At 35.6% G+C, this 72,089-nt stretch overlaps 1 protein-coding gene across 1 annotated transcript; it reads right to left on the bottom strand.

The window, feature by feature from the left end:
- Positions 1 to 18,733: 18,733 nt before the first annotated feature.
- Positions 18,734 to 64,537, bottom strand: LOC127214590 (contactin-3-like; the record flags this gene model as incomplete). Its single annotated transcript, XM_051174946.1, has 3 exons — positions 64,406 to 64,537; positions 34,127 to 34,253; positions 18,734 to 18,909 (listed from the first exon to the last, which is right to left on the bottom strand). Coding segments are annotated over exons 1-3 (358 nt in total), but the record flags the coding sequence as incomplete, so codon positions are not given.
- Between the last annotated feature and the right edge of the window lie 7,552 nt (positions 64,538 to 72,089).

The raw sequence follows: 72,089 nt of genomic DNA, 5'->3' as shown, positions 1-72,089 counted from the left end.
ACTTGAAAACCAGGGATTGTGTTGTTGTCTTAGTCGCAGGTCAACACCTCCTAGAGAGCCAGCATGTCTCACTCAAACCCTTCAGTTTATCTGTAATGAACTGATGCTGTTGTCTAAAGCTCTGACTTGTCCACCAAGCAGCATTGAAATCAATCCAAGTTACAGTGCTGCTGAATTTTAAAGCAAAAGCCATGGGAGGGAAAAGTGGTTTCTAGCAAAAGTATGTGTAGCTGGTTTTATCATTCCTATTCTGACATTCATGTGGGTGAATTTTGTAAACACATTTCCTAGTTTACTAAATATCACATGGCCCTACATGTTCCCAATAGTTCCTTTCCACCAGATTCTAAATAAATGTAATAGTTAACCTATAGAGGTATGGTGAAAAAATAAGTCACTCTATTGTTGTTGTAAACTCACTAAGCTATTGGGTGGAGAGTGGATTATATGAGTGAACTATTTAAAAATTCTTATTCCATAATGATTTCTCAGTGGGTATTATGTACCTAACCTGAAAAAAGTGCACACACAAAAAAGCATACTACATTTGCTTTTAATTCTCAGTCATAAACATTTTAACTGACTGCATTATCTACTGGTAAGCTAAATAAACTTCTGGCTACAGAACCTACAATAGCACATTCTGATGTCTCTGCATTGCTCCAAATTTTAGTAGCCACTTACAAGAATGAGAATGTGACTAAGCTAGGGCCGAGCCAAGAGGGTAAGGCTGAGAACTGACATGAAACAATGACAAGGAATGACAATGTGTGTGTTTCAAATCCCATTGACAAAGCCCACAGGTCTTTTGCCTCAGTCAGAGTTCATTCAAAACCATTTCCTCACCAACTACTGGACCCAGAGGACAATTTATGGAAAGTGACTGATTAGGAAAAAGATCCATACTATGTCATAAATCTATATGCTACAGTTATTGAACTTGAAAAGCAAGTGTCCAGGATGTTGGCCAAGGATTTTTTTTTGCATGTGGTTTTGTTGTCACTAATTGTGAGAGTGTTGGACATTGCCATAGTTAGCTTCAGCCATCAACCTGACACAAATCAAGTGTTACCAGGCACAAAGGGACCTCAGCTGAGGAAATGGTTTCATCTGTTTGGGCTATAGCATGTCTATAAGGCATTTTCTTAGTTGCTGATTGATGTAGGGAAGGCCCAGCTCAATGTAGGCTGTGCTATCTCTGGGCAGCTGAGCCTGGTAAGAACAAGACTGGTATCTGAACACGGGCTGGGAGCAAACCAGTAAGCAGCATTTCTTCATAGTTCTCCCTCCAAGTCCCTACCAAGAATTCCTTCCTTGGCCCCTTTCAGTAATGGACCACAATCTTCAACTAAATACATACTTTTTCTCTCAATCTGGTTTTGGTTACAGAGCTTGTCACAGCAACAGCAAGTAAATTAGAGTAGACTTTGTCACAGATATTTCCCCAAATTTCCTTAAAACATGTCAGGTTCCTATTAAAACACACGGGACCTTAAACATTTTCAACAATACTGAGGGAAGCAGCTGGTACATGGTTGTCCCTCTGTAACTTGGAACTAGTAACCAAAGTTACTGTCTTTTAGCCATGGGGATGCAATGATCAGTACAAAGATTAAATACTTTCATGTGCTCCACTGCATATTGTGAGGACAGCCAGGAGGAAAAGAAACATAACAAGGCTTTTCCCATTGCTATTCCAGTTGCTGGTTAGTGTGTGGTACTGATACATAAACTGAAAGAGAAAAAAGAGACAAAATATATAGATAGGAAATGACTAAAATAAAAAAAAAGGAACATTGGATCCCCAAGTCAATTAACCAGCGAGCACTAAAGAGAATTATCCTGCTTTTATGATAGAAGGGAGTAAGAATTACTATGAAGTGCTAATTATTTGGTCATAATTCTCTCTTCTGACATCAGGACTCATAAGCATGGGCCAATGTATGTCTCTATTGGAAAAAAAATGTCCTATTTGTTTTGCCTGTGTAGTAGCTCCCCTACCCCACAATAGCATCTTTACTTGTAGGATGCATATGCATCCAACAAGAATTAACCAATCCTTGTAAGCTTCCAATTGGTCCAGAGATGAAGAGATTTCCAATGTATAAGGGGGAGAGTAATGCCTGGGATTTGTACTAAATGTGGAATGCTAGCAGACATATATTGCCAGCCAGTACTTGAAAATAGCCTCACAAAGAGGTGTCAGAAAGGAAAGCCAGTTTGGATAGCCACTAAGAACTGAGGGCATTTGTTGCACTGTTGACCCCAGGAAAGGGTCTAGAGATAACTTACCCAGAACTTTATCGTATCAAGAATTACACTTATTTTGAACGTTATGCTTGTTTCTTTCTTATTTATATGTGCATGCATATATAGTCGAATTTATATTTTAATTTAATTTTATTAACATTTTAAAAATTTGTTTTACATACTGACCAGTTTCCTCTCCCTTCTCTCTTCCTGTTCACTGCCCTAACACCCATCTTCTGTTCTTCCCATTCACCCAATCCTCCTCTGTCTCCATTTAGAAAGGGGCAGCCCTCTCATGGGTTTGAACAAAGTATGACACATGAAGTTGAGGAAGGACTGAGATCCTCCAACTGCATCAAGGCTGGTCAAAGTAATCCAGTGTGAAGGGCAGATTCTCAAAAGCCAGCTAAATGTCAGTGTCAGACCCTATTCTCACTGCAAGGAACCTTATGTACAGACTAAGCTACACAATGTCATACACATGCAGAGTGCCTATGTTGGTCCCATGCAGGTTCCCTGTAAATTCAGAGTTCATCTACTCCCAGGAGCTCAGGTTAACTGTCTTTGTGGGCTCCCTGTCATGACCTTGATCCCCTCCCCATATGATAACTCCTCCTTTCTTTAGGAGGACTCCAGGAGCTCAGCCCAGTGCTTGGCTGTGGATCTTTGCATCTGCTTCCATCAATTACTGGTGATAATTATGTTAGTCATCAATCTTACCACAGTAGATTGCCAGTTCTGGCACCCTCTCTGCTACTGCTATGAATCTTAGTTGGGGATCATCCTTGTGACTTCCTGGGAGTTCCCTTGGCACAGTTTTCTCCCTAACTTTGCCCTTCTTCCTCATCCTCACCATGCTGCCCCCAACAGGCCTCCTAAACCAGCCAGCCCAACTGGTTCCCTAGAAGTTCCCATCCCACTATCCCTCACCCAGGACATCTCTTCTATTTCCCTGTTCCCAGGAGATCCATGTATCCCTTCTTGTGTCCTCTTTGATGTCTAGCCTCTCTGGGGCTATGGATTTAAGCTTGTTCTTTTTGGACTCATCAGTAAAAGAATGAAAGCAAAATAAGCAGAGTCACAGCAGTGTGGCCATAGAAATGTGGAGAAAAAGAGGAAGTATTCTTCAGCAGAGGGGAAGTGAAAAGGGAAGTCACAGACAGAGAAGATGAGCTTGTTGAACAGTCTATATTATTCTGATGGGCAACAAATGACTTGCAAAAGGACTGAGCATCTTCTCAATGTACAAAGTGTAAGTTGCTGACACCATGTAAACATAGTGTTGAAAATACGCAAACAAAATACCAATGACAAAGATGGTCATATTCCAAGAAAGAGAACGAATATGATAATGAAATGTAATCAAGTCCCAAAATTTAATGTTGGAAACCACTAGGGTATATTTGGATGCAACTGTTTTGATGGTGGGAAAAACCATAGACCAACATGTCTGATTGTACATCTTATTATCACAATCTATTTGAATGGGGAGTGCAAAGCCAAGGGGAACTGTCATTGGAGGGAAATCTGTACAATACTTCTCAGCTGAAAGGAACACTTTTAGCAAGTTGTGTATGTGACAACCCAGATCTAAGTGCATATTTTATGATACCTTTCAATGTACTCATTAATGCAAACTTCTTAGTGAACTTGTTGACTGAAAGTCATAATCAAGATATTAAGAAAATACACTCAAAGGAGCTAAATATATCTGATGATATTAAATTGCCATATATTAGTGTACTTGTGAGAAGGGAATAAATATTTAATGAGAAAATGACAGACAATGTTGATCAGTCTCCACACATAAAGTAGAGAGAATGAACAGTGCTCACAGTAGGGTAATTTTTATTAATAACTCCACTAATTAAATAACCAAAGTGATTAAAGAGTCCATTCTATAGTTTAGGAATTTTGATATTAAAAGGTAGGTCAAGATCACCATGGTGAAATCTATAGAGACAGCTGAACCAAGCTTGTGAAAATTCATGAACTCTGGACCAACAGCTATGGAGCCTCCATGGGAATGAACTTTGCCCTATGTATGGATGGGACGGATGTGGAAGCTTGGGTATCTGAGGGGCCCTTGTTAGCAGGACTAAGATCTTTCCCTGGTGCATGAGCTAGTTTGTGGGGAGCCCATTCCCTATAAGGGATTGCCAAGCTCAGCCTTGAAAGCAGGGAGGAGGGGCTTTGTGGAGCATGCCCCAACTTAAGTTTTCAGACTTTGCTCTCTCCCCATGGAAGCCTTTACCTGTTGGGAGGAGTGGATGGGGATGTGGGCTGGCAGGGAGGCTAGGGGGGCTGGGAGGAGGGGTAGGAGAAAGAACATTAATTGAAATATAAAATGAAAATTTTTAAAAGGTATAATTTATTAAAAAAATTCCCACAGTTTTAGAAAAAAAAAATGTACCCCTATGCAGTATATTCTTCTTTCATAGATTTAATTAGAACAAACTGTCTGTAAAAGAAAAAAATCACAAGTGATATCAGATGTCTTTTGCAAGAAGAAAAGTTATCCTAAGTTAACTACCAAGGAAGATAATCCTTATCAGATGCAGGGGTAGGATGTGATATAAATAGCCCCTTTTTGAAAGCCACTTTTCATTTTCAGCCAATACCTAAAAATTACTGGTACAAGTACACTATCAAACACTACAGACCTGTTGCAATAGTTTTGCTCATATTGAAGAGTAGAGTCCAATTCAGGCCTTTTCATGAGCCATTTGATCTTACCTTTCTCTAATCCATCCAAGCACCTAGCTATTCTTTCACCAGGCAGGCTTTTCTTTTACACACATTCCATAACTGCTCACCTACAGACCAGAAATTGCTTTTAGAGTTCTTATGAACTGATTTTTTTAAAATCCCAGTAGAAGAACAATAAAGGAAAACTCTTACAGTGAGTAAATAGAGGACAGAAACAAAACAAATGGATGATTTTGAAGTAAGATGCTATCTGGGGTTCAAGGAAATGAAGCTAATCTATCCGGAGGGAACATTTAATCTACTCCACTAGAATGTCATTATATTGGAACAGAAGTGGGGGTGTAAGCCACATAAAAGAATACCAGATAATGAAAGGGCTAGATAGGTTCATGGCAGTGGTGGCCTCAGGAAGTTTTCAAGTGTCTAGGGTACTAGATTGTCCAATAAGGGGATTTCAGAGACTCGTATTCTTTATAATTTTTCTCTACTTGGAAGGAATTGGATTTGTTTCATAGAAAGTGAAGGAGCATTTTTCTCTTCCATACTGCCATGCCCCCCCATATGAATTAATATAAGAAAGTTATTATAAGTTAAAATAAAATTAATATCAACTAAAAATCTCAATTCAGAAGTTCCTTATGAGCAATAAATGTCAGAAAAGAAAGCCAACTAAAAAATAAGTGTTCAAGGCTATATGCCTCATACATCAGAATCATGTTAATGCCATAACCAAAACTTTTAAAATGTTCGTGTTATTATGAGGTAATAAATTTCTTATCTACTCAGACACTTGAAATATACTCTCTATGTCCCCAGGAGACTGACCATATCAATACATTATATATAGTAAACAGAGTACTCATGTTTAAGGGAAGTGGACCCATTCCAATACTAGTATTCCCATCTACATACATATCAATTCTTATAATTAACTGATTCAATTTTACTTTTGTACATTTGGCTAGGATAAATTCATTCAGGTAAGACATAGCTATAATTAAGAACAAAGAAAAAAGTAATTAAACAATCAATTGTTAGAATCACCAGATGCTACCAAAGTACATCAGAGTACTAGGGGGGGTTCTAGACACTTTAAGTAACAGCTCTGTGGTTATAGCAAACAAGTGCCACTTCTAAAGATCAACACCTACAGACACATAACAAATGACAGATTTTGGAGTTTAAACATTACTTTCCAATCCTTAAATTGCATCGTGTTACAGAAATAGAATTTCCAAGCCTATCATTTAGTTGTTAGTCTCAACAAGCACTGCCTAGAAGGAAAAGGGAAAAAATATGGGGAGAGGATTCTAAAGGCCATTGTTATGGTGTGATATTGGAAAAATTCTCACAACAATGCTCTGACCAAATAACCTATCATTGAAAACTCTTAGCAATTTCCAATCCAGAGTCATTTAAATGAGCTGCAGTCCTAAATGTTGGCAGAACTCCTAAAACAGAAGAGGAAAGGTAGAACAAGAGAATGTATAAAATACTAAGCCTGTCCTTCAGTTCAAATGAAAGTCACACAGTTCCCATTTACTGGCTAAGTTAGGGTTAGTAAGAAGTGTGTTCACTGTTAATCATGGGTATAACTATTGCAGTATTTCCTGTCACACATGTCAGCTGTGACTCTCAACTTCTCCTGTTACAAGCCAATTAATTAATGATTCTTATATGTAGACTTTATATATTTAAAGTAGTATATAATGAAAATATGAGAAAACAGCACAAGTCAATAATGCAAAGAAAATAACCCAAGGCTCTAAGATTACATTTCTTCAGAGCAGAAATATGCAGTAGAATGGTTTCACTAACAAGTAATGGCAAATGTTGATTAAGTTTAAGGAAAGTAGTACACTTAAGCACCTCTGATAGAAATATAATATAGTGAATTGATTTTTGGAAAAATAATGTATGTTTTAAAAGTTAAATATACAGCACAATATTAAAATATATCCATATAGCATTATAAAAAATTATCACAGCATTGTACACCATATTTTAAAAGTAGGTATATTTCAATACCACTGGCTAAAGAAAGGATGAAGAATATATAATATAACAGAGGAATTCAGGAATATTACCCAGAAATATAGGAATAAACTAACAATATATATTATGCCATGGATAATTCTCTGATGGACTACCCTTAGTTTAAAAATACAACTATAACATACCCCCATATTATATTATATTATATTATATTACATTATATTATATTACATTATGTCCAGAACAAATCTACAGAGATATACAATAGATTAGCAGTTTATAGCAATGAAGAAGGAAGTTAAAATAGGGAACAAAGAGTGACAGCTAAGAGATACAAAGGTTCTTTGAAGGATAATGAAAACAACTTATCTGTGCTGGCAGTTTTACAGTTCTGAACACAGTAGGAAACATGCAACTGTAAACTCTATATAAAGAATTGCATGGTCTGTGGCTAATATATCAAAAGATAAGCCAAGACCATGAGGAAACACTTAGATTAATAGAAATAGGTTAGTATTTGAGACAGAATTAGCCAATAAGAAATGCTAGTAACAGATCAACACTTTTATATCTAATACCACCCACCCAATACTATGAGAAAGTAGTCCATATTCCCATATCTATTTATTACGACTTCCCTGTATTGTTCTCCCTTAATAAGCAACAACTGTGTAAGTCAAGTAATCATTTTCTAGATTCCTTTTAGTATTCATGTTTTCATGATTTCTCCCATCTGATTTAATTACCAAATAGCAATCTCTATAACTCAAACAACTCACTCAGCTTAATTCTCTCTGAAGTGCTTTAAAAAGGCTTATACACTTGAACCATCTATCCTGTGGGCACATTTTCCTAACTTATCTGATGTCATCATGATCTGCACTCGAATACCTTCATTTCATTATACCACACATGATTCTTATTCTCAATAAGCCTGAATAAGTAAAAAAAATTAGTAACCAAAAACAGATGGTGAGGAAAGAAGAAATTATTGGCTTACTTTACAATATCTGTTATAATTAGCATATTAAGATGATTAAATTCTACTCCTCACTAAACCCTCAGCTCTATTAAATAAGGAACAGGTACTTAGAAATACTCAAAGGGTGGTAACGAAATAAATGTATGAATTTTGTTTTTGGAATCTATAATTCATTCTGATTGTTTACCCTTTTTATAACAATGTCACAGTAAAGACATTTTATTATATCTGTTATCACCATTGGACTACTTGTTGATTTATGAATGGAATAATACACATTCAGAAAGTATAAGAACACAAATGAAATTTAATGACAGTGATCCAGACATTCGATTACAAAGGATTCAGCATAACACAGTGTACTCAGATAGAAACATATGACACTCTAGAGAAAATGGACCATGCTGACTTATTACATCATAGTAGGAATATTAACTGTCTATTTGATTTCCCATACATATTTGTATCTTAAGAATATGTGAGAAAACACAAATATTAAAAAGACAGTTAAATAAATATACCAGTGAAATATCCTAAATTAAATAACTCCTATAGTTGTGATCTGATATATTATTTTTTCTCATGAATAACTTATCTTAAGATAGATATCTTACAAATATTTATTTGATAAAAAATAAAAGTACAAAAGCATTCTATGTATAGGAAACCATAAAATGAAAAAAAAAACTATAATTAAAACATGTTCAATAGAGGACATTTAAAAAAAAAATCACAAGCATTCGATAGATGCTAGCTCATATCAATAGTTCCAAAACTTAATAGGATGAAATAAGTGGACTTCTGAGAGTTTGGAGCCAGGATCGTCTACAAAGGGAATTCCAGGACAGCCTAGGCTATAGTGTGAGATCCTGTCTCAAAAAACTATTAATAAACAAAGGAGCAAAACAAAAACACTCCTTTCCTATGTGACAGGATTAAAAATAACTATTTAATTAAAATATTTAAGTTTTACATGAAGTGATATATGAATTGCACAGTGAGTTATAATCCTTTAAGTTAACTTGTTTTTAGACCAGCAGCACATAGCAGCACTGAACTTCATCAAAGTCACTTAGCTTCAAAAAGACAGAATGTGTGTTTTAAGCTGCATTGTTTATCTCTGAGAAATGGGGCTGCCTACAACTCTCAGAGATTGGTGCTCCAACTAATTATAACCTGAGTTTAGCTAATTAGTCTTCCATATCTTTTTCTTTTCAGATAACAACCAGCCACAGTGGGGGTCACCCTTTAAACTTTCTGCATTTGTTTAAGCTTTCTTTCAACTTATATTTTCCAAATCTCACTAGCTTTTAAATATTATAATCTAATAAAAGTGAAAAATGCACTGCCCTTCACCTGGTAGGCAAAGAAAAATCTCAGGGCAAATGGTCAATTTCTGCTTTATATAAAATTATTACAAATGGATGAAGAAGGAAAACAAGAAATATCCTATGTACCTTATTAAGAGAGTGAAGTGGTAATTACTATAATCCTTCTAAATCTCATAGGTGTCTTGGTCAGAGTTCGCTGACTGGTGAGCCCCTGGGCTATGTCCCACTTTGAGTCTTGTTTGGTTTAATACAGACAAGGTTGAGTTTTATACCATGGAATCTGAAAAGCCAAGGCACTGGTGGCAAGGCACAGCTTCTTCTTTACCTTGACAAGTGATGAACCTTGATTTCATGGATCCTATTCTCTCACTCATTTAATTCATTATACAGGTAATGAATGAAGATTTATTAAAATCCAGGTCATCTGCCATGTTCCACAGCAGTGAATAGCATAATCTTTCAATCATGTGTGCTACAGAGAAATAAATAAAAATACATATAATTTGTACTAAGGGTCACAGCCTTGCTAAAAATACTGAGGGCAATAAGTGAACACTAGGGGTGATCCTGACAGTGGCCTGAATGAACTGAGTAAACTACAGAGAAAGGAATGGGCAGCAAAGACCCATAAGATGTTCTCAGTATGAGGAGCGAGAACTTGCTACAGCTCTGGCTTCAAGAAAAGAGCAGGAAGACTTGGAAGATCAGCTATGGCGAGCAAGTGAGAACCTGGGGAACCAAGGGAATGAATGAAATACATGCTGATTCTCAAAAGTAAAGAAGTGGAGATTCCATTAGAGAAACGTAGAGATTTCAACAGAGAAATGGCTAGGACATGTTAGAGGGAAACTGAAGCAGAGGAAGTGACAGGCCAGTCAGACACCATCAAAAGGTGGTAGAAGATAGCAAGAGGTAGACTGAAGACAAAGCAGTAAGGTTTATTGATGAAAGTTTCCAATGTTAGAAAATGACAGTTTAATAATGACTGACATTTAGACCAAAACAACCCAAAAATCTGTCTTTAACCAAAGTGGATGACTCCAGATCTTATCAAATTCTCCCAGACAGTAGAGATTAGATAAGATAGATAAGGTCATTGATATATAGTGATATGGAGGTAGCAGGGCATTATTTGAAAATAGAAAAAAAGGAGAAAAATGCCTGTTTTTTTTTCACTCACTAATATTGCTTACAGCATAAAATATCATCTTGAGAAATAATAGTAGTTCATGGTATTTCTAGCAATGACAGATATATCTAAAATTAATAGCTGAGATTTAATAAAAATACAAGTTGCAAAGCTGACCCATGAATAGTAGGGATTGTACAGTGGTAGCTAGGCAGGGTCACGTGGGTAAAGAGGACGACAGTATCATCTTGATAATATGGTGACTTACATTTAATTGTTTATGTGGAAACATGGGATGCAGGCTCATTTATATACATCCTGCTTCCTTGGAGGGCTTATGCTTCTTGTTACACCAGTCCATGGACCCAGGGAAAGGATTAGAACATTTGTCCATATCTTTGTCCTTGAAGAGGGGTTGTGGTGGAAATGTGTCTCATGGTGGGTCCATGAAATTGTGAATAGTACTAAACTCTGTATATGCCAAATTGTTCTTATGTGTATAAAGCTATGATAAAATTTCATCTCATTTATAAAGATATTTACAGCTTTTCCTGGGGCTATAAAGTTTTCTACCATTATCGTTCTTTCACTCTGGGGAATATATATATATGAGTTAAGTGGTCATAAGCAGCTTAGTATAGCAAATGTTAATATAATGATCAAGACAGCTACTAATGGCTTGTATGTACTTATAGTACATACAATATAGACAATGCTGAACAAAAGGATATTTCATGCCCTACTCTATAAAATATATGACCTAAAAATTTAGTATATCTGCTGTTTTGAATGTGAAGAGGGGTAAAAGTGTGAGTCTCCTTATCAGGATTCCCAAATAAATGAGAAGGGCATGTTCCTCTTAGTCTTAATAAATTTGTCACAATCAAACTGAACTGTCCTTCTTAACACATTGAATTCCACATTGTTCAGACATTCATATATTTCTACTGGTGATATCACTATTTAATACAACTGCCTGGAAGAGCTTAGTTCTCGCCAGTGTTCCTTTACATGAAAACAATGAGAAACTGAAAATGAAAGATAAGCCTTGTTCATGCCTGAACTGCACTGCCATTGGAAGTGAATTCAATGTTAATGAATCAAAGCATCTCTAAACAATGCAAATTAATACACTATTTGATGATGACAATGACATGAGGCTTACGTGGAGCTCTTTGGATCAATGGTTCCATATTTGCAGCTTCAGTAGCTATACACTACAAGCTGGGTGATGACCGACCACATGGTTGGCTACATGATGCCAATATACTAACACAAAATGACTCCCTGTCTAGTTACATCCTTGAGGTCCCTGGCAGCAGCAATTATAGCTGCTAGGATACTTTTTCAACCAAAAATAATGAGTTCCATAATTTCATAGGCAGTCAGAAACTCTACTGAAGTACAAATTTGCAACAATAAAGGCAAAAAGTTTTCAGCAAAAATGAGAACCAGAAGTTCAACAAATAACAGAATAGCACTCACAATTATCCTGAGTTTGAAAAGCATCACTATAAAAGGAAAAGTGTCTGAATTCTTTATACTTTAAAGTAGTAAGAAACAAATCATATTATCGGAGGAAAAATGAATAATTTGAATAGAAAATGTGAACATATGAAAATGACAAGACAGGATGTCTAGACATGAGAAAATACTCACTTGTATTAAATATTTGACATGTGCTTAAAAACAAATTAGGCAGAACTTAGAGAGAAAATAATGAATGGAGTCCAAGTTATGGCTAAGGAGGTGACGACAGATCATGGAGTCACAGAGAAGAAAACAAGAAAAAGGGAAGAAAGAGGTAAAAGATACCATAAGGATAGTTTGAATGTATTTAAAGGGGAAGCAAAATGTAATCCCTGTTCAAGAAAAATAGAAAGCATACACTAAAAGTTTCCCCCTAGCTTTCATGAGACATGCCTCCTAAGATATATTCTATAAATCATAAAAAAAAAGATAGTGTCTCCTCATCTTATTACCACCTGATCTTTTGGCACTCTCTAGATGCTTCATATTCATAACTTCATCTAATTTTGACACGTGACAAGAAAACATCTGCTATCATGGTTTTCATTGATAAGGGGGCCAAATAAACCACAGGGTTGGTAAGTGGGAGAGAGAGTGTGTGGTGGGGGGAAAGCCTACATAGACTTACTTTAGCACCTGGGACTTTAATACTACAAGCAAAGTCTTTTTTATGAATGATGGTTAAAGAAATATACATTTAGATCACTGGGAAAAGGAGATAATCAATTAAATGTTATTGGCCACAGACTAAACTCACTGAAACCATTTTAAAGAGTAAATATTTGTCCTTGTTTATTTTATGTTGCTGTGATAGAATGTCCTGGGGGAAAAAACAACTAAAGTCAGAAAGGATTTATTTTAGTTCATAGTTTCAGGTTATGATCTAGCATTATGGGAAAGTTAAAAGAGTGTAAACATAAACCAGCTCATTACACTATATCCACAGTCAAGGGAAGAGAGACAATAGATGTACACCTTCTTCAACTTCGTATACTCTTTCTACTCTCATCCATTTCAGTGTCCAAAGACAGGGAATGTTCAGGATCTTGTTCAGGAACTTCCCACACCAATGAACATAACCAAGACTGTGTTTGAAAGACATACCCACAGAACAACTGATCAAACAACACCTTATTGAGACTCTCTTCCAGATGACTGCAATTGTGTCAGGTTGACAGTTAAAACTACCCATCAGAACATCCTAAGGAAAATTATCACAAAAAGCCAGAAGAAGATGAAAGCAAAGGACATGCAGGATGAAACCCAGAGAATAGGATTTATGTTCAATAACTATAACTCAAAGTAAAATACCCAAGTTTAATTTCTAGCTGTATCTTAGAATATCCCACAAACTGACTCGCTTGCAGTGAAAGAATTATAAAGGCATACTTCTACCAAAAATGACAAAAGAATAAAGGCCACAGTGAATGCTGAAAACAGAAATTATAGGATTAAGTCTTTGATCCACAAAGAGATTACTTTAAAAACTATAATAAGAATAGTGAGCCAAAGAGTGGACAGGATCCAATGGATTAGAGAGTAGCAAACATATCGGAGAAAGGAAATTAAGCAAAATCAGAGTAAAGAGAATTTAAACAGCATTTATTCATATACCCTCTAATCTATTCATGTAAGAAAACAAGAGAGCTATATCCCATGCTCAAAGAGGAAATTGGTAAGAAAATAAGGACTACACTTGAGGTCATCGTGTACATTTTTAAGGAGTCCCATGAAGAAGTAGGTGAATTTCTGTGTGCATTTGTGTGTACTGGACACTACAGTCTGTAAGGCCTTTCTCCCACTCAGCTCCCAGAATACTAATGAAGCCCTTGGTCAATGGGAAAGGAAACTGAAGTGTTTTTCTCCCTCAGAAATCTGAGTTTGTGTGAGGGAAGATCAGTTAAAGAAAGAAATCATTCATATATTCAATATGGATATAATCAGTTATAGATATAAAATACCAGAAAAAGAAATTTCAAAGAGAAAATTAAATGATAAGAATGCTGAGCTTTTGGCAACACATGGATTCTATAGAAGGGGTGACCATCAGTTACGTAACAAACAGTAAACACACCAGTTTCCAATAGATAGTTCCACACCCCTAGTTAAAATCAGAGGGGCATAAAACAAAACAAATGCCATAAATATAGGGAAATAATCTCTAGGGAGGCAGAAGGGAAAAAGTGGAGGAGATGAAAGTGGGTAGTGGGTGAACGTAAAGATTTATGAAATTTTCAGAGATTAAATTTAATCAATAAGCAATATAGGCACAGATTTTCTTCCCAAATAGAACTTGAAGTGCAGAAAGAAATCAACTTATTTTCTACAAAATTTACCTAAAATAAAATAATGACATTTTTAAAATGAGGGATTTTGACTGACAAATGAGAAATAAATTTTCGAGCTAAGGAGAAATGTCATAACAGATATTAAAATCTCAACATAAATTTTCAAATGAAGAGTTGGTAATCTACCAAGAAGTATATGTAAATGTCAAAGGAAATAGATTTGGAAGGTTGGGAAAGCTTGTGAGCAATGATCCTATCTTAGTGGCTCCAGGCATAAGTCATGATACTAACAAAAGTAAGAAAAGGAAAGCATAATATTCTTCCAAACAAAAGACTACTGGATTCAAGTCTGTGGGGGCAATTAGCATATGAGATATAACTTTTCCAAGAACCAAAAACGTTACTATAAAAGTTCAGAAAATCTAACATATACAGAGAATCCTACCAGATTTCTTTGAGAAAAATGGGACACTCTATATAGCATGCCATTAATCAAAGTGGTATCAGATTTCCCAAGAACAGCAACAAAAGTCAGGCAATGAATAGAAGCGGCTTTAACATTCTAGGAAGATGTAAGCCTGCTATGCAAGAAAACCAGTCTATAACGAGTACCCAAACAGCTTTAGGATATGTTGCACGAGAACACTGACAACGTATCTAATACTGCTCAAGGATATATATATCAACAGGTATTTTTTCAAGCACACCCCTGAAGGAATATAATGTTGTTCATTAAGAAATTTAAATCAGTAAGAAACTTTTAGAAGTACATGCATATGTGGACAAAAAAATATTCCCAGATAGGAAATAAATTTGTTTTAGAACAGTTACCAACTATATAAGCAGTGAGGAAGAATAGGTCCTCAGTAGGTTTTTTCATCAGGAGGGAAAATGATACTTCAAAGATTTCAATTCCTAAATGATAAGAGTGGCAGGTAACAGATATTTTTCAAACCATTTATACTTCTAATATAAAATTTGTGTTTTTTTAAAACATTCCACCTCACACATGGTAAAAATAAATAAATAAAACATTATAATCAAGAATTATTTAACAGCAAGAAAAAAAACAGTCATTAAAATATGTAACTCCTTAAACCTTCAGTGGAGTGAATTAAGAAGTTTTGAAAATACCTCCAATCAACATGAAAAACTACACATTTAAGACAGCAAAAAATAACTAAGACAATGTGTACAATTCACATATTATTTCTCATATTTCTTCTGTCCATATGCATATGTCTGAATACTCCACAATTTCCCAACTACAATCTCCCAAGAAAACTGGCTTTGTGGAACATTAATAACTGTGTCTTAATTTTACTGCCAACAGTATTTTAAAGCACATTAGAAATAAAATGTTGTATTTTACCCATACCAAAGTGGAGCAATAGATATATTTTCACACACTCACTTATCTGTTCTGAGCATAACAGAACTTTCCCACTTACTAAGGGAAATAGAGGGGTAAAACATAAATATATACAATGAAGCCAATATTGGATAGGGAATAGTGTTTGGTGGTGATGCTTACCATGCCTTTACCTTCAGTAAAGACTGTCTGGACTTCTCTGAATCACAGTTACCAGCATTCTGATCATACAAAGGTCCCCATCTTTATGCTTCCTTTCATTTACACATTATACTATATTCTCTTCTCATTTCCAAGTTAAGTTAATCTACTCTAATAATTATTAAATAACTTCTAATTATATTACAAGTAATAATTAATAATAATCCCCCTTCATTATCCTCTTTACCAGAATCTATATCTCTATCATATCAATTAAAATAAATGCATTTTGTACTTCATTGCTGCAATGTGTTATGAGGCTTGTGAGCAAGACGGCTGTTTGAATCTGCAAAATGAATCATTCAGGAAAACACTAAAAATATAAAATATCACAAGGTAAAAGAATGTCACTGTATACTCAGACTGATAAGCAGCCAGATGCCAAAATAGGATTAGTGAAAACTTTTAAGGCAATAGAAAGTTGAAGAAAAGTGCCGGGGATCCAATCAGCAAGCACTTCCTGAGTTGAGTTTGAGTTCTGAAACATATCCTGATGTGGTACATGCCAACTTTAGAAAAGTAAAGACACTACTTAAAAATAGTCAGGTAAGATAACAAGGGAAGGAAAGAAGAGAAAAAAGGAGGGCCTGGGAATGAAGAAGAGTTGATACATTTAAAGCTGAACAGCAATTTGTTTTGTGATTTGAGGTTTGTCACTTTTTCATCTTTTTTTACTGGGTTGGAAGGATCAAGGGAACTTTATGGTGCTCATATTCATGCTTTGGATATATACTTCCAGAGAGCTATGTAGGAGGTTAAGTTTAGTGTTAATCAGATTTTTTGTTATCTCTTTGGCGACTATCCAAGAGAAATGACAAAAGAAGAAAGGGCTTCTTTGGCTCAAAGTTTCATTATTTTCAGCCCATTAAGGCCAGAAAAGCATGGGGGAAGAGGTGGCTAGAAGAAGAGAAGAGTGTCCGGGAATGCATGGCAGAGGAGTGACCAGGAGTGCATGGTACAGGGGTGGCCAGTGGTGCATGGCAAAGGAGTAGTCAGGAGGCATAGCAATACCCTCTGTGTTTCCTAGATTCTTATTTTCCCAACTTTTATTCCCTCTGGGCAGCTAGCCATAGGATCCTGCTACAGATGTTCAAGATGGGTTTCCCTCTCTTATCATCACTCTCAGTTCTGCCAAATGACCCACATTTTGTTTCTAGTACCCATATTTCAAGGTTCACAGCCACCTGCAACTCTAGTTCTATGATATCTGATGCTCTCTTCTGACTAATGAGCACCTGGAAAACATGGCATATTTACATACATTCAGACATATACACACTCACATTAAAGAATACATAAATCTTTTTTTCTAAAAAATGTACATATGAGATGAAAAACAATGAGTTTAACAAAAGAAACATATTAAACAGACTACAATGACAAGAACAAAGTCAAGCATGCTCATTACAAAAAGGAATTCAAAAGAATGAGCCATTTATGAAATGATAAAACAACAATTCCATTACAGCTTATATATGGATGGTGAGCAAATACTACAGGGCTATACAAACTTACACATTCCAATTTCAAAATAATTTCAGTGTAACAGAACTAAAAAGAAACTTTAAACTAAATCAATCATGATATGCATTCTATACCAAACAGACAACTAAAACAAAAGGGAAAAAATCAGTAAAAAACAGACAAAGATAAAATGAAATGGAGTGTTCTGTGATATTTTGATTGTGCTATGACAAATATAGCTTGCTTGGGGTCAGAAGGCAGAGCTAGCCATTAGCTGACCATTGAGGTTTGGAGGACTGTAGACAAAAAGGAGACCGGAAATGGTAAGGTGGGGCTAAAAGAAGATCTTGGCCTTTGGGACAGGGGAACAGAAGAGGTAGGAAGCAGCTGGCAGCTGTTTCTCCCTGTTCTCTGATCTTTCAGGTACTTAAACCGATATTTGATTTCTAATTTTTTATTGATAAAAATTAATTAGATTGATATTTCAGTTGAGTGTCTGGTTCCAGCCTTAAATTCTCCATAAAAGAATTGTTTAACTATGTGTTGACTCATGGTATAGACATGGTCTTCAATGACAATCTCAAAGTGTTTGTACTGAAGGTCACTGGAGTAGCCACAAGGAAGCACCCATGTCATCAGATAGGTTATTTTCTTCTCTACTCATTGTCTTTCCTATTTTGTTCAAAGTTACTGGATAGTTTTATAATTTACATGGTAAAGAATAATGGCCTCAGTGTTACACATGGACTTCATACTCCCTTCACTTCCTGCTCAGTACAAAACACAGAGTCACTGTTGTATAAGTACAGCTTTAGTTACATTTTTTCTGTCCCAGAACAGAACTTTGAAAAAAATACCAAAATAGAACACACATGCACACAGATATGGGAGTCCTAACTAAATTTTTTATTAAATTGGAAATGAGATAGCTAATTTTGGTCGACTATATCTGGAATCTACTAAAATCTAACCATGTGGAAACACCTGTGTGGTATTGTTTTTTTGATTGGTTAAAACAAAACAAAACAAAACAAACAAACAAACAAACAAACAAAAAAAACCCAAGTCTGGGACAGACTTTCTAGATTCAGGCCATACAACATGAAACACAGAAGGAAGCTTCCTTTACATGCTAACCTTGGGTAGTATCAAAGTCTATGTTAAAATCCCAACATAGACCAAAGACAAGCTGAGACATGCATTGTGGACTAAAAACCTACTAAAACCTTTATGTTGGTATACAGCTGTTTTAGCACTAGCCAGATCATAGCCAATAAGTCATTCTAATAAATACACATACATAATTTACTCTATCAGGTTTGTTTCTCTAGAGAAACATAAATGTCCAAAATTAATGTCCAATTATCCAATCAGTTTTTAAGTTTAAATATTACATAATTTCAAAACTCAAAATGACCACATATATTTATATATGCACTTTAAAATAATGATTTTTTGATAGATTTACAAACATAAACTTACAGGCAAACTGGAGTTTGGCTTCTCTGCTCACTATTGTTCCAAGTGAATTTGTAGCAAAACACTGGTAACTTCCTGTATCCCAGTTTCTGTTGGGGTTAATAACTATGAGATTGCCTCCATTCAATTTGTAACGATGGTCCAGACTTGTATCAATATCACTGCCATTCAGCTGCCATCTGAAAAGAAAATGTCAAGGTTACTTCCCTTCTTACCAGGCCTATGCCTAAATAAATGGCGTAATGCTTCAAACTCCACTTTAAACAACCAAAGACTGGAATCTCAACACCCATAAGGTTGAGACAGGAGGATTTTCACAGCCTTTAGGCCAGCATAACTACCTAGTAAGACCCCATCTCAAAAACAATGAAAAACAACAAATATGTATTTTTGAGAGGCAAAGAGTAAAGTTTAGTAGAAATTATAACATAACAGCACGTCAGTGTTAAAGGTGGTTGAAGGGTCTCTGAAGAACTGGGACTAATTTAGCCTGTTCACTAGCTCACTGGGGTAAAATATAGGCTGGGTCTACATGGGCAAAGAGGAAGCAAAAAGTTCAGGAATTATCTCAGAAACTGCAGGCCAATATCCTGCTGACAACCAAGTAGGGGGCAGCACATTTCTTTGATTTATCTGTCCTGACTGAGAACATTTAATAAATTAATTGCTAACTGTTCAAGTCTCCATTTCAATCTGTCTGAGTAAAGATCTGTCATGGGGCATTTGTTCTCCTCATTTCTGATGCCTCCAAAGAGCTATTTACACAACAGTGCTCTGCAATAAAAAGACCCTAACACCACTTGGGGGACTGAAAAATTGAAGAAATAAACCTCAGGGACATACCCATTAATGTGAAGCAAAAGATATCTTTTTTATATAAGAAAACTAAAAATTATTACCTTTAAATTTTAAACAAATTTCAAAGTTTTTGGCACACTGAAGTAAATTTCTCCATTATAAAGGCACCCATGTGCTATGATAAGGATACATCCATGCACCCACTTGCTAGACAACCAAATTTGATCACAGAAACACTTTAACTATACAGTCTACCATTTTACAATAATGGGCTCAATTGTTCAGCATAGGAATTTTGAGAAAATGGTTAAAATAATGCCTGCTTTTAAAAGGATAATAACAGTTGTTTGAATTGTCAACAATCCTACAACACCTAATAGTCTTTCTTAGGGGTGTCATTCATTTAAATTGTAGGTCATAGTTCCTCAATTACATTATAGAACATGAAGAAAATTTTTCCTAATTTACAATATATATAACTCCCTTACTAACAATTGTAACCCAAAATGGAAGGTAGGTAAATAGTGTAGCAATAAAGGCCCAGCAAAAGCAAGGTAGGATAACCGTTGAAGATTCTAGCACCTTGATTTCTGGATCATCCTAGAGGGGTCCTGTAATTGAGTGTGACAAAATGTATATTGAAAGGTAAGCAAGTGATGGGAGATGCCATTATGTATATATGTTTCTCATACTGGTTAATGAATAAAGTACTGTTGGCCAATAGGAAAGCAAGATAGGAGGGACTAGGAGACAAGGAGGAAAGAGGAAGTAGGGGGGGAGAAGTGAAGATGGAGAGTCTGGAGAGAATAGAATCGCCAGCTACCTCTCGCTGGTAAGACCACGTGGAAATTCATAGAAATGGGTTAATACTTAAGACAGAACTAGCCGATAAGAAACTAGTAACTGGCCAACAGAATTATATCATATACAGAGTCTCTGTGCATTATTTGGGGCTGGCACGGTGGCTGGACAAGACCAGCGGCTGGAGGAAAAAACCTAATCTTTACGAGCAAGTGCTGATTCCTGAGTCACAGACTGAGAAAGTGATTCAGGTAGAGTACTGGGAAACTTTGAATAAAAGTAGGATGACCTTGAGGACACACTCATGAGGGCATGGAGTGAACTTCATTGACTCTGTCTATCAGCAAACTAAATGTGGAGCTATAGCACCAGGAGCCAGGAGGGGTCTCTGAAATGCAGTCCAGGGTTTTTCCCAATAGGAAAGGGAGGGGGAGGGCTGAGCCTCTGAATCAAGACATCATTAACCCCAGATAGGGTTGGAAAATCAGGTTTCTTCTCTGGGTCAGGAGAAGGATAAACATCTGAGATGGGTAAGAACATAACTCCCTTAGATGTCCTGGGGGTCACATGCTACAGCACTGGGTAGACAATCCCTGAACAAAAGTGGCAAGAAACAGAGAGGATGATTCAACACACTGGTTTTATTTGGATTCAGGAGTACATTCATAAACCAGTGATTCTTTGGCTAAAATTTAGGTCCAAACATGGCTGGGTGTTGTTAATTTCTCACAGACTGAATTAATGATAGATTAAAAAAAAACACTGTGAATTTGGAGACAGAGTGTGCTCTTTGCTGGAGAAAGAGATCGGTGAAACAACAGTAACAAAATAAATGAGAGTCGGAGAGCCCAACTTCAAAATTGGGTCTCTATGATCACCTGCCTCTTCCTTGTCTCAGAGCAGGATTGCTAGTTCTAACTCCAGCTCCAATGAATACCTTTCTTTCCACTCCTCCTCCTAAAGGTGTCCCTCTTGTTCCCAAAACCCAGTGCCCTTTGCCCCTTAAAAGAAGAAATTGAATGATATAAGAAGGATACTCAATATGTTCCCTTCCCCAAAAAGGAAGCTCCTGATTTTATGTTTCCACTCAGGTTCTGTTAAGTGTCAGGATTTGCCAAGCTTAGGAGTAGGATTTGCCAGCCACATCCCCTTAACAATCCAGAGGTCTGAAGCTTAAAATGGAATTGAAGCCTCTGATAGAAAATCTATATGCATGACTGATAACTTAGGTCAAATCCTTGGTCGTCAACTCTATACCTAGTTTGAGTTAATGCCAATATGGAATATTTTGTTCTATATTTAAAAAGAAGATGCAGAAAAGAAGGACAACACTCTGTAAAAGAGAATATCCATCTAGACAGGGTACAAGGGCAATGGATGGAAATTTCCCCCACAAGTATCCTGTACAGATAATAATAGTGAGGCCCACCTTGGTCACATGAGAGATTTTCTTAAAAATTTATTCAGAAGACTACCCCAGTTTCAGAATGCGAATATAAACTTTAGCTTACAACAGGGAAACCTTCTACAAATTGCAGAGACACTAGAAAGTTTAAAGGATCAGTTCAGATATTATCCTAGCAACGAACAGCTGGCCAGACAGAACAAGAAAATTGCAGGAGATTGAGGCCTGCAAGCACAAATATGTGGAAGAGTTATTGAAGGGGTCCCAAAGGTCTATGTAAGAAGGGATGAAGGAAATAAAAACTAAGAGTCAAAGTTAATGTTGGCAGCGTAACCCATACTGTGGGAGTAGGTAGGAACCCAGACATTCAAAGCCTACGACATTATGTAGAGAACCCACAATGGGACCAAGAGAAAAGAGAGGATTCCAAAGAAGCATGAAAGAGCAATTGTTACAAATATGGGGAGAAGGGACACTTAATGATGGAATGGCTCCTTTCAAACAGATAACAGGAAATAGTGACTTTCAACGAGTAATCAAGGAGTAGATATTTTATTATCTAGAAGATTCCCACTAAAGTTCTTTGATATATTTAGAAGTAGGACCATTGAGTGTGTAAATAACCTTCCTTGTAAGTTGCAGGGAAAGTTTCTCCTCCATATCTTTTCCCCCTCACCAATATGATGGGAGATGTAATTCTGTGAATATGTTTCTCTTATTGGTTAATGAACAAAGTACTGATGGCCAATAGGAAAGCAAGGTAGGAGGGACTAGGAGACACGGAATTTTCAGGGAGAGGTAGGGAAATTTCAACATGTAGGACCAAGAGAGAAGAACTCCAGGCCTTCTCTCTGGTAAAATAAGACTACATGGAAATACTTAGATTGATAGAAATGAGTTAATATTTAAGACAGAGCTAGCCAATAAGAAATGCTAGTAACAGGCCAACAGCTTTATACTTAATACAGCGTTTCTGTGTGTTATTTGGGGCTGTTGTGACTGTGGGACCAGGCTAGCAGGAAAACTGCTCATAACACAGCTTCCAAAGAAGCAAAATTTTTTGGTAAAATACTTTGAATGGTTTTGTCATTTCTCTGCAATCCAAGATCCATTCCTAACAAAATCAGCCCTATCTTCATTAAGTGAACGTGAGAAACATCCAATGTCCCCAAACATGATTGTTTTACATGTACATGTTAAAAAAAGAACAAAAAAATATAAAAAAAAACACAAACCAAAAAAAGAAAAATAAAAAAAAAAAAAAAACAGAATTTGAAGTTCTCAACAAGTTTTCTAAGACAATTGTATACAAAGCTGCTAGGCACAGGCACTCCCTCCAAGGATAGATGTAACTGCCAAAACAGGAAGTGGCTCCTGTCATGGTCACATGGCTCTCTGCCCCTCTGCCTCTGTACATTCTTGCCAGTATATTCCCAGCAAGCACCTGCTAGCTACATTGTCTGCTCTCTTCCATGTTCCTGGTCATCTCCTCTCATGTGGAACGGACTGATTTGAAAATAAGGTTTTAACATGTGTGCCTGAGAATTTATCAGAAGAATGAAACACATGCTAAACTTGGCTCATGAAGCATCAATCTAATAATGAGCCAAGTAAGTGAGTTTAGTTCTTGTGATAAACATGGTTTGTCAACTATGAATCAACTAACTCAATGACTGAATAGAGAACATGTATCTAAACTGAAAATAGGACAGATACATATAATTTTATATACTTTGGAATCATAAACTATGTCAAAGGGTATTTGGGCTTGCTCTCTTTTTTCTCCCTCCCCTTCTTGTATGTGTGTGTGGATGGCATGTGGGATATGTATACACATATGGGTTAAATATTTACATCCATATATAGAAAGAAAAGAAGAACCCTGATTGGCCACTAAAAATGAAAAAATAAAGAAAAGGAAACAGTCTCTCCCCTCTCACTGGCTTGAAATTGCCAAGTGGGGTAGGTTAGTCAGCCAGGGAATCACTGGGAGCCAAGTGGCTCTACCTCCCCACAACAGGATTACAAGGCACTCCACCATGGCCAGGTTTTTACATGTGTTGGGGGACCTAACTCAGAGCTCTTTCTTGCAAGGCAAGCACATTTCTGGCTGGGCTATCTTACTAGCCAAATATGTGTTTTTATTATCTATGAAGTACAGTTTTTATAGGGGAAAAAAGCAGCATTATAACTGAGGATGTAGAATGTTTGGGGCCTAAGTATGCCTAATGGCTTCACTTAAAAACTATGTTTTTATGTTTAGCTAATGAATAATAAAAGCTCAATGATTCTGTGGAAAACTACAAAAATAAATAAAAATATGGAGAACCACTTCCTCTTGCCTATTTAATAGCTTGAAAGATTTAAGAGATCATAAAATGTTTGGGGAAATACTTTATTTCAGTAAGTGTCTACAATGTAGAAACTAAAAAAGGGAAAGATTGTTCTATCATGTATAAATGTTTCATACTTTCTTTATCTTGGTTTTTCATCATATAGACACAATTGCTAGATTACTTTACTATGCACAAAAGTAATAATGCTTCCCTTTAAAAATTTACCTGCACTACAGCAAATGTGCCTGGGTGTTTTCAGCAAACTCTTCAAAGCTAAGATGTTCTTTAGCTGCATACAAGAATTTTAATTTTCACAGAACATAATTATTTTTTCCTCCTTCTAAACACTAAATCTCCATCACTCAATGAAATGCACCTCCTGGTGATAGAAAATATCTCAAATATCTTATTAACTATTGATATTTCTTTTCCTTTGCTGAAAGTTATATGTATTCAAAAGAGTTTTTCTTTGTTTCAACTCTGAGATGTGTATGTTAGCTCCGAGACTAGAATTCCAAATGTTATTTTATTCTGAGAAAGAAAACTGTGTTCCCAGTATCATGAGGCAAACTATTTACATGTAGGACTAATTTTTAGATATGTCTCATATTTTCATATGCATAGAAATAAACTTGGGACTAGAAAGTTGACTTAGTGGATAGGAGTTTTGTCTGCTGTGTCAGAAGACTTATGTTTGGCTCCTAGGACCTATGTCAGTCAGCTCACAACAGACTAACTCCAGTTCCAGGGGAGTTGATACTATTTTACAGCTCTGTCAGCACTGCAAACACATGGTTTACACAAACTCTCACAATTATGCACACATATACACATAAATAAAAGATGAAATATCTTTAAAATGAAATAATCTAGGAAACCAAAAACGCAATAGCTCCTTCTTAATGAAGTATATGGACAATTAAATCTGTAAACTTCACTCATTTGGTTTGCTGAAGATTTCAATCTCATTTTTCAGACTTCAGAACAATACAGTAAACTGGCAAGTATGTCCTACTTGCAGCCCATGGGCCACATGTGGCTGAGAATGGCAATGAATGAGGCTAGAAATAAAATTTGCTTTAAACATTATTAAATTGTTTTCACAATGTTTGAAACTCAATTGGCGCCTCTCGAGTATGAGCTTCAAATCCCAAGTAGTTTCAATGCTTAAAGAATGGAAACAGGTGAAAGTAACACAGGAATTACATCACACATTAATGTCATGAATTTGAGAAGTGTTTAGATAAGTTTTCTGGATCCATAATTCTTTGTAAAACTTTCAAATTTCCTCTTTGGTTAAGACATTTAAAAATTCATAATAATAAAAAAAACACTCAAGTATCAGAATGCAGTATTTCTAAAGTCTGGGAATAATGTAAAATTTCACAAGAGTACATTTGCACATCCAAATTCCATTCAGGAAGCTTCAGCCCAAGCACCTGGAGCAAAGGCAGGCAGAGCCACGACTCTTGGGGTTGCACACAGCAGAATTTCAATCATATAACATTTACCTTGTGTTTCAGAAGCTGACTAAACTTGTTTCTTTAGCTGGTGGTAAATGTCATAGACTAAGCATCTCTGCATAATCATGTTGTAACACTCTAGAACAATCTTATAAGTTCATCATCAGCCTTCAGTGTTCAAATGCTCATTCTACATTGATTAGGGTTTGCTCTGAATGATTTGTAAGTGTGACACAGTTTACCTTTCCTTTCATCGTGAGCCGAATGATTCCCGGTAAGGAATACTCCCGAACCTGATGCTGCATCAATTTGCACCTGAACAAATTTTAGAAATATTTATTTGGGGAGCTAAAAGTAGGGGCTCTGGATTTTTTGACCTATCTGAGGAAGTATGCATTTGATTCATACATCTCAGGAGCTTTGACAGATACAGCATATGCTACTAGTGTTTAACTTGTCAACCCACCAGAAGCATGATTCCTGATTGGGGTGCCCCACGTGGTAAAGTTGTGGGGTCACTGGCTGTGTCAACCAGTTGCTCCTGCCCTGTTGTGCTCATGAATCACTTCATTCTTCCCCACGAACTTCTTTTCTTCCCTAAGATTAGCTTTATGTGTTTTCCCACTTCTTGTGTGTTTATCTCATGAACATATTTCATGTGCTTGGCACATATATCTGTATATGGTCTAAAAGATGACTTTTCATTTAGCTATAAAATTTTGATATATAGAATCTATACGGATACATTCCTTATAACTGGATCTATTTATTTGACAAAGACTTTGGACTCTTTTGTTATTTAAATTAAAAACAATCTTATTTCACATACCAGTCCCAGTTCCCTCTCCCTCCTGCCCTCCCATTCTCCCCACCAACCACCCCATCCCATGCCCCATCCAGTCTTCAGCGAGGGTGAGAACTCCCATGGAGGATTATCAAAGTCTAAGTCTTAACAGCCTGCCCTGTTCTCTTGCTCAGACTACTGCATGCAATTAGCTCACTTTCACCTCAGAGTAAGTTCAAACTAGACTAAAGGCCTTTTGTAAATAGATCATAAATTGAAACCTTAAAGCTATATAGAAGTTCAAAGCCTCAGATATCTAACCAAGATTACTAAGAAAAGCATTCCAATTCTTCACCTGCCAGTCTACTAATAATCTGGTTCCTAAAGATGTCATTGGGCACTGTGCCCCCTCCCTGTCTGGTCACAGTTTTGTTCCTTTGACCTTGGACCCTTTTGTTGCTATGGAAAATGGCTCAGCTCCTTATCACTTCCCATAGGAATGAGCTCTTGACTAATAAGAAACAGCTCTTGTGATTCCCTTATTATTTCAAAGCTCCTGAAAGAGAAGAGTTTTTAGAATAGAAGAAGCATGGAGCACTTAGAAGTAGGACAGGATTACTAGAGTAGAAACAAAATGATAAAGAGCATGACCCTCAGATGGTATGTGAAGTTACTATAGAAATCTTTTACCCTCTCCTTTGCCCTTGAGAAACATTTCATCTTTGGAACCCGGCTGAGAAAGTAAAGGGAATGAGAAAATTGGGTAAACCTTAATACAACAGACTGGTGGAGCTGACTGTAGATTGCCATCTGATGACAATTATTTATGGCAGGTTTGGGGCCAGTAGTCTCTGTGTTTGTACTCTGAGGCTTAAATAAGGATTTCCAAAAGGGTAGTAACTATTTCTAAATAATAAACACTCTAAATGTTATTTTCAGGAAACAAAAAATAGGCAAATATATATGCATAATGTCCTTCAAAAATATTGAACAAGTTGTTGGGGAGGGAGGAAGGAAGAGAGAGAATGATGTGTGTGTGACCACAAATTAATTTAATATAACATTAAACAAAAAGCTTGCATCAAGATTTAATGGTATTGCTTGAGCAATAAAAGCTCTATTTCATTGCAACCACATATATCTCAAAATTCTAAGATCCGGCATCATATCACAATTAATAAAGTATTCACAGACGTTTCCTGAATAGAGTAATCAAATTCAACCCATTAACCTACACTTATACAGGTTCCATGTATTCTTCACTGGGTATGGTTAATGCCAAGAGGCAAACACAGAGAATGAAACTCTGTTTTCATTTACTGTACTACTTACGATTTATTTGTCACTCATGTTATGATTAGATATGAAAACCTCTTACACAGAACTATTCAAGCATGGTCTAACAGCAATGAATGCAAACATAGACATATTTTGCTGTCACTATGATTTAAGGCAATGAAGTCTAACTGAGTCTGCCAATTGAACTTGGTTATGAAGTTACAGAGCTTCATCACTTCGAACTGAAACCAACAGACATAAATAAATGAAGTATGTGGTATTGAGTAGTTTAAAACATACTCACAAGATATAATTAACCTCACAGTGGATTGCATGAAATAATTGTCCTCTGAGATGTCAGCTTTATCACACAAAATCTGGTCAGTGAAACCAGAGAAAAATGAATTTTACATAGCAACAGAATCTTTGGGAGCTTGGAGTTGTGTTTGGGAAATAAGTCCATGCTAAGCGCTTGTGAAGGCAACAGGCTATCCTTTATGTGGGCTTTGACAAAAAATTTAGTAATGTAATCACAGAAGCAATTTGTGGTTTTAGAAACAGCTTTCAAGTTAATAAGCAAATGCATTTCTGTTTGCTGCAATGTTTGTTATTGTGTTTACTGAAGTGATGAGAATAATTGAAGGCCTTGAAAGAATGAATGTATGAATTCACACATTCAATATTTTATCTAAAAATAACTATTTAGACTTCAGAAATAATTGAAATAATTTAAGTTGGGATGCTATTTTTTAATAAAAATTGAAAAAATTTGTTTCATGATACACATTGCAATTTCTCATTCATTAATATGTCTTAAATATAAACATAGATACATAGACACACACACAAACACACTACAACAATTAAAATGTTTTTTCATTTTAAATATAACCTCACTCAGTGATTGCCTCACTACCATTCTATGAGTTTTACAATGTGCTTGAAAGATTTACCTTTGCTGTATAAATTTTACATTTTCTGATACGAGCATCCTTACTGTCCTTTAGAGATGATATTTGTCATGTGAATCTGGCACAAGAAGGAAGAACATTCTATGCCCCAAGCCTCAGTCAGTAGTTAAGCTAATTAAGTGACCCTAGCCCTAACCCTAACCCTCTTTCTGGGAAGATAAGACCACATGGAAATATTTAGATTAATAGAAATTGGTTAATATTTAAAACAGAGCTAGCCAATAAGAAATGCTAGTAACAGGCCAACAGAATTACATGAAAGAAAAAAGAAAGAAGAAAACAGAAAAGTGACCTGGTGGTTTAACTTAAATTTGATCATTATAATTCATATCCCCTCTCCTCATCCTATTTAAAAACATGTAACAGAAACCAAAAATATGTGATTTATTGGGTTACACAATACCTTTAATGTCTGAAAGCTAACTTTTAACTTCTTTGTGAATATGGATTATTCACAATTGTGTTTTCACATTTTTTTTTCATATGATGACAGTCAGATGATAACACTAACAGGAAAGATGAACTTTTTATGAGAGGTGATATTGTAGGGAAGGTACTAGGAAGTTTAAGCCCTGGAAGCAATCTGGAATGTCTCAGTTAAACTATCTTCAAGTGGAGCCAACAAAGATGACTTAATCCAAACTACCGTGTCTAGAAAAGAATAAACTACCACTTTGAAGTTGCAGTTTTGCAGTGGCACTCTAAAATTGTGAAACATGATCTCTTCTAAATTCCCTTCTTTTCTTCATGCTAATTTCATTTAGATCTTTTTTCAAACCACTAAGTAAGCTCCTACTGTTTGCCAGGGAGTGGCAGTGAACATCATTATCCTAGGAGATAATGATCCAAGGCATTCTATCAGGACTATCACAATACACTGTGAAATACAGAAATGTCAATGTGCCAGGCCAGGCACAGTGATGCACTGAGAAGCTGAGAAATGAGGACACCGGCAAGACTTTGGGAACAGAATGGTAGCATAGCCTTGTTTTAAATACCTCATGTGAATTACCTACTTCTGTTATTCTCAGAAACTGTAGAGATGGTTATTTATTTTATTTTACTTAATGCTTTTCTTATTTTACATATCAATACCAGTACCTTCTTCCTCCCATCCTTCCAAGCACCACCCTGAACCCCATCCCATCCCCCATCCACTCCCCAGGGAGGGTGAGGCCTTCCATGAGGGATCATCAAAGTCTGTCAAGTCATTTGGGGCAGGGCCTAGACCCTCCCCTGTGTCTCTAAGTTAAGAGAGTATTCCTCCACAGGGGGAATGGGATCCCGAAGTCCCGGGATAGCTCAGTTGGTTATTTTATTTTTAAATATTTTACCACAACTTCAATGAATTTTCATTGTTTTTAGTGATTAATTATAAGTGTGGGGACCAGAGTTGGATAAAGTATAGTGTCAAACAAAGCTGAACCTAAGGATTCAGGTTTAGAAAACTGACAGAAGAGATGACATGTGCTTAAGGGTCATGGGAACGTAAAGGAATGATAGCTCTCATTTGCCTTGCATAGAAAACTAGGAAATAGTGACACAAGATCTTATATGGTAATAGGAACTATGCAAGGATATAATGCATGAAGTAAAATAACACTTAAAATATCTAATTCATCATGTGTTTTGGGAGATATATAGTAGATAGCACATAAACAACATATGTGATATTTGTTATATACCATGTGTATACTTATAATCTCTAAATTAAATATAACTGTACATAAATAGATTACATATTTTCCATATATACCATAGACATACAATCAATTATAGTGCTACAAAAGGATAATGTTTACTACTCTGTGTGTGGATATGGGTGTGTGGATAGACAAGAAATAAACTTAAACGTTCTGTTATACATCTATTTGAATCAATGGTGAACAAAAATTCATGTATTGCTTTATTTTTCATTTTTTATATTAAGCACAATTAGTTAACTCGATATTTAAACACATGCAGAATATGGGCTCATCCCTTGAAATCCTGTTTAAGGCACAACAGAAAAAATTTGCCTTTCACGTGAAGGCAAAAATTTATCTTAGATTTTATGCTTTCAAGATTCCTCACATTGTTCTTCATTAAGATATCTTACCTATTTGAAGGAGTTCAATGAGCATAATATTTTGTTTGCTCTTTTGGGAGCAAGATAGAAGAGCATCTGTAAGAATATGGTTCAAAGCCCAGAATAGGTATGGACCAGTTGTACAAAACAGGATATTATAGAAATATAATTATGACATCAACTCTCCAGCATGGTAGCAACTAGCCACATGTGCCAACCAAGAACTTGAAGTGGGGTTTATGTGCTTGAAAAAGTGAATCTTTCTTTTCTATTTTTGATGTGAGATAGAATGTTTTTATGTGTAAAAGAGATCAATATACATTCAAACCCTTGGAATCATATACAACCCTAGGATTTTTTGTTCATCCTATAGTATTTATAATAAGCAGAGTTGTTGTTCAAACTGGACAGGTAATGGACAATTGTTATAGACCAAATCCATCTGGTAGGCTTATAGTTGAATGTATGAATTTCCAGTAACTAACCAATTCATCTGCAAATCCTTTGGGCAATGATAATTGTGAGTTGCCTGATCTATAGGTTTGTACGTACATGTTTAGCCTATACATTTGGTTCTTTAAGTACAGAATGGAATCAATGTATATGACAGGAATCCTTCCAAGGGGATACCTTCATAAAGTGAGGCCCAATGAAGAAATGAGAAAAATCCTTTCCATTAAGAAGTATTAATACTTCCTTAAGGTAACCTCATTCAGCACTATTCAGCAATTACAGACAGGCTGACTACTAATTAACCTTTAAATATTGGCTTTAAGGTGCATGCAGGGAAATGTAAGAGAAAGAATAAAATCCTCTATTAGACCTTTAAAGGGGTACTTTCTCATGAGAATTTCTGAACTTTTGGATTTTTAATATGACTAATTAAGAGTTACCTTTACTCATAGGGAAAATAATGGGGACAGGATCCCTCATGGGGGGATCCCCATGCTTCAGTCCCCAGGAAAGTCTTTTTTGTGCTTTTAAAGGACAAACTCTGATAGGCTTTTAAGCTTTGTTCTGAATCTTCCAGAACATGACTGGGTCACTTTCAATGAATGATTTCATATTAGTTCCTCATTTCCCTCCTTGACTTACAATCCAGCAACCTGTTTGTACATTTATGTGTTTATAATTATATGCTATATAATAATAGTTATTGCTTCAATAAAATACTGATTTTTATTATTATACTACATGTAAACTCTGTAATTTCTTAAGATTATAAAAACGTAAGAATGAACAAGTGTGTTTTCTTATGAAGCATTCTAGGAGTAATATGGTATATTACTTAATGGACTATTAAAGGCAAAATTTGGGAGGAGATAGGTATAGTTATAAATATGTCCTGCATTATTCTACATCCCTTTTATTCAAGTGTAACCTACTTTTTCTACAAACAGCACACAAAACCAGAAACTACGTTATTTGGAGTTGTTATAGGAAATCATAATGCCTTTCAGAATAAAGAGATTCCCTTGTGTTTATAGCCTTCAGTTCACAGTAATTATAAACTATTAGTACAAGTCAAATTTCAAATTGTTAGAAACCTCTAATTCAGAAAACCTTTAAATCTATGATAAAAATATCTGCTCCATTTGGCTAGCAACCAAGGATTTTGAGACAACATACAGAATGTTAAATTTCTTCATTTATCAAATACGGTATCAACAAATAAATGAAAGCCATGTATTTCCTCTTCTCAGATATAGATTTGCTTGAAGTGAAATGTAATAAATACTTGACTGGTATTCTAGAGTATACAATAAAATAGAAGGGTTACTATCAAATGACAAAAGTTCTACAAAATTTTATACATATAATTAATATAATTACAATAAGTCTCCATAGCACTTCATCAAATACCTAGTACACAGATATAATTAACACAAAAGATTTATATGTTTCTAAGCTCAAGACATCTGGCTAGTTGATAATATTCTACAAACATAATTAATCTTCTCATTTAGAAATACATTCCTCCCTGAAAATATCTTCTGTCTTGACAATTTCTTCATTGAATACATTTATCAACAAGTAGTTCATAAGATAAATGAGGATACAGCTCCATCAAGAACAGAAAAATAACATGCATGCTTATCACTCACATGGATTCATCATCACAGTTAAAGCTCTGTATATAAGGTGTTCTTCTATTATGGGCAGAAAAAAATCTTAATAAGATATTAGAAATCTTTGCAAAGTGTAAGAAACAATGCTTCCAAGATGGAATCATCATTAAATCATCTGTTCATTTTCCCCCAAAGAAGGAATATATTCAGATGTTAAATGTACTAATATCCAATTCATCTAACTAGCCCATAAAATCACTTCTCATTTTTAAAATACTATTCTATTTCTATAATAAGAAGTACAAGCAGAGTAAAGACTTCTCTGTATCATTAATTCTGCTAATTCAGACCAGCAAACATATAAGTTTAATGCATGTTTTGTTGAAACTACACAGTAGGTGTTCTGTAAGTAGACTGTTAACATACTGAAAAGACTGACCTTGATTACTTCCAGGTGCATAAACCTGCAAGTCTTTTTCTAAGGAGAGGCTGACCCACTTTGTTGGTGTATATTATTTATATGGCTTCAGAGAACAATAGAGGTTCTAAATAATGACTCTGAACCTATAGGATGTATTAATGTAGGAGGAAGTGTGCTTTTTCTTCTAAGTCTAGGAATTGTGTAAATAGCTTTGATTCAGATATTAGCAAGCACTTGGAGGTGCACGCTGTTGCGTAGGTGCCTGGTACACTCTGCATTGGCCACTACTAGAGAAGCTGCATATGCTAATTATAAATAATTCATCTCTTCATTAAATTGGGTTCCCTAAGTATCCCTAGTTAAAAAATTGTTAATCTTGTATTATTTAATCAAGTAAGTAATCATTCTATCACAAAAACCTGAACACTTTCAAAAATGATCACATTTTTATCTTAAAAAGAATATTCAACTTTTTCTTCTTTACACTTTTTTCTGACATTTGAAGGCTTCAGTAGTCAGGTTTTTACATAATCTTGAAGAATTTAACATAGATTTTTTTAAAATATGATGAATGGAATAATTTTATCTTCAAAATAATTGAAATTACTAATGTAAAAATGCATTTCATTCTTCCACATTTAAAGAGCCTCCAAACACACACCATTATAAGCAAAGGAGGGTCAAGAACATCTTTAAAAGAAAAAATGAATTTAAAGCAGGTAATATATGTGTTTTTGTTATCTTTACAACTTAATTTGTAATCTTAAACCATTATGAATGAAGTTACACTATAAAATCATGAAAAACAAAACATATTTAAGAAATAATATTTTTTTCCTTGAATTCAGACATGTTGCCTTAACGATTCAAAGCTCATGGAATCACTTCTGATAGGTCTATAGTGCTATGTATCTATCACAGTTTACAGATAGCAGAATACATTGAAGCTAAACTAATTACAATTGTTACATTTTCTTTACATGCTCAAACTTCCCACCTTACCTGTAAAGGGGTGCAGGGTTGCCTCTTGCTTCACAATTTAAAGTTATTTTTTTATCCTCTGAACCAACATGGAAAACACTGTTGCTGGGCTCTTTGACAAACACAGGACCTTGTAAAAGAAGCTCACCTGTGTGCATAGGGGAATAAAAAACATAATAATAAATGAAAGGTGGTATAAAGTGTGCAGTCTAGAGTTGAAGATGAAAAATAGCAACTATCATTTGCTCTTAACTCTCTTACTATGTACCCAGTAGCATGTTGTGTTAACATTGCTTGGTTACAGAGCACCTGTCATTCCATTCTCAACAAAGAGTGAAACCCCCACCCCCAAAACAGAAAACCACAAGAAGCACCAAATATTAAAAACCACTTCAGTCTGTAAATAAGGCGCCACTGTTTACTTTCCAGAACAATGCCCGTATATAATTCATAGTTGTTCTTTGGAGAATAAATGAATTACAAGAAAGTTTTTCTATTGTAAATCTGTTTGCAAACCTAAAGCTAAAATAAAAATCCATTACTTTTCTCATAACATTTGAAGAACATGAACAGTTCAAGGCTGCCCATGTTGTTTTTCCACTTTCAATGAAAATAATATCCAGGATTCACTGGGATTTTCATTTTCTTCATAGTAAATGACATAAAAGAAATGAAGTGACTTTCAAAAAAATTTCCTACTTTGAAACTGGGATATTTTCTGAAGGTAACTGTCACATTCACACACACACACACACACACACACACACACAAATAAAAAACAAAACAAAACACAAAACCTCTGCCTCACTGTACTAGGTTGTGAAAGGAGAAAGGGTTATATGAAACAGTTATACAATGGCAATTATATAAGCATTGTCTGAACATTTATAAAAACAAACTCCTAGAAACAAAGTTGAAAAGGGAACTCTTTACTCCCCTGACTTGGAATGCTCTGTCAAACTGAACAGGAGTTTCTATTGAAGCAGAGAGGGTAAAACGAACAAAATGATTAAGAGAGTCTGTGAAATGTAAAAAAACAAAGAAAATGAATTGAATTGTTTCAAAAGCCTCTGGAAAGAAGAACTTACTTTTTAAAAAATATACTTCAAATAGAAATAGCACAAATAGAAACATTTGCCACACAATGTTAATCATAAAATCACAACATGAAAAACCACAAAAATCATTGAAATGAAGGACATATCAGCAACAAGCTTCAGGGTAAATCCTCAGTGCTCAGATATGTTTAATCAGTAAGTTGTTATGAGTGTGAGTACCACAGTTCTGTCCAGTGTGCAGTAGATAAAAGCTAGTCCTAAGCATAGTTAAGTGACGTAAGTCGGTTCACCCAGCATTTCAGAATGTCAATGTATATTATAGAAGTCATTGTAGAACTCACATAAAGACATGTCTTTGCCCTTCTGTAAAGCATTTAGTGTTATCTCGATTCTAGGAATGGCCCTAGGCTTCTGTGAGATAATGCATGACACATCATCAACCATAAGCACAAATCACAGAGAGTGAACTGGTTATAGAAAATTCTACCTCCAGTGATGTACTTCTAGCAAGACCACAATTTCTACAACCCACTCTCCCAATAGTTATACTTACAGGGGACCAATTGGTCAAAAATCTGTGCCTATGGCAGGCATTCTTATCCAAACCACTGCAGGTATGAGTGGCTACACTGGATCTGGGAATCAGGCTAGCCACCATCTTTGTTGGAGATTGACCATACCAGAAAAACCAACCATGTGATTATGGGTGAAAGAAGTGAGTTTTAGGGTATCAACTGACCAAGAGATTGAATTCAGCCATTTATGTAATCATTAGTCAGCCCAGCATAACTGGACCTTAGGTTATAATTATGATTTAGTTAAAAAAAATGATAGATACTTATGTGCACTAATAGAGATGAGACACAATATAGACTCTGGAGGCATTCAAGACATGGTATCTTGCTAGCATAGACAAAATATGATACACAGGCATGTTATCAGCCAGGATACTATCTTAGCACAGCATAGTCACTACCAGTATACTACAAACAATGCCAACTTTCAGTTGTTCTGACAACCTTCTCAAGTTTACTGTGGCACAGAAGCAGTAGAAAACACAGTTGGAACTCTGGATTGTGATCTTTTATGAAACATAGCTATAGCATCACGCCTCACTTTGAGGAACAAGTATGATCCCAAGATTAAATAATTTATACTCTATTTTGTTCCTATGCCAGGATATTCACTGGAATGCTGTGTCAGGGATTGTTCAACTTGCAGTGGGTTTGCCAGTACATCATATCACTCAGGGTAGGTCAGCAGATACCTGTGTGCTTGTTAATAATCATCCTGCCGGCCCTAGAACATGGTATTAATTACCATAATAACTCTATATTGGGAAAATCCCATTTTTAAAATGGGTGTTTGTTAAAATAAGGTTTTAAGTCCCAGTCTTACCTACCCACTTTGGTTTGTTTCAAAGCAGTGAGGCATAGAGAGGATAAAGCACCCCAAGAATGGCAACACAGGGTCTCAGTGAGATACTTGGTATCAGGTACCAACCTTCATGGCTTTTATTTGTGCTATTTTCCAGAAACCACTCTGTTCTAAATACAGGCAAAAAAAATTAGATCCTAGACTGTTTTTTCAACTGTAGTTGGAATTAAGAACTTGTAGAGCACTACCATCCTGTCTGAAATTTAAAGATCTCAAAGGTATTTAAGACTATCAGTAGCCATGTGGAAACTTCCAGATCTTTAAACGTAAGTAGAAATTAATAACCAAATGTGACAAGTTAGTCCATACTTTATGCTCAGATGAAACACTTAAAATCTACTCAGTCTTGTTGCACTAGATAAAATAGGCATTGAGAGATGCTGGGATATGCTGTTCTAATCTCTCATCAGCAACATAAACTTAAAAGAAGCAGATACTGGCCTTTGCTAACCAAAAAGGAATTATGCAACATTTTCTTCAAAATGAATTTTGATCTATAAAGGTTATATACTTTACTCACATCGATACTCCTAACAATCGAAAGGAATCTGATGTGAAACAGAAGGTAACCTCTTGCCTGATTAAACGTATTCAATGTAACATCTAGATTGATGTTGAACTTGACTTCCTGTGACAGAGACATTTTTTAAAATATGCTGGTCTGGTTACAAAGCCCCATTTTAGCTTAAAGTAAAGGATATATAACACTGTTGAGCATGACAATGAAATCTAAAAATTCAATCCTATGGTGTTCTTTTGCCCTGCACTGGACCCCTAACAGCCACAGGCAACTAGGAATAACTGCCTTTGAATGTAAGTACACACTTTATGGACTCCTAAGGTAATGTCACGTAAAAGATCAAACTGTACCTGATCAATTCTAATGGTCACATGTCATACAATTTTTATGAAGACTGACAAAAAGTAACAGGCAAGGGATTTCATGCTGTTGCATTTCCTTCACTACAAGAAGTAAAAAGTCTCAAGGAAAGTTGATGTTACCTTTTAAATTCCTAGGGGAAATGAGAGCATATCCCAAATGTGCCCTGCTGTTTTATATCATATGTACACGAGAAAATAAAAATGATAGTGGGAGCACCTTGAAACGAAGACCAAAAATACAAAAAGGAATCAGGGAGACAATACAACTAAAGACAGAATTCAAGAGATATGCATGAAGATTGGAGTATTTCATTAACTTTCTAGATTCCAGAGTGCCACAGAATAAATACTGGCTTTGGGTAAAAAGAATAAAAGAGTATGTTGTCAATTAGAAGAGAGCTACATTATTCTACAGATGAAAAAAAGAAGGACAAAGATGAACAAAGTTTTTAGCTTTAAGATACTCTCTATATGAAGACTAGTAGTGAACAACTAGGGGAGGGGAAGGAAATTACCAAAATATATCTCTTTATATTACCTCAAGGTTATAAAAGGATAGCCTAGCCATTCTTATAGAATACATGTCTATGATAGATATTTGAATGTAAGATGCATGCAACATATATTAAAAAAGCTACACATAATGGACAATGTCCTGTATTAAACTGGCCTCTGGCATCTGTTATGTCCACATTCTGATGGTATAAGCCTAAGAACAAGGTGGCATCAGGGGTGGCTTCTTCTGAGGACCATGAGGGAAAGATCTATTCTGTATCTCTACTTGGCATTGAATTGTATGGGTAACTTCACTTTATGTCTTTTCTGTGTGTGTATCTCTAGCTCCAAACTTTCCCATTTTACTGGGACATCATTTGTGATGATTTGATCACAACCTTACAACCTGACCATAATGATTTATATGTAGAACAGTGCCATTTGCTAAGAAGGTACCATTAGTTGGTACTTATGGTGAGCATTTTATATACATTGTAGGCTAAAGAACAGCAAGTTCTAGTGTATGACAAGGAACAGGAAAGGTCAGAGTATAGCTCAAAAAGGGGTGGGGAGTGATGGGAGATGTCATTCTGTATATGTTTCTCATACTGGTTAATAAATAAAGCACTGTTGGCCAATAGGAAAGGAAGATAGGAGGGACTAGGAGACAAGGAGGAAGAGGAAGTAGTAAGGAGGAGCCAAGATGGAGAGTTGGGAGAAAGCAGTATGCCGGCCGGCTCCCCGGTAAGAGAAATACATAGATCAGCAGAAATGGGTTAATAATTAAGGCAGATCTAGCTGATAAGAAACAAGTAACTGGCCAACAGAATTATATCTAATACATAGTCTCAGTGTGCTATTTGGGGCTGGCACGGCGGCGGGACAAGACCGGGCAGTGGGCTGAAAAAAACCATACTCTTACAGGGGAGTGGTATTTTGTTGTTTTTAATTTGAAAAAAAAATATCCTGTCCTGTCTACACTTTATTTTTTAAAAGAATCTGTCAAATCAGAATGGAGTGATGGGAACTGTCATCATCTTTTAGAAACTATGAAGGAGCTATAAATATGTGTGTACATTTAGGCATATACACACACACTTACATGTATATATGAGTATGTGTGTAAATGAACACATATATTTAAGGTGTATACTGTAATCAAAACACTAAAAGAAAAAAATGGCAACGGAGCATGTTTAAAGATGAGGAAGATGAAAAATAAAAAGAAAATAATTTTCAGGATTAACTTGTGTCTGCTATTCTCATCTGGAAATGTTAGAAAACAATTAGGTTAATGGAAAAGTGCTGTAGTGTGATACACACTGTACAACTGTGTGCAAACCGGGCACCAATATAAATTAGTAACTCTTTAAACTGCTAAATTAACTGTCTAGTATCTCAATCTTTATGTCCTTCTCTGTCAATCAATAGGAAGACACAAAACGCATGCAGAATAACATTCTATAATTAGGAAGTTGGAATTGAAAAGGACTGGTTAAGCATTACAAGTGCGAGAAATAAATTAAAAATAAGCTTTCTTGACACATGATTTTTTTTTAAACCAAGAATCACTTTAATCTTTTAATCCAAGTCTGTTGAAGTAAACAAAACAATGCCAACACACTAAAAGCCTTGTATTCATAACCATTTACAATGAGGATATGTACTTGGATGCCAGTAGTCTGCCCTAGTAAAATGATGAAAGGTCTCATCTAATTCTATAGAGTGATTTCAGCCTGAACAATAGTGACATAGAGTTAAAGAATGTGGAAGATTTCTGAGAATGCTCATCATGCCCATCATAGTATTAGTTTATTTCAATAGCTATTTCTGACTACGGGAAGGTTCTTTAAAATTGAGAGAAAAGGATACTAATCAATGTGGAGTTATATTACAAGATAGAAATAATGAATTTGGAAGGACAACAGATTGAGAATAGTTTGCAGCTTTTTTAAACAAAGGTTTTCATAGTGGCTTTATTTAAACTCATGCCATTGTATTCTAAATGTGATCTCTAGCATTTCTGATCCCCCTGTCACCCTCCTGCAATTCCCAGAACAGAATTATCCCTTTCTTGCTGGATGGTTTAACAGAAATTTCAACAAAAAAGAATGCTATTGTGATGTGTGTAACGTGTATTAGATACCAGGAGAACACAATCCATGGTCTCTGTATTATTCAAGAAACAAAACATTCATTGTCACTTGCTATTATAGCAGCCTTCACTGAGGATCTTTGAAATGTTCATCACGAGAGTCTCACAACATGTGAGAAAAGTTCATTATGCAGCTCCTCTTGAAACATGTCTTTAGTGTCTTCCTTTCAAAGATTTTAATAGAAATGATTCCATTTATGGGTTTTATTCCTTTTCAACAACTTTAGGTCAAAGCCTTGGGGACTGCCCACTATTTCCTTAATGTACTTTAGAAATAATGTTTTCTATCAAACTCTAGTCCATGGCCATTGTTTCTATGAAAACATAATTATACAGAAAAGAATTCCTATTATAAATTGCTGGTGATAGAGAAATGTTTAAGAGGACATTCTCCCTGGTGGTTACGTTTTAGTGGATTTCAGCAATTATAAGCTATGCTATAAAGGAATATCATCTCTAGTCAATAGAAGCCAGTGTTTTGTTTGTAATGATCTAATTATCTGAGTCTTTAAAAATGTTAACTCTCACTTGTGTGTGTTGGGATGTGTATATACATGTACATATGGAGGACAGAGGAATATGTCAGCTGTCCTGCTCTGTCAGTCTCTTTCTCCTCTCAGGAAGGGTCTTTAAACCTCACTATCCTCCAGCCTGCACCCCATCCCCAGCACTGAGGCTACAGGTGCATGCATACACAGCCATAATAGGATGGTAACTTGGTTTTCTATGAGTTTTCATCTAATCTCAGATCCTCATATGCGCACAGGGAGTACTCTTACTGCTTAGCCACTTTCCTAGACTTAGGGTGCAATTACTTTCCCTCATCTTCTCTCACCAACAGACATCTGAATTCATATTTTTTTCTACTCTTGGGGGAGGGATTAAACTTTCTCTTTTGGCTAGGATGAAGATAAAAGGAAATATGACACAAAAGGCAGACTTTCCTAAATTGTGTCGGCAAAAATACATAGACTATCCTGCTTTGAGGATTCTAAGTGACCCATTTATTTGTATGCAGCAATAGGTCATAAAATTTTTTTCTGAAATATTACAAAGACTTAAATCATTCTGGGCAGTATTTTTTTTTTCCGACAGGGTTTCTCTGTGACTTTGGAGCCTGTCCTGAAACTAGATCTTGTAGACGAAGCTGGTCTCCAACTCACAGAGATCCATCTGCCTCTGCCTCCCAAGTGCTGGGATTAAAGGCATGAGCTACCAATGCCCAGCTGATGTTTTTCTTTTTATGCGATCCTGCTATATTCTATTCCACCCAACCTGCTACATTCTTCTTGATTTCTTAATGCTAGCAGAGAAGGAATGGATTGAGTGCATGGGGGGTGTGGTCAGAGCAGGGAATGGGAGGAGAGTAGGGAGGGAAAACTGAGATTAGGACATAAAATAAATGATTGAATGTAATGAGTACAATTAAAAATTAGTATCACCACTCACCAATATGTTGCATATTAAGTAAGTTTTGTGTGTGTATGTGTGTGTAGTCTGCAAGTGTACAGAGGAAGTGAATAATGTTGCACACTTACATATGTGTGTGTGTAACTATGGCATGTGTAGATGTCAAAGGACATTGGGCACTTTTCTTTTTCACTCTCTGCCTTATTCCTTTAAGACAGGGCCCCTCACTAAACTCAGAGCTACATTATAGAAAGCCCCATGACTCTTCCTGCTATAAGTCCCTACAATTCTTGGTTAGTTACAAGTGGGTGTGGGACACACCTGTTGCTGAGATCTGAATTCATATGCTTACCCACTGAACAATTTCTCTAGCACTTTCATTGATACCTTCTCATTACCAGTTTGACAGCCACTGGTTCAGGCACATGCTTCTCCTGCCTACATTATTGCCAATTATTATTGGTTTTTGTGGGAGTGGGTGATAGTGAAAGAAAAGTACTTTCTACATTGACTTCTATATGAATAAATCACATCATGTCAATGACTAAAACTATTAAAACACCCATAAATTGAAAAATGGCCTTACAAGTCCCAAACCACAAGAATCTTTTCGAAAAACAATGACCTGCTCTAGTCTTGCCAGTTTTAGGCAAAAAAAAAAAAAAAAAAAAAAAAAAAAAAAAAAAAAAGAAAAGAAAAAAAAAAAAAAAGCAATGTGGATTCTAGCAAAGCTGCCACAAAAGAGACACATTATATTTTAATTTTTAGTGCTGCGTAATATGGAACTTCAATATGCTCTTGGCTGATGAACATGCATGTTCTCAAGTGTCAATATTGCCCATTGACTACTAAGCCCTATGTGAGACACTGCATTTATTAACATACCTAACTTCAAGGCAACACAAAACCACTCAAACAAAACTGACCTTTAAAAAAATATTGCTTCCTTTAATCTTGGCACAAATTATAAATAATTGATCTTTGAAGTTACAAGTAAAATTCAGCTAGATGCTTGATATACTTTCCAGTTCTGGAGAACCTTTGGGCAATAATGTATGAGCAACACAAGGAGAATGAGACGAGCCTGGGAAGCTGTAGTTGGTGTTCTCACACACATCCTTTCTTAGAATTAACCTTCAGTGGGCTTCTGTAGCCTGGTCTTGTCCCCATTTTCTTATCACTCCTCCCTCTCTGCATCTGGATTCGAGTTCAGCTCAGTGTTTAGCTGTGGGTGTCTGCTTCTGTTTCCAGCAGCTACTAGATAAGGGCTCTATGGTGGTATAGACAGCTGACCTGAACAAGGAGGAGCTAATGGACCCCCATACTGATAGCTGGGAAACCAGCATTAGACCAACTCAGATCTCCTGAACATGGGTTTCAGTTAAAAGGCCTCTCTCATGGTCCATCCCTAAGCTTTGTGCATAAAGAAGATAGTAACTATATTTAACAAACATAGCTACACATGTAAAAGTTGTATCAATTAAAATTTTTGGTTAATTATCATTAGATTGGAAGTCAGCCTCTGTGCCTCTGTGTGTGAGAGCACCATTACAAATTACTTTTCCTGATCCAAGACTGACCAGCAAATGCTGGAGGAAAACTCCAAGCAGATGCTGTGACTCTAACTATACTATAAAATAATTTATACTATAAAATAATTCATGATGAAAATTACCTTCTTACCCAGGAAAGCTAAGTCAGTGTCTTATGTACAGTTCTTCAAAACAAGATAAGAAAAAATTAAAAGACAAGAAAAGAAAATGGAAAAATGGAATATATTAAGAGCATTTTCTACTGTTGTTAGTTGGTTGTTACTGTTTGGCAATGTTCAGGCTCTGGGTCACACACACCCAATCGACTCCCTTCTGAGTACTGCAAATGTGGTCCTACACAGGAGTAGCTTTGCTGGAACACAGGCATAATAGCACTCTCGATAGCCACAGCACTCGACTAGTAATCTATTGCAGAACGGAGTGCTGATGCAGAGCCCCATTTCTGGGTTTTAATGACTTGTTTGAAAGTAGCAGCTGCCCTTGCCATTAAAACAAACAGAAAGTGAGAGGCTGCCTTTCTCCACTGGGCTGCTTCAATAGACAAGCCTTGCAGGAAGTCTGCTGTGGCTATCTACTTTCCAGAAGTGAAGTAACACAAGGGTTTTGAAAAATACACTGAACCCTCTAGAAATCAATTATGAGAACCATGAACTAAGTTAAAAATTAACAGACATGCAATCTCCTTTGTTGACTTATTTTCGAAATTGATTATTCCATGACTGAGTGCAATGAGATGCTGTAGTGTCCACTGCTTATTTTCCCCCACAAACTAGCCCTAGGTCTCCCCCCAAAAGATTCCACTCTCAATTCACGCCCCTTTATTTTGTAATGTCCCATTAATGGACAAGGGTGTGAAGCCATTAACTGCAGGTTGGGCAACTATTCCCTATCTGGTGTTCATGGCTCTCAAGCAATCCTTCCTTCAGGTTAAATGTTCTGGAGTTAGGATAAAAAGACAATATCCAAACTAAACAACTGACTGCCTTCACATTTCCCTATTGTCTGTCTTATGTATTTATGTATTTATGTATTTCTTTAATTAGCCAATTATTTAATTAGTTAATTTCATGTGTATGGGTGTTTTACCTACTTGTATGTCTATCTACCACAAGCATGCAGTACCATAGAAGCCAGTTAAGGCCAGATGAGGGCATGAGAACTCCTAACACTAGAATTATAGATGGCTTCAAAATGCCAATTGGGTGTGAGGAAATGGATTCAGGTCCTCTGGAAGAGCAAGCAGTACTCTAACCCACTGAGGCATTTCTCCAGCCCCATCTTTGTTTTTCTTTTCTTTCTTTTTTTTCTTATTTTCTTATTTTATTTTTTTCTATTTTTGTTTTTCTCATCTCATGCTTTAAGTTTTGGGTTTCTCAGATAGGGACTAAACTATACTTTCCTTCCAAAGTTTTTCAAATCTGAAATTTCACAACTATATGAAAAGAATATAACCTATCACCACTATGTAGAACCTTTGATTTCCATAGGTGCAATTTTTGGCCACTGGGTCACATTTACTCTAAGACTCAGATTTGGACTATAGAATGTCCATTTAAACATTTTAAGATATTTACACAAAGTCAAATTTAGGCTTCCAAACAAGGAGTAAACACATCCAACTCAGCAGGGTGGAAGATACTCTCTACGTCCACAGGCCTCAGCCCTACAAAGACTCAAGCATGCATGGATGACAGAGAGCAATTCACCTCAAATGACTGATAAAATGACTGTGTTTATCGAATAAGTTACCCTGGAATGATTTACCTGTTTTATGCTTGAAATGTTTTTGGCCTTTTTTTTTTTTTAAGTATAAAGTCTGTTTTGAGCTCAAAGCTGAAAATAATACTACTTCAACAGAAATTCAGTTCAATAAATTGAATTACACATAACCCAAAGCCTCAATTGCTTATAATTTGGGTGCAGGCTATGTCTTTTATTCTTAAATCTATACCCTTTGTGCACTATATTATAATAATGGAAAAAATATATTGAAATTGAAAATATGATCAATACTTTATTCAAAATAATTCCTTTATTAAGAGTGTTGAAAAAGTATGTCATGTCCACTTATGAGTAAATACATTGGTTCTGCCTCAAGGTGGTGGGACAGACTTTCTTAAATCTCCATGGGAAGTCTCACCCTCTCTAAGGATGGATGGGGTGGGGTGGGGGAAGGTGGAAAGAACAGGAGATGGGGAAAGAGGGGTAAATGGGATTGGCATGTAAAATTTTTAAAAGATTGTTTTAAAAAAACAACAAGTATGGCATGTGACTATGCCATGTGGTTTTAGATAATGGTGAATCAAAAGGATAATATTGAGTGGTATCTGACTATTACATGAACTTTTAATTTTTATTTCAATAAAGTTTCACTGGGGCTCAGTAACCATTATGGGTTACTTGTTCCACATAAAACATCCACAATGATGGGACTGAGTAGTTAGGTCAAGGGTTACTCAGCCTAAGAAAAGTGAAAAGATCTATAATCTAGAATGTTTTGCTAAAGTCTGTCAATCACGCTTTCTAGGGCTCTGTTGTTAAATGCAACCATGATATTTGATCAAAATAGATATGATTTTCCTTCAGTATTTTCTTACCTTCAGGCTTGCTAGCCAGTATCTCTGGGGCACTCAGTTCTCAAGTATAAAAATGATATGACTAGGGAGATGTTTTTGGTACAAAGACTAGCAGTACTTTTACAGTAAAATAAATGGAATTTGACATTAGTGCATACTTTTTGTTTTGTGTTGCATCAAATTTTGAATTATGTCTGAGAAAAGTAATTTGTGAGAAAGTACTGTAATAAATGGACTTATTAATCACAGGTCTGTATCTCTATGGCAAGAAAAATAGGATGGAATAATGCTTCTCTTCATGTGGTTGTGAACACTGGTACCTGTATTCATTCATCTAATTTAATGAATACTTGTAAGTATTATGCCTAAGACAAAAGATGGCTATTAATCTGTGGAGGGTAGAAATTCTGTCCAAAAAAAAAAAAAGTGTGGTGTGGGAACATTAATAATACTGAATACTGTAGTGAGATAGTCCTTCTGTGGCACTGACCACGCCCATTGGGGGTTTCACCCAGGCAGCAGATGCCGCTCCCGTCCCCCACCTTCCTCAAGGGGCAGGGTCCCTTGCCTAACCAGGTGGACTCACCACAACTTTGGGACATTTGCCTCTTCCTTATGGCAAAGGAAGTCTTTGCCACCAAAGCGGTCCTGAGAAGGCACTCACCGCTTCTCATTTTTTGCCCATTTCCGCACTCCACTTTCCCTAATGCATACATTAAAACTTGAAAATTTTACTTTAATATTGATGTGTAACTTTTCCACAAGGAATAATAACGATTCCTAACATCAGACTTTGAACTCTCCGGAAAGAAGATGGGGCCCCACATCATCGTTTCCACTTGACTCAACCTGATACATCGGAACTACAAACATCACCCTAAAACCGGTTTGAGACTGTTTTGCTTGAGACAACTCATGACTAGCTAGCTGTAATGGTACACCTTTTTATTACACCCTTGCCAGAGTTCAAATAGAACTACAGTCAACAATTTTCTGCCACACAATGACTAGCTACATATGTCACAGCCAGTTCTGTTGAGAAATTTGGTTGCTAAAAATTTTCTTCCTACAGGATCCATTGGAGCAATCATTGTCCCATTTCAGGAGGAAGTAACCTTAAGATAACGACGCCCCCTTTCCCTACCCTTGGACTTTTGGGATAATAGTCATCGTCTTTGGGTTGGTTTTAGTTATTTAGGGTTGGGTATGGAAGGTGATGCTTACACTCGGGTTCATCTTTTAGACAGGAATAGGGAATGGTTGGGAAAGGTATGGTTTAGATGGGATATAGGTAGATTAGTCTATTTTCTTGTGAATTTGAGTAAGAATGAGAAAGTATTTTACAGCTTACATTGCTATGTATTCTTATATGTGGTAAGCTATGTAAAATTAAGTTTATATTTTGTTATATTGTGTGAAATCTTTCCCCTTACGATGTTTTATGCATCTTATTTTTACCATATTCTATGTATGTATACTTTTCTTGATTCAAGACATTTGTATATTGACATAATTTGGGATATTTATCATGCTGCCCTTTATAGTTCTACCTCTTGTATTGACATTTCTACTCTACCTCTATTTTAGGGATTTATATTTATGTATATGTATATAGTTATATTGTTTAAGTATTTGTTCCTGCTTTACTCAGGAAAGTTTTAATCAGTTTTTTAGCTAATTTCCTGAGTATTACAGATTATCTTCACTCATGTTTCCTGTGCCTATGAGATTAGTCAGATATAGATGCTTAATCTTCAATCACTTCATAGGCATGAAGAACATGGCATTTAAATGTTTTAATATTAGTATTCCGTTGACATGAGACACTAATAGCACCGTGCACTTTCCTGAAAATATGTTGGACACTGTTGTCGCTCCTGCTGGAATTCATTCTCGCCTCAGCTAATGGCCTGTTGGGCAAAGAATTGCCCCTACCTTGACCACTGATTTGGACATGCAGTCCTATGTGCTTACAGGAGACAAATATAGAAGACTGCTTGACCTTGCCAAGTCAGGGTAAGACAGCCATTCTACCTCCTGCTATTGTTGTGGTCTGTCAAGTTCTCTTGGCCTTAGCCAAAACTGGGTGTACCAACGTTGCTGTGAGACCTAGGGTGACTGTCCAGGTGGCTTGCTGTTTCTGTCCTTGCTGCACCTTTTGGAAGTTGTCCATCCGCACTTCCTGTCTACTCTAGTATTGTTATTTTCCTTCTCAGGTCTTGATGAGGTTGAAGATTAAACTATCACAGCTATTATTCTCTCTTCCTAGTTAGATATATTAGGTACTAGACTTACATTTTCCAGCTTAGGACAACTATATTGTAAACTCCATTATGCCTTCATCCTAGGACTAGATATGTAGGTCATTTTGTTCTCGATTTTCCTTTTCTTAGAGCACACTTGTTATTCACTGTTTTGTATATAGTTTTGTATTAAGCCTGAATATTTTCTTAAGACTAAAAGGGGAATTGTAGTGAGATAGTCCTTCTGTGGCACTGACCATGCCCATTGGGGGGGTGAAGCCATGGGCGGAAGTGACCTGAGGAAGGAGGTCGGAGAGAGATCCGGGAAAAGATCTCTTGCTGGCGGGACTCAGACAGGAGAGCATTGGGTGGAATTTCCTAGTGTTCATCTGTCTAGGTTGTAAGTTATTTCTCCCTGAATAAACATCTATTCGGCCTATTTATTTATCCTGATCCTTATTTAACCGTGATAGAATACATCAGTTATCACTAAAAAATAATTCTCCATCAGGTATTTAGTCTCCACCTTGTATCCAAACAACTATGAGAACTCAGGAAAATAAACAGGTAAGAACTTTCAATGATTTGAACAGCATGAAAAATATATAGATTCTTAGTATACTGCTATTAGGTAAATGTTTCTTTTCTGTATTCTCCTAAGGTAGGAATAATAGTTAAAATGGGAATAATTTAAGGCCACAGCACTAAATATTCTGAACCCTTTGCATATCACAATAAAGTAAATTTTAGAAAGCCAAGTCTGGCCACATATGTGTCACAATGAATATGATCCCTTAGGTAAAATATGATGTTCATTCAGGATTCCATACCCTACATTGCTTAATAGACAACGAATGAATCACATTGCCACATAATTATAATATATATACTGTCATTGTGCTATCTCTTTGCATATATTTGGACTTGAGTATTACTTGCATTTGTATATACATTATTAGACTGGGAAATTCTGCTTTCCTACATATTTGCAAGTCAGTACAGTACTGTATGAACCTGCAAAGGGGGCAGTTAGTGGTAAAAGTTTATTTGGAGATTACAAATCTGGGATCCTTACTTCAAAAACTTAGAAGTAATATAGAAGCACACATAAATGCTTCCATGAACCTTTGAAGCTCCTTAAGTGGCATATGAAATGGCTGTTCGTGTTGGGAACATTCTCAGAACAGAATGAGCCCTTGATGTTGCCAATGTAGAACAAGGAATTTCCATGCATGGAATCTGGGTGCTATTTGAGCTATTTCATTAATGCTCTCATGCCCATGGGTGACCTAATCAATGCCACAATGGAAGCAGATGATCCTAAAACTGACTTAATTTTAAATATTGGTGACGTTTATCATTCTTCCTTGTATGTAAAATTGGAGAAAAAATAGTAAGTTATGTGTATTTATCAACAACAATGGCAGATCAAACAACCACACCCTTTAGTCATCACACTGGACAAACCCCTCAGAAGCAACCCATCACTTCTTTCTTTCTATTGATTATCATCCATGAGAAGATGTTGAGCCTTCCATGATCGTACAGCAAGTGCAAATAAAAGGATCGAATCATACCCAACCTTCCTTGAAAGCACATAACAAAGACACTCAGGACAAATTGGGGACCAGATCAGCTTGAGAACACAGGGATTTCTCTTGCTTTTATAAAAAATTAAATTACCAACATTACCCTTAAAGTTAAAACACACAAAGATTTTAATTGCCAGCTAGCAATATTAGTTTTGACTCCAGTATCCTGATAAAAAGGAAAATTAAGCCCAGATGGTATAAATAGAAAATAAATCCAAATATAGAGATAAAGATTAATTCCTTCATTTTCGGTCAAAGGTTTGAAAAAGATAATAAATTTAATGGCCAGCTATGAGGATGGGATTTTTCATTTTCTATAATTTTAGATAATATGAAGTTTTCATTTTCCTTCTTTGTAATCAAAGATTACCAACAATGTAGCATGCCCAGAGAAACACTGGTTGCATTAGGTTTTTTGAAATTTACAAAATACTAAACACAGATTTATCAGTTTTAATCTCACTTATCTAACATAAAAGAAGTACAAAGGGAAAGACTGAAGTTGATTGACCAAATGACCTAACAGATCTCTACTGAATATTCCACCCAAACATGGCAGGACACACAGTCTTCTTATCAGCCCATGGGAGTTTATCAAAAAATAGCCCACACACTGAGATGCCAAAAAATTCTCAACCCACTTAGAAAAATGAAATAACTCTATTTATTCCATCTGATCACAACAGAATAACATCTCCATTCCATAGCAAAAGAAACCCCAGAAAGACAAAACATCATGGATAAAACAACAAGATATTGGACACTGAATGAGTCATGGAAGAAATCAAGGATGAAATAAAGATAGAGCATTAAATGAAAATGAAAACATAGCTTACCAAATCCTCTAGGCTACTTTAATCTTATAGTTTTAAAGTATTTGATCTTCAACATTTTGAGTAATGGGGTGAAATGTATCAGCAAGAATTACTTGAACATTTCAATAGTGCATGCTCACTGTTCTTTGAAAGATGCCCATTCCTCCAGAAGGAAAGGCAAGGCAAGTAGGCACAGTAGCCATGAGGACAGCTTATCAATATGAATGAACGTCAGCAGACTATCAAGTTAATTCTTGTCCAAACTTTTGACATGAAGATATGACATTTTACATACCAAGGACACACTCAAGAACCAAGAAATAGCATCACCAAAACATCTTGTAATATGTTTTAGTAAGTTTTCATTTTTAAGTTAATTAAATTTTCTAAATTATTCTTCTCTCATATGTTACATCCTGGTGGCTGCAGTTTTCCCTCCCTCCTCTCCTCCAGGTACCTCCTGAAATCTCGCTTTTATATTTTATTAGTATCACAGCTATCCTGTAGTGTATACAGACTACGGGGCATGCTTGAACATGTCTATGATCCACACCAAAGAAAACCCTAGTCAGCTGCCTACTGAACTTTGGGTTTTCTGATTTATGAACAGCTCCAACTACAGGAAAGAACTGCCCTTCTATAACCTATGCTGCCAGGGAAGTTCTGTTTCTGCTCATTTAGGTAAGGTTTTTCATCTGGAAGCAATCACAAATGGATATGCTCAAAAATATTTACAGAAGTCTAGTTCCTCATAGCTTTCTTCACACACACACACAAACACAAACACACATATGTATGTATGTATGCATATGTATACACATACATAGACACATGCATACAGAGAGAGAGAGTCAGAGAGAGACAGAGAGACAGAGAGACAGTAACAGAGAGAGAGATAGAAAGAGAGAATGTCCTCCCAACTAGTTGTATATATTACTTTCTATACCCAGTATCAAGTAATAGTCATGAAGTACTTTGCTGCAAAAGTGCCTGGAGCACACATTATTCATAAAAGCCTTAATATAACTTAAAGGCCCAGAATGACAGTTCAGACAATCTAGAAAAAATCTTCTCTGTGCTAATGACTAGCTATGTGACTTTGATTAAGCACCAAAGCATGTAAACCTTACTTCTTTTCAACACAGCCAGCTCCAGAAACACACATACATGTGAGCATATATATATATATATATATATATATATATATATATATGCAAATATATGCAAATATATCATGTGTTACTCAATGTTATTAAAGTAATATGATCATTAACATATTTCATATCTTCTCTGCCCAAAATTATTCCTCAACAGGCTATGAAGATGGAGCAGAGGATACAGAGCCTTCTCTACAACAGGGAAGACAAAGACCTGAGATTGGAACCCAAAGACCCATGTAAAAACTGGGTGGGCATGGTGACAACATGCAACCCCAGCATTTAAAAGACAGAATTAAGGGATCCCCAGGCCAATAAGGCTAGCTAAGGCTAACCAAATCTCTGAGTTTGAGGTTAAACTGAGAGGCCATGGAACACCTAACATCAATATTGTCCACAGACAAGAATATGTGCACAACTGAACACATGTGTGTGTACATAAGACAGCAAACATATACATGCAAGGATATATCCCTTTAACTTACAAATTCCAATAATGTAGGGCTGCCAAGTCACACGGTCCAGTCTATTATCTCACTCTATCAATCTATTTGCAATTCTGAGAAGGTCTCGCCTTTGACCATCCACCTGCTGACTTGGAGAACTTATCAAGTCTTAGTATTTCTTCACCTCTATACCAGAGCATGACATCTTTTATTTAATTCTCCAAATTTCACTACTTAAAAACTCCCCACCTGGAGCCCCTGCCATGACACAAGTAGATGTTGATGTTGACAAAGAGATATGATCTTTAGTATAGACGGACTCCAGCTCCTGTCATTCAGATATGCTTCAACCACTTCAACACTATGAATGTCTTAAACAATTCCAAATCCCTGTCTCCTTCCTTGTCATTTATTTTCTGTTAATTGTTTCATTATCTTCCCAACAATTTCAAACTTCAAAAGCTCCCTTCAGCAGTCTTCTCCCTCACTAAGAGTATTCATGCAACTGCTTGTCACATTTATTCAGTTTTGACTTTCTCAATTTTCTCCTGTTTGATGTTACCTTTCTATAGCAACTGCCATTGGTTGGGCACTGTCACACAGCTATTTCCTGAGAATTAAAAAATTCCTCCTTGAAGAAGGAGGGCTCCTAAAACCCAAGAAGCTATCGACATATATAAGGCTCTGGAGCCTGGAAAGGTACAAAATTCAGAAGGTCACACTTTGGGGTATATATGCATAAATCACATGCTAAGCAAGGGAGAATCTCGGTGGAGTAAGGATCCAGATTTCATAGGCTCTCCCCCATTCTGGGGTAGCCTTTTCAGTGACAAAACTGCTTTTGAGTTATCCATGCTCCTATCAGAAACCCTAAAAAACTCAAAGATTCACCAGGATAAAGTTGGATGGAACTGTTTTTTGATCTGCCCTCACTGCCCTAGGTAGGATCAATGAGATTTTGTTTTTTCCTATCTCTCCAGAAGAGTCATGCAACAGGTGTATAATTTACTACTCAGGTGATGTATGACAGTATCTTCCAAGTATCACTTCTGTCTTTTATCCTTCTACTTTAGCCTACTAATACCCCATTTGAGCAAAGTTATAATGCTAACTCAGATGCCAATATTTAAGCCTGACATCTTTCTTTTAACCCATACTACCAACTACAGTTTTGTTTATGATATAAGACAATGTTAATTTTTCTAATTAATAAAAGGAAAGTAGTATCAAGGAAATTAATTTAGTGATATGTGTATGTGTGTGTAACTAAAGATGTGTAGTCCTATTATTTAAACATGTAATCTATGTAAAACTTTTAATAATGTACATTTTATCCTTTTAAAATATTATATCTTTGAAATTCACAATTACATTTATGTCAAATCTCAGTTTGGTCTGACTATATTCCAAGTTCTCTGTGGCCACATGTATAACTAACACAGAAGTAAAGGAAGACCTTCAAAGATACTGCCTGGATTCAAAACCTGAGCTCCACTTAACAATGGTGATAACCTTAGACAAAGCAAAAATACATCTTTACCTCAGTTGCTGCCTATGAGGTAACAAGAAAATTATCAGCCTCAGAGGATTGTAGTTTGATTTAAATTATCATATTCATACATAGACCTGGATGGCATCAATATTAACTGAAATAATCCAGACACAGCAAATAAACAGCACATGATCTAACTTGTCTATTGAATCTCAGATAGCTGTACATGTAGAAGCAGAGAATAGAACAGCAGTTACCAGGGACAGGGGAATTCAAGGAGAGAGTAAAAGAGCCTCAGGTAGGCAGAAGACATTCCTGGAGCTCTTTTTCCAGCATGTTGAGTACAACAGTATACTGAAAAATTCACAAGAAAGTTCTCAACAAATATGAAGTGATAGATACCTTAACATGCTTTGAAATAGTTTCAAAATATATATGTAAATTATCACACATATTTGTGTAGGTAAAGTGGGACATACAGCTCAATAGTAGAAAACTTGACTTCATATGGAAGAACCTTGGTTTAAGTGTTATCACCACAAACACACACAAAATCATTCCATACATATGCAGTTATTTGTCATTACAAATATTTTATATAGAAACTCAGTAACCAAGTGATCAAAATCAACTTTTTGAGAGAGGATTGCCACACAACAATGTTTAAATATGCATTAGTTATCATTTTTGCTGTAAATGTTATTCTATGCTAGCCTTGTATAAATTAGAATATGGCAAGTGTATGATATACTTTTCTCTAAACTTCTCTTTTGTGTATATTGTGCTAAATGATGTCCAGCTTTAGTATAGTGATAATGCTTTATGCTGAGGACTGTTTGTCTTACAAATGTGTTTGGGTTTTTTATTTGACATATAGGATTCTATACTGAAATACTAGGATTTAAACACAGGATTTTGTGCACACATACTATAAAAGTACTCTGCACCACATCTTTAGCCTAATTCTTAGGCTTTAACTCAAGCTTGATTCCTTTCAGTATCTGAATTTTATGAATTTCTTTAGTCTGTCAAGACCCCCAGGTCATCATGTGGAAAGTAGGGTTAAAATTAATGAAAGGGCCAGAGATTCAACTAAATAATTAATGCTTCAACTCAGAAATTTCTTAGAATTCAGAAACAATCAGGGCTCAATAACCAGAGTAATTGTTTGGAAGTCCAACTCAAATGGTCTCCATTTTTGTTTTTGTTTCCTAGGTATTCATTTCTCTATGTAAATAGTAAGCTTCCACGATCTCTTATTTATTTTAGATAAACTACAATCATATATAATGACAGCATTTCTTTTATTGTTCATGTGAGCCTCCTTTCTATCCTACATTGCCCACGGCCTGATGCATCTTGGAGTCCTCCAGTGCACTTATCACAATAACCTACACAAAGCTAGTGCTTAGTATTCAACCCACTTAATGTCTCTTCAGAAAGGTATCCTGGTTCACAGCATGTGGGAAGCACAGCTGAAAAAAAATAAATAAAAGAACAGAAAGCAGAAAGATGAGGAGCAAGGCTGGGGCAAAAATACAAGATGAGAGAGAACAAAGACCTGAGCTCCCCACTAAAGGGAGAGAGATGCATAAGAAAAGAGGAGACAGACAAGGACACACAGTGATGGTATCTATCCTGTCTTCTCTCTGTTGAGTACACACTTAGGATATACAATTTATTGCTTCCCATCAACAGTGGCTCAAATGATTGCAGGCCTGTGTGTGTATCTGTATCTCACTGGGTGTGTGTATGCATTCCCCTATACTCTATTATTCATGAGTTAATACGTAACTACTCTTAATGGAAGCCCCCATCCATTTAGCTCTTCTAATAGGATTCAATTCATGGAAAAGCATGACATACATGGGGACATCTTAAAACCCTTTTATGTGATGAGTACTTTAAGACAGCTTAACACTTAGGTAATAGAAGTTAAATCAGTTTGAATGAGCACTTTATTGGAAAGAGTTATGGTGTAATTATGGGATACTTTGAGACAATAGCTATTTTAAGAGCTAAACAGAAATGTGGGTTTTATTTAAATTACATGTTTGCTGAACTCTAATTATGCTTTCAAAACATGTTTTTAAAGTATATTTAATCTTGTCTTAATCAGCATCAAACTCCAACATGTTCAGTTAATGACTAATGTTATGGGAACAAAATGCACCAGCCATGCTGACATATTTTACTGGCTCTCACATGCATATTTGGTTGGCCTGTAAATGTTTAAATGGAATAAATGAAAAACAACTCTGGAGGTCAGCTGCTGCTGCCATGGGGATGATCTGAAACAAGTTTATTTGTAAAACCATGGAAGGTGTCAGGATGTATAAGCAGAGATCAATGACATCTCCATTTTACCAGTTTCAGTGCTATCAAGCTATCTTGCACTGTTCACAAACAGGACAGAAGACTTGAGAGCCATCTCTGCTTAGAACAATAACTTTCTTGAGGTATAACCTCTAAAACAACAACAAAATGTCAGACAGTCTAAATATAAGTTGTGGTTCATTGTGGCCTATAAACATCCTTAATCATTTTCCACATGAGGACAAGTATGGTGTTATTAAAACCAATTGAAAAAAAAATACCATACAGTTATTTGTGGGAGAACTTGAAAAGCATATTTTACTCTCATATCATTATGAAATTACAGTGTGGAGAGAAAACTAACAAAACAAGTTAATAGTATAAAGATAACATTGAACAAAATGGATGGTATGCTGGAAGCACATGAATTCATATGTCAGTAGATGTGCATAGCGTTTAAAGAAATACAACCACTGGCATAAGACAAATAGAGATAATGAGCTTACAATACAGGCTATTGTTGTGAATATAGTCTGCACATGTTTCTCAAGACAAAATACACAATGTTAAAGGCAGACTGAATTTAACTATGCTGTCTATGGACTTCTCAATTACAAAGTGTATAATTTTTATTAAAATTATTTAAAAATGCCAGCTGAACTTCTTCCAAATAAACTTTCTAATCTCAATTACAATAAGTTGAATAGATTTAGGTATACATATGAGAAGATCTGGGCTCACACTGCATCCCCCATACCTGAAATGAGTGAATTTAAAGGTCAAGAGCCAAAACTTGAAAAATCATGACTGTCGCTTCTGGGGGTAGGGAATATTTATTGTCTGTCATATTGTTCTGAACAACAGATTTTTGACAAAGAAGCTAAAATTATCCAATGGAAAAAAGAAAGCATCTTCAAAAAATGGGGCTGGTATAACTGGATGCTGACATATGGAAGATTGCAGATAGATCCTTATCTATTCTCACATACAAAACTTAAGTGAAAATGGATCAAAGACCTAAACATAAATTCAGTTACACTGAACCTCTTAAAAGACAAAGTGGGAAGTACCCTTGAACGAATTGGTACAGGAGACAATTTCCTGAACATAGCACCAATAGTAAAGATATTGAGATCCACAATTACTAAATGGGACCTCCTGAAACTGAGAAGTTTCTGTAAAGCCAAGAACACAATCAACAAGACAAAACAGTTCCCTACAAAATGGGAAAAGATCTTCTTCGCCAAACCCACATCTGACAGAGGGCTGATTTCCAAAATATACAAGAACCCAAGAAACTAGACAACAAAACCCATTTTAAAAATGGGGGAAAAAAACTAAATAGAGAATTTTCAACAGAGGAATATGGCTGAAAAGCACTTAAGGTATTGCTCAACAACCTTAACCATTGGGGAAATCAAAACACCTCTGAGATATGCATTGAAAATCCTACCCTACTAGGTAGTAAATGATATTCGATAGTCTACTCTTGTAAATCCACTCAGATACAAGATTAACTGAAAATAATCAGTAGCCCTCTTATATTCAAATGATAAATGGGTTGAGAAGAAATCAGAGAAACAACACCCTTCACAATAGCCAAAAATAATATAAAATATCTTGACACTACTTTAACAAAATAGATGAAAGACCTGTATGACAAAAAAGAAAGAAAGAAAGAAAGAAAAAGTAATTCTTTGAAGAAAGAAATTGAACAAGATATCAAAAAATGGAAAGATTTCTCATGCTCTTGGATACATATAGAATGGACAACAAAGTAAAAATAGCAATCTTAGCAAAAGAAATCTACAGATTCAGTGCAATCCCCATCAAAATCCCAGCAATCCCAACAGACCTTGAAAGAACAATACCAATTTTCATATGGTAAAATAAACAAACAAACAAACAGCAGGATAGCTAAAACAATCTTGTACAAAAAATGAACTTCCACAGGCATCACCATCCCTGACTTGAAGCTCTATTATAGAGCTATAGTAATAAAAACAGCTTAGTATTGGCACAAAAACAGACAGGTGGACAAAAGGTATCAAACTGAAGACCCTGATATTAATCCACATACCTATGTACACCTGATATTTGACAATGAAGCCAACAATATACAATAGATAAAGAATCTTCAACATATGGTGAGGGCATAACTGGATGTTGATATATAGAAGAACACAAATAGACCCATAACTATCACCATGCACAAAACTCAAGGCCAAGTAGATCAAAGACATCAACATAAATCCAGTTATACTGAACATGATAGAAGAGAAATTAAGAAGTAACCTTCAATGCATGGGCACAGGAGACCACTTCTTAAATATAATACCAGTAGCAAGGACACTAAGAACTGACAATTAATAAATAGGACCTTCTGAAACTGAAAAGCTTCTGGAAGCCAAAGAACACAGTCAATAAGACAAAATGGCAGCCTCCAAAATGGGAAAAGCTCTTCACCAACCCCATATCTGACAGAGGGATAATCTCCAAACTACATAAAGAACCCAAGACATTTAAGGAATTGCTCAACACCCTGAGTCATAGGGAAATGCCAATCATAAGAACTCTGAGTCAACAACTTACACCTTGTTCAAATGGCTGAGATCAAAAATACTGATGACAGTTTATTCTGGAAAGGATATAGAGTAAAGGAAACACTCCTCCACTACTAGTGGGAATGTAAACTTGTACAGCCACTTTGGAAACCAGTATAGCAGTTTATCAGAAAATTTGGAATCCACCTACCACAAGACCTAGCAATACTACTTTTTGGGATATACCAAAAAAATACTCAATCATACCTCAAGGACACTTGCTCAACTATGTTCATAGCAGCATTACTCATATAGCCTGAACCTGAAAACAACCTAGATGCTAGATTAAAAAAAAAGATGTGTGATACATTTACACAATGGAGTATTACTTGGTTGTAAAAAACAATGACATCATGAAATATGCAGGCAAATGGATGAAACTAGAAAAAAATCATCCTGAGTTAATGCATACCCAGAAAGACAAACACAATATGTACTCACTAATAAGTGGATATCATATATAAAGCAAAGGATAACCAGGCTACAATCTATAACCACAGAAAGCTAGGTAACATGGAGGACCCTAAGAGGGACAATGGATCACCCTGGGATGGGGAAATAGATTAATTATCCTAGATAAAATGGGGGTAGGGGACTCTAGAGAAGGGGATGGGAAATGGGAATGAGGGAATGGAATAGAAAAATTGAGAGAGAAATGGAGAGGGAGAGCAATAAATGATATATCTTCATAGAGGGGGCCATTATAGTGTTAGGGGGAAACTAGGAGCTAGAGAAAGTCCCACGAATCCACAAGGAGGACCCCAGCTAAGACACCTAGCAAAAGTAGAGAGGGTACCTAAACTGGCCTTCTCCTCTAATCAGATTGGTTACTACTCTAATTGTCATCATAAAGCCTTTGCCCAGTAACTGTTGGAAGCAGATGCAGTTGCCGAGTATTGGGTAAAGTTCCAGGAGTACAGTTGAGGAGAGGGTAGAGGGATTATATAAGCAGGGGGTTAGGTGTCAAGATCATGTTAGGGGAAACCCACAGAGGCAGCTGACCTGAACTAGTGGGAGCTCAGAAACTCTACCCAGACAGTTGAGGATATTGAATGGGACCAATTAAGGCCTTCTGCATGTGGGTGACAGTTGTATAGCTTGATCTGTTTGTGGGGCCCTTAGCAGTGGAACTTGGATCTATCTCTGGCACATGAGCCTCTTTTGGAACCACTTTCCTTTCTTAGGATGCCTCCCTCAGCCTTATTGCAGTGGGAAGTCCTCCTTCAACTCGTTATGCCATGCTTTGTTGACTCTGATGGAAGGCGTTACTGTTTCTGAGGAGTGGATGGGGGGGTAGGAAGGATGTAGGGGGAGGGAAAAGGAGGAGAGGAGGGAGGGGAAACTGTGGCTGATAGGTAAAAATAAATAAAAGAAAATTTAATTAAAAAATTGTTCTAGAATAAGTAGTTACTCATCTTGACATGTGACTCCCAGATATTACCAAAGCATTAGTAAATGATGATTAATCAATTATTCATTATCATTTTATGAGAAGCTGGTAAAATAAAAATGCTTCATAACTTTTATAGGAAATTGCAACTTTCGTATGTAGTTTTAAAATATATATCAGAAATATTTTTATTAATAATGGACATTTCACCAAAGTATTTCTCTCTACTCTAGAGGACTGACAGAGAACAAACAATATAGAACGTTTTATGGTAACTTTAGACTTCCCACACAGAGTGATTAAAGACTTAACCATGTTTACCCCTCAAAAACATAAAGACCTGAACTAATAAAATATGTAGTGTCTGTTGATAAAACACACACAATGGACATTTACTACTTTTTGTTTTGTTTTTCTGGACAGGCTTTCTCTGTGTAGCTTTGGAGACTGTCCTGGCATTCACTCTGTAGACCAGGATAGGATGGAACTCACATAGCTCCACCTCCCTCTGTCTCCTGAGTACTGGGATTAAAGATGTATGCTACCACTGCCAGGCTGACATTGACTACTTTTTATGTAACATCACAAAATAGCGAATACTTGACAGGAAGATGGCCTAGAAGTTAATTAGCACTTGCTGCAAATTCAAAGAACATGAGATTGATTACTCCTGGCATCCATGTCAGGTCACTTACAAGTGCCTGTGACACCAGCTGCAGAGATCTGACTCCTCTTCTGACCTCTTGAGTCACCCTTACTCACCCACAGAGAACCTACAAAAATATATATGGACATATAATAAAGTCTCTGTTATCATAGTTCATCTTGTTTCTCTCTGGTCATGTATACAAGGGAAACATCTGCATACTTGCCAGCATCTTATTTCATACTTATATGCAGCTGTGCTGGACCACCACAATGGAATGCAAGAGGCACATGTTTTCAATTTTCTAATAAACATGTGACAATTAAAATTTAGAGGTCCACTTAACATCAGCAATATTTTAACTTTGACACAGCTAAATATTACTATCATCGCCTGTCATCGGTAAGAAAACTGAGCTTAAAAACTATAAACTATCTCTGAAATCCTAGGTGCATTTTGTTTACTGTGACAAAAGAGCTCAAGTGACTAATGGCTCCAATACCAGATAGCAAATATCCCAGTCTCAAACAAGTAATTTCTACACTTTATTCTGGAGTGTCTGCCTGCATGTATGTATGTGTGTATGTGTGTGTGCCTAGTGCCTGCAAAGGTCAGAAGTGGTCACTGGATCGCAGCTGTAGTTACAGATGATTATGAGCCACCAGTTGGTGATGGGACCTGAACGCAAGGTCTTCTGCAGGAGTAGCAAATGCACTTAGCAACCGGGACACCTCTCCAGCCATTATAGTTCAATGATAATAGAAGGAGTAGAAAAATGCTTTCTTCGACTTCCTATTGATTTCTTACCCAATGGCCTTTATTCTACAAGGAAATGATTCATGAAGTAAACACATCCTTTGAGTTGAGAAATAAAGAGAAGTCTTGTAACCACACTGAATGGAAAAGTCATTTACACTAAAGCCTACAGACCATTTTAGATCCCTCAACTGGTAAATAAGTAAGGCCATTCCATCCATCTGGTTTCAGTTAACATGCACCCACTCCTTAAAATCATTTTTATTAGTTTCTGTGGCATTGCTCTTGTTTCCCCTAAACAGTGCACCTTCCTTTTCTGGCTCCCTGTCAGAATTGTCAGAATAAAAATGTACTGTTTTATTGTCTTGCTCTACCTAAATCTGTCTCAGCTTTTGTGATGGTTAGTGAGTGTCAACTTGTCAAAATCAATGAGAAAAAGAGGAAAGAAAAACACAAACTATAATGGATAACAAAAGATGGAAAAACACAAACCACACAGCAATAGTTGCACATACTGTGTATCTTTAGCTAAACAAATAAAGAAATTCAGTTGCTTTTATTAATATAAAAAAATGAATGACATCTCTCAATCATAAATTTATTTCAAAATATTCAAAACACCCAAATATTTTGGTAGATTGTAATACTCAGAAACAAACCTTATAAATTTTACTAATACTAAAAGAATATTGACATTCAATATATAAACAATATCTGGTGTTTAATACATTTTAGAACAAAAAGAACAGCTAAATCATCCCCCGTAGTATAGTTTTGAAGATTACCAATTCTCTAAAGCAGTATGTTACCTACAATATATTGGACAAATAATAATAATAATAATAATAATAATAATAATAATAATAATAATTCAGTTCTCCCTTGAATATTCTACAGCTTTTAAAAACCATTGTTATAAATTTAGTTGATGTTTAACTTTCATACAGTTACTTTCATATTTCAGTATAAGGTACGCTTTTTTTTCTATAAACTGCCTTGTGTAAAACATGAAGAACCCAAAATTTGGACACATACACATTGTCAATTTTTATGTGAAATAGACTAACTTTTATACGGAACAAAATAGGATTTTAAAATTTTGAGAAATGGTCCTATTTTCCTTAAGTATAGAACACTTATATTTTCTCAGTATGTTTTGTTTTTTTGACCACTTGTGACATTTCAAGGCAGCTTCCACAGAAGTTACTACCCTGAAGGATAAGCCTATTGACATGGACTGTCATTTTGCTTATTCTACAAAACAAAACAAAACAAAAATTCCAAAACTTTGTGAAATTATTAAAGACAGCAAAAAGTATTTTGTTTTGTATGTCCCTATTGATCTTTCTCCAAAGTGCATTTCCCAACTCTGAAATTTGAAAATAATGGCAAACTTGCCTTCAGAACTAGAAACGGTTTTAGAACTGGAAGGAAGTATTTTAGTAAAGACCTATAAAACTGGGGCAATTTGATTCATTCACAAAGTTCAAACTGCTACTCCAAGATTTCTTGTGAATTTTCTACCTCAATTCAAATTTTATATATATATATATATATGTATATATATATATTCAAATATATATATTCAAATATATATATATATATTATTTGAATTGACACAAAAGTCCAGACACGTACTCTAACATATCTGTACATGTAAATTCTCTGTGTTTTACTGAACACTACAATCAATATGCCTCATTCTTTAGAAAGGAACATATGCTACACTTTTGTGAAGCTTCGGGCTTCATAAAGAAAGATGCTGCTATGTTTTCATGGTGAAAAGTGATTTTCTTTTTTAATAATAATATAATTTCAAATGGGTCAAATAAAAAAAATGAACAATTAGTAAAGGAGAAAAAATGCCTACAGACATGTAATCAGACAAAACAAAGATGGCCAAATGGAATAACAACTAAGCCAAATGGATACATGCTCCTATTCACCACATTAATGTATTTGTTATCCTCTAAGTATTTTGTAATAAAAAGACATAGTTCTATATTTCGTTATATATTATGCTTCATTTAAAAAATTATTTTCTTACCAATACTTTAAAAATAACATTAAAATGAACAAAATGAAAGAGTATCAAATAAATTAAAATACTTTCATAAGGTATAAATATAAAACATTTTTCTTTTGTCTACCTTTTTGTAAAAAAAAAAGTTGAAACTTTAACAAAATGTCTCAAGTATGTGTAAAAAGAAACATTTTAAAGGTTGATAGTAAAGTATCAAACTATTTTAAAAAGTATACTTCCTCTCACATGACTCTGTCCCTAGAAATAGAATTTATAGGAAACTCTAGAATGCCAAGAGAAAAAGAATTACTTCTCCCCAAAAACAAGCCCCCATAACTGGTTATCAGATACCAAGTTGTCAGCCCTCAAATCAGATACATATGAAAAAAAACACTAAATAGACTTGGAAGACAGTATTTGTGCATATATTATATGCATATGTAAATGCATGTATGTATGAATATATATAAAATATTCAAAGAAAGGAATGTCATAGATCTGAAATTGATGTGGGAGGGCAGATAGAGGACTTGGAATGAATGATGAGAAGGAACAGAATGACAATTATAATTTAAGTATAAAAATAAAATATATTGAAAATATACATATATATAATTATATAATTTCTCCTCATCCCTCTCTACCTTTTCGTCCTTTCCCTAGCCAGCCCAGCTCCCCCTCCTTTTACTCTGTTTTTACACATACATATGTACTAATAGATTTAAAGTATATATGCTAATATATGATATCAAATAGAACAAAAATAGTGAATTGCCCTTTATAAGAGAGTTCCTTATTTTCTGATTCTTTAGAAAAACAAATATATATGAATGGACATTCTCAAATAAGCTGTCATACTGGGAACTCTTTAGAAATTCAGTAATATAATTTTAATATCATCTGTTCTTACAGTTTCTATGGGAATATATTGACTCATACAAACTAGATAGAAGAACCATGAAAATCCAATTATCAGAATTAAGAATATGAATCTTCTTTCTGCGAAAAAAGATCTGTTTGTCTTTTGACACTGGTGTAATTTCACCTCAACATTTAAAAAGAATTTGAGAATAAGCAGGTGCAGACATGCATGCCTGTAATCCCCGTGTGTGGTAGATAAAGGCTGGATGACCAGGATCAAATAGTGAGTTTATAGTCAATCTAGGCTACATGAGACACTGTCTCAAAAACAAAAGCAAAGTATTTAAGTACATGACTTCGAGAATAATTCATACAAAATATAACTTATTGTTACCTGCCAGGCAGCCAATGAATGAAAGTAGGATCAACTGTTTCCATGACAACATCATCTTTAATTGCCAAAAGCAAGAGTAACTCTTGTCTAGTCTCTGATGAATAGAATGCTTTGTCTTCAGATAAATCCTTTAATCTGCAAAATATATGTAAAAGAATTTAGACTTTTTAAAAACCAGTTCCTTTTAAAGATTTTCTTGTTTCTTTTAAACTTTTCATAATTCACAGAAATTCACATCCTTAAATTTTAAAAAAAATCTTTTTCTGTTATTCAAAAATGCAGAATGTTCAAAATGCAGACACTTAAACACTGTATGCAACTGACAGAAGGATGCAGGCAGTTTATATAATTTAAAAACTCACCACTGATAAAATATTAACTATTAACACATTAAATTTTAAAATTTCTGCTAGATAATTGCAACAAATAAAATATTAACCCGAAATCAAATTTTTTTTCATTTTATCTAATGGTAACATTTTAGTAATACTAAAGAAGATAAAGAAGCAATCTTAAAACAAAGATTGTCCAAATTTCTGAATCTATAACCAGGCATACAAATAAGTACAAAGTCTAAGTCAAAGTCTATTTTTAAGCATATTTTTGTTATCAGTGACAAGACAAAAAGGTTCCTGGTGTATGTGTGTGTGTGTGTGTGTGTGTGTGTGAGAGAGAGAGAGAGAGAGACAGAGAGAGAGAGAGAGACAACATATGTAAAATATTAATGCAGCAGATTGTTCCATCTTGTAACTGTACTACACTTTGGCCCTCTTGATCCTTCTGTAACAAGGATGTACTTGTGGGAAAGTAATTATCTGAAAGCCCTGTGTTAATTTGAGTGGCCCTATAAAACTAAGATCCCATGTTAATGATGAATAGCTAAGATACCCATAACTAAAATCAGACAACCTTCTACCAAGGAACTCAGAAACTCAACTTGTCCCAAGTTGCAAAACAGATATCTTTAGAGTCTGCCATTTTAACAAAGAAGTGAACAACTCCAATTTTGCTCCTCCTCGCTGGGTTGTTTTAGCTATCACTCAGAGAAACAAAGCCCAGGTTCCTTTCTACAGTGGCTATCAACAATCATTTCAAGGGTGTATGCCACGCAATCATATGCACATATGTTATTATGTATAATATTACATAATTATTGATAATTTTTTCATCTCATTCTGTAAGACTCTTTACATAAGTTGCTTATCTCTAATCATCATCGTTTTGTTAAAGTAGGCTGCTGATTTTATAAATAATGAAGGCAATTAATAAAATCATGACTAGATTTTGCAAACTGCCAAGTATTGTCATGGAAAGAAGAGAGACACAGTACCACTCATCCCAGTTCTAAAATAACAAAGCTAAAATAAGTACAAAAGAAGTTACTGAGGCAAGACAAGTGCAAATACCAAAAAAAAAAAAAAAAAAAAAAATGCCACCTGCTACAATGAGAACAGTCTACTTTTTACAGGATTACAGGAATCTTTTAAAACAAAGGCAAAAAACAGATAACCTTCAGAATTGTCCATGCTAGCAGTCATTTGCATTGGGAGGATAAAGCTTAATATATTTACAAAACATACCCCATAATAGTCTTTAAATAGCCCCCAAATTTAATAGACATTGACAAATGTAATTGTTAATGTCAGCTGAACTAAAAAAAATGCTACCCTTTGCACTTGAAATTCCTTTAAATAGTTGTTCCTGGTTGAGCTAAAAGGAGAAAGACACATTTGTGGTTTTGTCATCCACTTTACAAAATTGCTACCAAGACTGTGAATCATGAAATATTGATACATATTATTTCAAATGTAAACAGACAATTTTGACTGTTGTCTTGAAAAATGCTCAGAGTTCATCCTCTTCAGAATGGAAGCAGTGAGACTTCTTTTCTACTACAGTAATAAATACCTCATATCTTTGGGTGCAAAGATAAGCAGCAGCAATTTTTTGTAAAAGAACTACATAACCTCATTAACTTGTACATTCACAAATAGGCAACTTCAAGCTTCCAGACTCAAATTCCATCAGTTTGCTCCTTCAAACTCCTCTCTCTCTCTCTCTCTCCCTCTTTTCCCCTCACTTTGTATGTACACACACACACACACACACACACACACACACCTTTGAGAAAGCTTGAGATATTTATTTCAGTAAATTATATAAGCATTATTTTTAAAAACTGATTCCTATGAGAAATAGTTGCATGGTGAAGGCTTTGGAGTGTACATCTGTTCCTTCTCTTAGAACTTAATCACAGAATTATGAAATCAACTACTTAAGATTTCACTTTATTGATATAATCAATAATAATAATAATGATCACAAATCATACTAGGTTAGAAATCAAACATCCTGAATCCACTATGCTCTCATTCATCATCATCATTACCGTCAACATCATCATCATTATCACAACCACCATCATTATCCATTCCTTCATTTGTAATTTGCACATCATCCAGAAATAGTTGGACCAACCAGTCTGCATACTAACTTTGACTTCATGCTGGAACCAGCCTGTTTGGTAAAAGGACATGTAAAAAGCACTGTGCTACAAGTCCAAGGTGACTCACAAATTCCCTCATGATCATGCAATTTGGAACCAGAATGTTCCCTTTTTTATGTGAACTTTGACACCAGCAGTTTTGTATTTAGAGTAACACAGATCATAACTAAGGCAAATGACAATGAAAGTCATCTTCTCTGGAGGACAGATGTGTCAAAAGCTTCCCTCCTTTGATCCTTTGTCACTCTCAGCACTGTTGATGGTACTTATTTTAAAATCTTTGGGATTTATTATGAACTAGATTGCAATTTGCAAAAACTGGGATTTACAATTTTTGTACACTAGTATTCCCATTTCGGCACTAGCCAATTAGAGATACATTCCCACAATTCAACCAATAATTTTCATCCTTTTTAATGCTATGACCCTTAAATATAGTTCCTCATGGTGTGATGACCCCAACCACAAAATTATTTTCATTGTTACTTCATAACTGTAGTTTTGCTACTGTTATTATTATAATGCAAGTATCTGATATGCAGGATATCTGATATGTAACCCCTATGAAAGGGTCATTCAACATTACCCCTCAAGGTATAATGATTCGGAGATTAAGAACTACTACACTAGACAAAAAGAATCTTAGCCAACTTTGTTCTCAGAATTCTTTTAACTTAAAATAATGTTTTATATACATATTTATGTGTCTATCTATGCATCTATGTACATTTCTGCATATTCAGAAATTTATTTTCTTTTTTATAGAAATTAATATAAATTAGAAAGGAAAAATAGAAATTTTAATAAATTGTAGCAAATCTGAATTTTGCCATTTATTCAAAGCAAATCTTATGAAAACAAAAAAGAACATTCCTGAGAAGTCTAGAACCAAAAGCTTACAACACATTAATTGGTTTAACATCCTGTGAGGCATGGCATTACTAGACTACTATTATGTTGGACTTTTTAGTCTTTTTGGCAATATCTACACATATAAAGTAGCAAAGAGAATCACATGTCACTCTGTGTATACTGGTTGGTGTGTCAGTTATAAAAACAAAATATATTGTCTGAATACTAAGTTGCCTTGCATTTATTTCAGAGCCTTTTTCACTTTGTCCTTACTTTAGAGTTTTCTGCTCTTGCAAAACCAATGTCAATGATAAAATGTCAGGGGGAAAATTGCAAAGACAATTTTTACAATGGGTTCTACTAGTTTCATTCAAGTATGATTTGAAAGAGAAGTGTGTCAAATTATGCCAGTCCATGACCTGTTTCAAAATATGAGCTAGAATGGCAATGCCTCTTGTGTCCACTTGCCAGTTTTACTTTATTTTTCCTGCTTTGTTCCAGCTCACTTGGCCATTTCCAGGGCATACTGCCCAGACCACAGGGACAACTTACACTGAAATGTGACTGTGACCCTAACTGCACGTTTCAAAGCTTTTGTTTTTATGCAAATCCAAGCTTCAATAAAGTTTTAAGAGTTTCAAGTAAATCTTCATCCTCCAAAAGCAACAACAATAATGTGTCTTCAAGAGAGCCAAACTTAAGGGACTCAGGTGATGGGAGATGTCATTCTGTAAATATGTTTCTCATACTGGTTAATGAATAAAGCACTGTTGGCCAATAGGAAAGCAAGACAGATGGGACTAGGAGACAAGGAGGAAAGAGGAAGTAGTAAGGAGAGTCAAGATGGAGAGACTGGGGAGTTGAGATGCCTGCCCCATTCACCGGTAAGATAAGACCACGTGGAAATATTAGATTAACAGAAATGGGCTAATACTTAAGACAGAGCTAGCCGATAAGAAACTAGTACCTGGTCAACAGCATTGTATCAAATACAGAGTCTTGGTGTGTTAATTGGGACTGGTGCAGTGGCGGGACAAGACCAGCAGTGGGAGGAAAAACCTTACTCCTTAAATTCGGGGATTTTTAGAAAAGGACCCACTTTTCTTTAAAAATTCAAAACAATACAAAAACAAAGTTGGCACTAATAGAATTTTGAAGACTAACTTCTAAATTTAATGATAGAAGGAAGATGAAAGATAAATTTTAATGTATTCAGTTTATTCATTTTTCCAAATTATGCAGCAGCATAACATTCCTGTCAATTTCCAAAATTATAAATGTTGTCTGTGGAAGCTTGATAAGTCCTGAGTGAATGTGTTTTGTTGATATGAGCATGATCATGTCAATGACTCCAAAGCTTCAGATCCATGGGAATGACAAGGACTTCCTCTGGTCAGGCAGAGATGTTGACATTGTGTATAGAAAGTACCAACCACAGGTTTCTTCACCCAGATAACTACATCCTGAGACCTCTCCCCTGTGAGATTCCCTATCTAGATCAGGTAATGTGCTTCCCCCATCAGCTGGATATAACAAATATGTTTGAATTTCCAGGATGCTGGAATACCTTTATTAGATTGCACAGCTCACCCAATCCCAGATATTTGCTGTTTATTCCCAGTTGCCTGAGTCAGGTTAATTTAAAAGCAGTTCAGGTCATGATTTTTGCTTCTTTCTCCCTTATCCAATGAAGAAGTACTCCTGACCTCATTCCATAGAATGAAGAATAATGTACTTTTTCTACATCTGTCCATAATATTTTGTGCTTACTTAGCATGTAAAAAAAAACTTAATAAAGTAATATGATAGAAAGGGCTTTCTACAAAGGAAGTTTTCACAAGTGTCTGGAAGGATCTAAGGAGTAATAGCAACACTGGCGTCTTTGGGGTGCTTGTTGTCAGGCATTATTCTAAGATTATTCATTGGACTAATCCACTTCATCCTCATGACAACCCCTGGTGCTTATTTACTAGTCATCTTCATTTTTCAGAAAAGGAAATGCAGAGATGGATCAATAAACTTGTTTAAGAGAAACAAGGACCAAAAAAAATCTCTGGAGTTAGAAAATATTTTGTCAGATAATAGGTGTAAACTGGAGAACTCAAAAAAGTTCATTAAATAATACTAAAGTATAAGCTGATTATTTTTATATACTGGTTCAGTATGTGAAATAATGCAACTAATCATTGGAACTAGTGATTGTGGTACCATTTCTGCAGGTTTTAGCTTTTCTGCTCCAGAAAGAGAGTTAGACTCTTTATGAAAATTGACTTTGGAATATAACTTTAAGCATTTGGACAATAATCTATCTTCTTTAACTAGATATGAATTTTAAAAATTGCAAAATCCCTGTTTCAGATTTAATTAAAACTTCTCAATGAGCTACCAAGTCACAAAACATAGGGGCAATAGTGCCTCTGTTAAGTATATTGTCATTATCTACAGTAAGAAAAACGTGCCCATATACATTTAAATATGTACAGAGATATTCATGGAAAGATTCACCCTGGAAAGAATTTTCCCAGGGGAGAACAGTGTGCTTAGCAAAAGAATCATTTTAATATTTTTACTGAAACTGTGCTATTAGATAAGCATTACCAGAAGTTTATTGGGTGAGCCTACAATTGTTTTATCTGGGAACAAGAGAGAGGAAATAAGAGGGATGTCATAAAAAGAACTGAAAAGTATGTAGCAGAATGAAGATGAAGCCTGATGAAGTCTAGAGTATAAAGTATGGGCAAAGAAGTAAGACAGTTAAGGAACACTGTGATTTGACCAATGCCTACCACTTTCAGATTATGTCATAGGAGCAAAGCGGGCAGGGTCCTTTTCTACAAGGAAATGATTAAAACCATCCAAAGAATTAGAATCACAAGGCTCAAGTTGGACTTGAGGATTGATGGTCAATGGGCAGGGGAGTTTCCTCAGGGGAGAATACTTATCTAGCATGAATAATATCATATGTTCCAGCCCTAGCAACAAACACACAGACACAGTAGCACCAACACACACACGCACACGCACATGCACACACACCATACAATGGTGTGCAAAAGGGGAAAAATTGATATATTACTGTTCAGTAGTCAAGAGAAGAAACAGACAGTGGGATAGAGACCTTTTCAGTTGTCCTGGTTACCATCTCTCTGGCAGACTGCCTGGCTAGTCTCTGGCTCCTTATGTGTCTCTAAGGTGGTTACAGAAATGTCAATACCTGGCTGGGCCAGCACTCAGCATGCACTACTATATCCTGTGGTTGTGTTTTATGTTCATGGTTAAATTTAGAAGCTGTGGTGTGATTTTATGGAATCACTCCACTTGGAAGAGTTCTAAACACCCGTGGTTCCACTTCCGCTTACCTCCCTCTATGGCCTGTACAGCTCAGTTGGCCAGCTCACAATAAATGCTCTCCAACCACTCACACACATTCAGCAACACTAGTAATTCAATAGAGCTCTGATACAGCACTTAAGAGTATCTCTCAGCCTTCGGATATCCAAAGCACAGAAGAGGAACAGTAGGTTCAGAATAGATGCAGACAAAAAGGGTAGGTGCAAAGTATTAAAGGAGTTCAGGGCAGGACTCTAAGAGTTCTGTGAACATTAACACAGCATTCCATGAATAAAGTATAGTCAGGCTTTATGTTATATGTTTTAGTCTGAGATATTAATTTATATCCACGAATATGGACAAATCTTAACTGTTCATTGGTTAGTATTGAATGAATTTTGTAACAAAATAAATGGTATACAATATTGTAGACTTGTATTTTAAAAAGCCAAGTACTTTCCACCTTTCTGATAAAATAAAATGACAATGTAAACAAATACATGGCTTAATGAATTATTCTGAGACAAACTCCTTCTAGTAGGGCCTCATTATAACAGAAATCCTTCTACTCTGATCCCATATTCCCTGTAGAGAATGACTTTCCTAACAAGGAACTTCCATGTTACTGTTGTTTAAACTGTAATTTTTGGTAGCTTTGGGTTTTTTAAAGTTAATTTTTGGTAGGATATAAGCTATCAGGATATACTGAATTTAATACTGGTTAGTAGTGCTTTGTCTACATATATAAATATTGGAGTCCTAAAACATTTAGTATTATTTACTCTAAATATTCGTAAATAGTTTTCAAGATGTCTGAGACAAAATGGCATAATTTTAAACATCTTGTGCATACACATACACATTCACACATAAGAATATACAATTATACATACATATATATATAATGTTTACAAAGATTTAATCTCCATTTCCTCAAATATTACATATATAAAATATTAATGTCAAGTATTATGAAAGTAGTTTATTGTAAGAATT

Source organism: Phodopus roborovskii, unplaced genomic scaffold (assembly GCF_943737965.1).
Source record: "Phodopus roborovskii unplaced genomic scaffold, PHOROB, whole genome shotgun sequence".
In the NCBI taxonomy this organism is placed as follows: domain Eukaryota; kingdom Metazoa; phylum Chordata; class Mammalia; order Rodentia; family Cricetidae; genus Phodopus; species Phodopus roborovskii.
The sequence above is the reverse complement of the archived record's forward strand: the minus strand, read 5'-3'. Positions and strand labels throughout refer to the sequence as shown.